The sequence below is a fragment of the Lissotriton vulgaris genome, chromosome 3_1 (genome assembly GCF_964263255.1).
Source record: "Lissotriton vulgaris chromosome 3_1, aLisVul1.2, whole genome shotgun sequence".
Classification (NCBI taxonomy): Eukaryota; Metazoa; Chordata; class Amphibia; order Caudata; family Salamandridae; genus Lissotriton; species Lissotriton vulgaris.
In genome coordinates this window covers 784,763,522-784,835,610 of record NC_141689.1, presented here as the reverse complement: position 1 = coordinate 784,835,610, position 72,089 = coordinate 784,763,522, and positions in this window count along the sequence as shown.

Genomic DNA, 72,089 nt, shown 5'->3' with positions numbered 1-72,089 from the left:
AACCTTTAGAGCTGTGTATGAGGATGACAAATCCAATCGATGCTGGCAATTAATGATGCTGGATTAGGTTCCTTTGGTAAAAAATTGACTTGCAAATATACTGAGCATGGGTGGGCAAGCAGAAGAAGATCCTCGCCCCTGCTTTGAAATTGAATTAGTGTTGCTTACACCAAATCGGCCCCAGCAAGCGTTTGATCAATTATTGGTGTACATTTAATTTAGTCACACCTCAATATCAATCACACGCTGTAGTTCTGACATGAATCTTTAGTTCTGATATGAATCCTGCTTCAGTGATGTAATTCTGGTTTCAATGAATTCCACAGCGGTGCCCTGCTAATAAGACACAGAGATATATATATATATACTTTTATAAGCGGGCCTACTGGTCTCCAAATATTCATATCAGAACTAAAGATTCATGTCAGAACTACAGCTTCCAAAGATTAATATTAGAACTGCAGCTTCCTGCTTTTGTGATGTCATTTTGTAGTCTGTAGTCTCCATGCAGAAACAGTTACAAACAGCTTTGCTGTATACATAAAACATTATGACGATTTCAGCTGTCAGTAAAGTATACTTAATGACAAAATAATCAGTCTCCACACTTCTATGAGAGAGGGCTAGATTTAAATCTGAATCGCCATTTCCGCGATACCTAAAAAACTACTATTTCCGGGCACGAGTACATCATTCTGTAGTTTTGTGTGGCGTCATCGGAAGATGCCGGAGTTTACCTCCATTTTCTTGAGTAATATGGCATAAAGAAAGCTAGAGATGAGCCTTTGTACCTCTCATACTACTCAGTTATAGCCTGAGACACCCACGGAGTTGCAAGCCTCTCACCCACGTTCCAGTTGCACCATGCTGCGCTTGTTTACACAAGAGTGCAGGGATCTTTAACTTTTGCTTTGCTCCCAATGCCTCCGACATCCATTATGTGCATGGAGAAGGATAATCTCACACAGGAGCAGTAAACACCTTTAGTCCTTGCCGCCAGTGGCGAGCGCGCTTTGTAATCAGGGTACGCCAACTTAGAGATTGCATATGTTTCCTACCGCGCATATATATGCGGTTTGAAAGAGGTATCCTACGACAGAGAAAGGAACTACTGGGCACAGGTGGTTCCACCTGATAAACAAATAACTCAAGTTAAATCTGGATACACAATTTAAGTATCTCTAAACAACTAGAGGTTAAAACGTAGCCTCCTGATATAGCTGAGGAGAGTGCTCGAGAGAAGGTGCCATGAGTTAAGTGAAATAATACATAGAAGAGGGCAGTTATTCTATCCTCGTGACACTGTTTTTTGTAAGAGAATGTCCATTTGTAAATGATAAAGTCTCAGTCACTGGTGAGTTTTAGCAAAACTACAGTGGCTTTATAGAAGGCATAGGAGATGTTCTGGTTCTTGGTCCTTCTTATTGCTGGTTTTAGTTGTTGTTTTTCAAATGTGTCGATTCTAAGTTTTGAAGCACTACACTGAGTATTATGATGAGGGACAGTATTACATAGTTGTTTTCTGATTCCCTCCCCTTAAAAACATATTCCCTCTCCTTACAGGGCGGGTCTCCTACACCTGAGTTGTGACCGGGTGAGGTGAGGTTTTATCCTCGTACAAGACAGGTGAGCACACCAGCTTAATGATTTCAAATAGCGGTGTAACATTCGGGACCTAAGGGTATATGTGATAACCTATAGGTTTCATTGTAAAGATGAGATTCTGTGTGGGAGAATTTGCGATTGTTTCATCATTTCACAATTAGGCATGACGTATTTTTCTGTTACAGGCGTGAAAGGCACTCCACTTGTACAGAGGAACAATTACTCATAAGGTTGTATTTATTCCAACTTTATATACACAAAGGATTTGTCACTAAATTGGTAATGCAGTAGCAATACAGTCTGTTCTTTAGGTCCTGAAGAAAGCCTATGGCCAACAGCCAACAAGGCTAAAACATGTTGACCATATTGTGAGGCAGCCTATGTGTTCAAAGCTGCTTCTACACTATTTTAATCAGGATTAGCAGAGAATTTTGTCTTAAAGTGATTTTTTCTCTTCTAATTCCTTTTTAACCTCACTCACATGCACTGCACATATAACTCCATCACACAAAGTAGTCAACATGCATTTTTGAGGCCTGCTACTAGGTGAACACATGGTCTCTTGTTGTCACTTCCTCCTATTGTGATTTCTGTGACCTGGTCGAAACCCGATCGACATGACTCTCCTCTGTGATCTAGAGGGGTAGTGGTAGGAAGGAAGGATTTCCAAATGATGACACTGACCACACTGGTAGTTGATGGAAATCCTATCTGGGATCTAAAGGGTATGTTGTGGCCTGTACATGTATATAGGGCCTCACTGACAGCCTGCCAATAGGTATGCAGTATGTGACAGCTCCACAGCATGTGTTCCAGCCCAATCCCTACCTCAACACAGCGGGGACATGTCGCGTCGACACAATGAAAATACCTATTGATCTTCTCAGGTGTGAGGTACGCTCTGTGGACTATGAACAATTGTATTTGTCGGAACCTCGTGTTTCTGGGAATGCGTGTTGGGCTTTTTAATATATTTTCCCACTCCCTGTCCTCCAGCTGCCACTCCAAGTCTGTCTCTCATCTGCAGCGAAGTGAGTCCAGACTTATCGCCGCGTACGAAGGGATGCCACAAACCATCGGATCAAGTGCCTGTCATGGCCCATGACGTGAAGGTACTGTATGGTAAGGTGATGACTCGGCTCTTCCTTCATGTCCCCCCCATCTAGAGGCTAGTGTTGTAATCAGTGAGCAGTGTCGTAGAAATTGTCCCGTTGGTAGCCCCATTTCTTCGACTAGGGATTCATATGGTATGAGCGTGCCATCTCGATATAAGTCTCCCAGGGTCTGTATGTCAGCTTAGTGCCATTCCACAAGTTTGATAGGTGTAAGCATCCCAGGCCCGCTGGGGGAACCCACTAGTGGTATGGGCGGTGCATAGGGGACTATGTCTCTAGTTAGGTATAGACAGCGGCTGTAGCACTTTTGAGCCGCTGCCAGACGGAGCGGGCCGGTGTTGGAGCCTTAGAGATTGTGGGAAAGAGTCTGGTAATATAGTCCAGAGGGAGGGGGGGTTTAAGGTAGCAGTGTCTTTGCGGCCTCTGTCTGCGAGCCAGCGGGCTATCCACTGTTATTATGCTGCCAAATAGTAGTGTTCGAAACAAGGCACACGAGGCCTTCCTGATTTGTGGGCAAGTATAACTTTGCCATTGCTATCCTGTGATGCGTATTACCCCAGAGGAAGTCCCTAAGCAGTTTAGTGCGTGTGCTAAAGAAGGCCGCTAAGACATGCAGTGGTAGGTTAGCAAAGTAGTAAGGGAGACGAGGAAGGATCACCATCTTGGATAATGCCACCCTGCCAGTGACTGTAAGCAGGAGCGTTTTCCAAAAGTGAATTTGTGACTTGATGGCTGTCACTGCACGTCCCAGGTTACCATCAAAGAGGTCAGCCGGCTGGCGGTATATCTGGATTCCTAGGTAGCGGAACATATCAGCCTTCCACTGCACCCTAGTACCCTCCAGAACATAGCCAGGGTCTTGAGTGTCCCCCTAAACACTTAAAGACAGGATGTATTGGCATCACGCAATATCTGTGCTAGTTGAGCTGGTATATTTTCTATGTCTCTCACGAAAACTAGGAGGTCGTCCGCGTACAGCGATACCTGGTGTGTTGCATCCGCTAGAGTTAGTCCGTCTCCTAGTGTTTATCGCAGAGCCACTGGCAGGGGTTCGATTGTGAGAGTGAACAGGAGGGGCGACAGTGGGCACCCCAGCCTTGCTCCCCTGCGTATTGGAATGGCATCAGAGATGTATGGCCCTAGCCGCACCCGGACTGTGGGATTTTTGTATAATAGGTCAACCATCTGGAGAAATCCCCAACCCAGCTCATAACATAGCAGCACTGCCGCAAAGTAGCTCCACTCTAAGCAGTCAAAAGCCTTCTCAAGGTCCAGCACAAGGCACCCGTCCTAGGCCACTCCCTCCTACTGTCCAAGCCACCCGAAAGAACCTTCACAAATTCAGCGATGTACTGCGCTTCGGTACAAATCTATTTGGTCGTTGTTGGCCAGTTCGGGGACCACTGGCGCCAGGTGTTCCGCCAGTAACTTTGCAAATATTTTGTAATCCACAGTAAGGAGTGCCAGGGGTCTGTTTGATTGCAGGTTTTTGGGGTTCCGATCTGGTTTGAGCAGGGACACCAGGTAGACCTCGCGCATCGATGGGGGCAGTGTGTGGTCTGCTAGGGTTGTGGAGTAGCGAGTGAGCAGACGTTGCATCAGAGATTCCCGGTAGGCCTTGTAGTATTCAGCAGGTAGGCCATCCCGCCGAGCGTTTTCCCGGATGCCATGGACCCAATCGCCTCCCTGATTTCCCTTAGAGTGAGGGGACTATTGATGTGTTCCAGAGGCCATAGGCAGCTGGATAGATGCTAAAAATCTCTCCCGTCGGGCTCGGAGCAACGCCCCTTGGATTGGTACAGTTGTGCATAGTGATCTGACATCACTTTGTTTATCTCTCGCTGTTAGACCTAGCATCTTTGGCGTGGTTTCCCCCTATCTTTTTACCTCTACCTCCTGTATTTTTGATGCTGTGCTGGATTTCGTTTTGCTGGTTTAGATGCTTTGGACACTCTGCCACTGCTGATCAGTGCCAGAGTGTAAGTGCTCCCTATGTAAATTGTTATCATGATTGGATATACATGATTGGCATATTTGTATCACCACGAAGTCCCTAGTAAAGTGCACTGGGTGTGCCAGGGCTGGTGATGACAAATGCTACTAGTGGGCCTGCAGCACTGATTGTGCCACCCACATGAGTAGCTCTAAAATGGTGTCTCGGGCCTGCCACTGCAGTGCCTGTGTGCAGTCTAGGAACTGCAGTGTCCTCCTGGTCAGTGTCCCCACTGATCAGGCCTAACCCTTCCCTTTTTGTGCACATTAGTCACCCCTATGGAAGGCCCAAGGTACCCCCCTGGGCAGGGTGCAGTGTATATGAAAGGTAGAGCATGTACTGGTGCAGGTGACATGCCCTGGTAGTGAAAGGCAGCCATTTTCGTTTTTCACTATTGTAAGGCTATCTTGCTCCATAGATTAACATGGGGGATGCTGGCTACAGTGGCTACCGGCATTTCTTCCCATAGGAACAAGATAGGACATAAGAGTCTAGTATCCCTGAACTCAGAATTTAATAACACATCTTTTAGGAAAGGTTGTTTTTAAATCCTGTGTTAGAGAACAGCACTTTTAGAAAGTTGCTGTTCTCTTGTCTGACCCTTCTGTGTGCCTTGGCCTGTTTGTGTATTGACTGTCTGGTTTGAGAGTGACAGGGGCTGGGGATTCCCTGGGAGGCTGGCTGAGTCAGCCCTAGGCTGAATGACTGCATTTGCAACCTGAGTGGTGGGAGGAGTTAGCACCTGGGCCTGAATAGGGCTGTGCCTGCCTGCCACAATGCTCGCTCCACCTCCTGCTGGGCGTCTTACGACCCTGCCCCTCACTCTGAAAGGAAATGAGAAGCCAGGAAAACAAAGTACTCAAGAAACACCCAGAACTGGTTCAGACCGGGCTCAGGTCCCACATGCACAAAGAGAACAAAGACTTTAAGGGGTATAAGTACAGGATCCCTGACAACAGAAGATTAGATCATCCTGGAATCAAGAAGAAACCTCTGCCAAGGAGAAAGCTGAATCTGAAGAAGGTAGACTGTCCTGCTGTTGCTCTGCTGGACTGACCTGTTGCTTTGATAACAAGGAGAGGGGAAGGACTTTGCTGTTGTGCTGTGTCCCCTGTCTTGATGGAATCTCCAAGGGCCTGAGAAGAGCTGGCTCCCTGTTCTGAAGTCCCAGGAACAAAAGGACTTCACCCCAAACTTCCCTGAACTCTGCTGAGAGAGTTCTGTCCTTCCTAGAGTGCTTGATCCAGTTGTGGGGCCTCTGGAAGTTGTACCTGTGCTGGGAAGCTTGAAACTAAGCTTGAGAGACTTTTTGCAATTGAAAAGTTATCGCATCGCTCGCTGCGGAGCGCATCCCCGACATTGTGAGAAGTTTCCCGCAGCTACGAAGGTTGAGATCGTCGCAGCACCTGTTTCCGCTGTCAGAGCCGTCGCATCCTTCGTTTGCGGGACGCACCCATTCGGTGTGGGAAGCCTAACATCGCTGCGAGTGTCATCGCAGAGCCTGTCGTCGCTGGATGAGATCGCCGCACTGCTTGCTTGCGGACCGCATCACGTCGCTGCGAGTGTCGTCGCAGAAGCCTTCGCATCGAAGAGTTGCGAGAGAGAAGATCACAGCTGGTTCGCGCATCATCGCCCCGGAGATCGTCGCAACTCCAGAGATTGCCGCATCGTGCCTTTGCGAGAACAAACTTCCTACTGAACCTACGCACCGGAATCCATACAAGTGGCCTTCCTCCCCATACAGACCGGATTCATCGCAACACGCCCGCTGCTTCAGCGGGGCTTTCGCATTGCCTCCCCAGGGTCTCAGGAGCAACGCATCGCTTGATTTCCACCGCACCAGCTTCTGCTTTTGGAACTTTGTCGCAACTAAAGGTACTGTGTCTGAAACGTGACGCAACTGTGAACTTTTCACTCAACTGTGGAACTTTTTATTACAACCTTAAGAACTCTTTTGAAACCATATTCTTAAACTGTGAATGTTGGATTTTTGTCGTTTTGGTCTTGTGTAGTTTAGAATAAATACCTTTATTTTTCTAAACTGTTGTGGAGTCAGTTTGTGGTGTTTTCACTGTGTTACTGTGAGTGTTGGTACAAATACTTTACACATTGCCTCTTGAATAGCCTTGACTGCTCATGCCAAGCTACCTAGAGGGTGAGCAGGGGTTATCTCAGAGGGTTTCCTCCTTACCCTGACTAGAATTAAGGGTCCCTATTTGGACAGTGGTACCTACCTCTGCCAACTAGAGACCCCCCGTTCTAACATTGTTGGTCAGTGGTGCGGATTTGAACTTGTCTTTGTACTAGACCCACAGTGATTGGTGTACATCACTAGTGAGTGAAGACCACTACGCCACCGCATACTGCTGGTTTTTGATTTTTGATTCAATTTTTGAGTAACTCTTCAAAGCATCATGTCTGTGAAAGGAAAGGCACTCAGTGAGGGGGCAGAAGTAGAATTGAAGTTTGCCATTGGAGATCTGTATTCATACAAAGTTCAGCAATTTAGGACCTTCTGCCTTGAGTTTGAGTGCCCCATAAAGAGCGCCTACAGAAAGGAGGAGCTACAGAGAATCTTGAAGGCCCATTGGGAGGCACAAGAGGGAAATGATGATGTGGATGCAGAGAATGGTTTTCAAGTCACAGATCTGCCAGTGGGCAGAGTAGGCTCAGGAGCTGGCAGCAACCATTCCGGGGGGCCTCACCCCAGAAGAGTTACAAGAAAACCAGAGAGTAAGAGAATATGACTTGGAAGTCATGAAAATGAAGCAATTGGAACTGGATAAAGAGAGAGAAAAGGCGGCGGAGGAGAGCAAAAGTGCCCACGCCTTGGAGGAAAAGAAATTGCTTTTGGCTCATGAGTTGAGCATGAGAGAACTGGATCTTAAAGCCAAGGAGGTGGATGCCAGTTCAAATGGTGGCAGCGCACAGCCAGTGCATGGGGGTAAAGTATATATTCCCAAGGATCTGGTACAGAATTATAATAGGAGTGAGGATATTTATGCGTGGTTTACGTTCTATGAGATTGCTTTGAAAATGAACGGTGTGCCTGATGAGCATTGGGGGGCAGGCCTGTGGAAACATTTTGAGGCTTCTGGGAGGAGTGCTCTATAGCCCTTAGAGATGGCAGGTGCCATGACCTACCCCAATATGAAGGAGGCCTTATGTCTCAGGTATGGCCTTACTCCAGAGCAGTATAGACTGCAGTTTAGAAACTCTAAGTAGAGAGAGTCTGAGACTTGGATGGAGTGTGTGAATTTGTACTCGCGTGCACTGGAAGGTTGGATGAAGGGCAGTAAAGTAACTGTTTTCAAGGGTTTTTTGCATTTAATCAGTTGGGAGCACTTGAGTAGTCTTTGTGTTCCAGAGCTGCGCCAGCATCTTTTAGACAGCAAGCTAACAGACCACATTGAGCTTGCTAATGAGGCGAACCGCTGGACCAGTACCAGGGTCCACAGAGGAATTGTGGGTACCACAGCCAAAGGTGGGCAGGGTCCCCAGCAGAAGAGTCGGGGGGACAAGTGTAACCAAAAGGAGTTCTCACAAGGGCCCAAAATAGTTCTCAGGTAAAGGAATCCCAACCTCCCAGACCTAGACAGGCATGACCCCCGAAGGGTAAGCGGGACAATAGAGATAACAGAAACAACAGGGGTCCACCTACCTGCTATCACTGCAACAAGGTGGGCCACATTGCCCCCAACTGTCCCAAAAAGAACACAGCACCCACTGGTGCTCAAGCCCCAGGGTTAGCGAGTATAGCTTTGGGCGGGGATTTGATTTCCAGTGGGGAAGAGGGCTTAGCAGTTAATTCCCTTGTCTCTCTAGGAGACCAAGAGATGGTCCAGGAAACCTTACTGCCCCTGAACACTAAGAAATATGGACAGAAGGTGACCATCAATGGGAGAGAGGTAGAGGCTCTGAGAGACACAGGCGCCAGCGTGACATCCGTGAGGTGTCAGTGGGTGTCTGAAGAGCAAATCATCCCTGATGTACACCGCCCTGTAGTGGCAGCTGACAGCTCAGTGCGCCTCTGCAAGTTGGCGTATGTTCCCTTTGAATGGGGGGGAGTCTCTGGTCTTTTGGAAGTTGTTGTCAGTGATGCCTTGCCTGTAGACTGTCTGCTAGGTAACGACCTGGAGAGTTCTCCATGGAAGGATGTAGAACACAGAACTCACTTGGAGATGTTGGGGTTGCCTGCGTGGATCTGTGTGACCACTCGTGCTATGGCAGCCAGTAAGGGTGACTCAGCAGAGCTGGAGCGTGAAACAGTGGTCCAGAGACCTGCCAGGAAAGGAAGAGGCAGGGGGCGCCGGAAACCCGCCCCAGCAGTTCCCATGGTCCAGGAAGGAGCAGAACCTGAGGGGGATGCCCTGGAACGTACAGGGGAACAGGTAGCCGAACTAGGGGACCTCCCGGAGCTGACCCATTGGCAGCAGGAAGGTGGTCCCTCCAGGGTGGAATTCTGCCAGGCGCAGAAGGAATGCCCTTCCCTCATTGGTCTGCGGCAACAGGCTGCAGATCAGGCAGCAGGTGGAACAGCCAGAGATCACTTTATCTACTGGGAAGATGACTTATTGTATAGTGAGCCTAAGTTTGCTGAGCCCGGAGCAGCCCGTGTGCTGGTGGTACCCGAGCACTTCAGAAACTTCCTAATGGGTCTGGCTCATGACGTTCCTCTCGTAGGACATCTGGGGCAAGACAAGACCCTAAACAGGCTTGTCACCCACTTCCACTGGCCCCAGATGAAGAAGCACGTTGGTTCCTTTTGTAGGTTTTGCCAAACCTGTCAAGCCAGTGGCAAGACTGGAATGAAGTTGAAGGCACCCCTCCAACCCTTCCCAGTGGTGAGCACCCCTTTTGAGTGGGTTGGCATAGACATTGTAGGGCCCCTGGACCCCAAGACAGGCTTAGGCAACAGGTTCTTCCTGGTCTTGGTGGACCATCCCACCCGGTACCCGGAAGCTGTCCCTCTCAGGACAATCACAGCACCCGTGGTGGGCCGTGCATTGATGGGGATCTTTTCCCGTGTGGGGTTCCCCAAAGAGGTGGTCTCCGACCGGGGTACCAACTTCATCTCTAGGTACATGAAGTCTCTGTGGGAGGAGTGTGGGGTAACTTATTAGTTCACCACTCCATACCACCCTCAAGGAAATGGGTTGGTTGAAAGATTCAAAGGGACCCTAAAAGGTATGATTATGGGCCGAGCGGAGCCCATGAGACCGAAGTGGGACGTCTTGTTACCATGCCTGTTGTTTGCCTACAGGGAGGTGCCTCAGAAGTCCTTAGGGTTCAGTCCCTTTGAGCTCCTGTATGGCCATCCTGTTAGTGGACCTCTCACACTGGTGAAGGAGGGGTGGGAGAAATCCTGTGGGAAAACCCCACAGGATGTGTTCAGCTATGTGCTGGCCATTTGCAACCAGACACAACGCTTCAGGAAGCTCGCTCTGGAGAACCTGGAAGCTAGCCAGGAAGAAATAAAAAGATGGTACGACCAGAATACCAGTCTGGTCAAATTTCAACCTGGGCAGACAGTGTGGGTGATGGCACCAGTGGAGCCTTGTGCGCTCCAAGACAAGTGGACTGGGCCATATGAGGTGGTGGAAAGGAAAAGTGAGGTAACCTACCTGGTTAACCTGAGGGCCCCCAGGCAACCCCTGAGAGTCTTGCATGTGAACCGCCTCACACCACACTTTGAGAGGTCTGAAGTGACAATGCTCCTGGCTACAGATGCAGGAGGGGAGGAGGATAGTGAGCTAAGGAGCAAGACGGATCAGTGGATGGTGTGGTCCTCTCGCCCACCCTGACGCCAGAACAGCAAAGGAACTGTCGCCAAGTGTTGGGTCAGTTCTCCTCTCTGTTCTCCCTGACCCCAGGTGTCACCAATTGGTGCGGCCATGATGTGGACACTGGAGATAGTTTGTCTGTGAAACAGAAATTTTACAGGGTAGCTGACAAGGTCAGGGCCAGCATCAAGGAAGAAGTTTCCAAGATGTTGGCACTGGGGGTGATTGAGTCCTCCAGCAGCCCCTGGGCTAGCCCAGTGGTCTTGGTACTCAAAGCTGCTGCACCCGGTGCCACTTCAAAACTCCGGTTTTGTGTTGACTACCGTGGGCTCAATGCGGTCACGAAGACTGACGCACACCCCATCCCCGGAGCGGATGAGCTCGTGGATTGGTTGGGAGCTGGCCAGTACCTCAGTACCTTTGATTTGACCTCTGGGTACTGGCAGATTGCTTTAACTGATGGGGCCAAAGAGAGGTCTCCATTCTCAACGCCAGAGGGGCACTTCCAGTACCGAGTCATGCCCTTTGGGTTGAAGAATGCCCCTGCCACCTTCCAGAGACTGGTTAACCAGGTACTGACCGGGCTGGAGGAATTCAGCGCCACATACCTGGATGACATTGTAGTGTTCAGCTCCATGTGGGATTAACACTTGCAACACCTCTGTGAAGTGTTGAAGGCTCTGCAAAGGGTAAGAGTGGTCTGCTTAATTCAGACACTCTGTTCATCACCATCCCCTTTTCTGAATCGTTTTTGGCCACCATAGGTGTGGCAGGGTATACTCAGACATGAGTCCCTTGCTCACTGCACCATCAGGATTCAAGCAAGCCGGGCCGACGACGGCTGAAATGCCAGAAACCGGTCCCCGGAAGCGTGTCTCCTTTCTGGTGAAGAATTGGCCTGGTAGTTTGGTCTGCCCTGTTCCCATGATGCACTGGGCCAGGGACAGACTAATTTGCATATAGCCAGGTTCTGTGCTGGGATGGTGCAGTGAGCTAAATAACGGTGATGGATCAAGCCCTGATCTTTGGACTGGGTGAGAGTGGTCTGCTTAATTCAGACACTCTGTTCATCACCACCCCCTTTTCTGAATCGAAGGCTCTGCAAAGGGCAGGCCTCACTATCAAGGCCAGTAAGTGCCAGATAGGGCAGGAATCTGTGGTGTATTTGGGACACCAGGTGGGGAGCGGCCAGGTGGCGTCCTACAGGCAAAGATTGATACCATTCTGGCTTGGGAGCCCCCCAAAACCCAGACAGAGGTGAGAGCCTTTTTAGGACTCACTGGGTATTACAGACGATTTGTCAAGGGATATAGCACCATTGTCGCCCCCTTGACAGAACTCACTTCTAGGAAGTTGCCCAAGAGAGTGGACTGGACTGAAGCCTGCCAGACTGCTTTTGAAACCCTGAAAACTGCCATGTGCACAGCACCGGTGCTTAAGGCACCTGATTTTTCCAGTGAGTTCATAGTGCAGACAGACGCTTCAGAGCATGGTGTGGGAGCAGTACTCTTACAAGTCACTGAGGAGAATGGAGACCAGCCCGTAGCTTTCATTAATAGTAGGCTACTCCCCAGGGAACGGAGGTGGAGTGCGATTGAAAGGGAAGCTTTTGCTGTGGTCTGGGCTCTGAAGAAGTTGAGGCCCTACCTGTTTGGGACTCACTTCCGTGTTCAGACCGACCACAGGCCCCTCAGGTGGTTAATGCAAATGAGGGGTGAGAACCCAAAACTGTTGAGGTGGTCCATCTCCCTACAGGGAATAGACTTTACGGTGGAACACCGCCCTGGTACAGAGCACGCCAACGCTGATGGTCTGTCCAGGTTTTTCCGCCTTAGTGAAGAGAACCCCCAAGAGGGTGGGTAGTTCTCCCCACTTTCAGCTGGAGGGGACACGTGTTAGACCTGGCATTTTTGGCGTGGTTTCTCCCTATCTTTTTACCTCTACCTCCTGTATTTTTGATGCTGACCTGGATTTCGTTTTGCTGGTTTAGATGCTTTGGACACTCTGCCACTGCTGATCTATGCCAGAGTGTAAGTGCTCCCTTTTTTTTTTTGGAGAATCCATAAAGCATAATAAGAAACAATATACATGATTTGAATGAAAGAGACAAGATACAATATAAACAATCCACCTAAATTAAGAATAGAAAAGTAATATACAGATCGATTGTCGGATTACATAGCTTAATTTCTAATTGAATTAATTATTTTAAATCATCAAATAATTAATGTTGCTAATATAAATATTGTAAATATTAAGCCGGCTACCGCAAACAAAGAGGAGATAAGAAAAGAGTATGACAATTAAGAGTATTACCATAACCATGGTCCTCAGGATCCAATGAGCTTACTACAATCTGCTAGCATGCCAAGCAGACACTGTTGCCCAGATCTTCATCCCCACTTCTCTTCATTTTTTGCCCTTGAGTTCATACAGAGCTGCCTCCACATTATGTATTCCTAATAGTCTGGACAACCACATTTGGAAAGTTGGGGCCTCAGTGTCTTTCCAAGCTGCTGAAACTAAAATTCTAAGTACAACTGTAGAGATAAAAATTAAAGCTTCAGTCTCAATATTTAATTTCAGTTTGCTTTGGCATCCTATGATCATGAGTGTTGGAGACAAAGTTATCTGAGCACCCAGCAGCCCCATCCAGAATGCTTCAATCTCTGTTTTAATTAATCCAAGTTTCACAGATAAAATATATGGATAATATCAGCCGGATCTTTACAGCATCTAGAGCAGTAGCTGTTCTCCCTCTTACCCCATTTATAAAGCTTAGAGGGGGTACAATACAAGTTAAATAATGTTTTAAAGTGCTGAGCTCTTAAATTGGAGGAGCGTAGGAATCTTCTATCCATTATAAGGGCTCTGTCCAGGTCAATGTCCGGATCCTCCAATTTTGAAGCCCAGGCTGTCTCAGTTTTACCCATATCGTCCTGGGATTCCTCCACAAACAGCCTATACACTCCGTTAATTCTAGGTTCACCCCCCTTCAGATAATCCAGTATGTTACACCTCTCCCTTAAGATGATACGAGGTCTTATTGATCTGATTGTACTGACCACCTGAGCATATTTGTAATCTTGGTTACCCTGGAGGGAGTGCCTTTGTCTCAGTTCTTCCAAGGTTCTACACTCATCCCTAACCATAACTTGCCCCAGTGTCAGGATACCCTGTCGCTCCCAATGTCTCCAAGATCCATCATTGCTTAGGTTAGGAAAGAAGCCTGAGTTCCAAAGTTGGGTGTGGTGATTATATTTAGAGATTGCCAGTGCTTTCTGAGCTGCTACCCAGACCCCCCATATCCCTTCAAGTGTCTTGAGTCTCGATTTATTGTAATATCTTCTTTCTGTTCTTCTTAATAATACTCCGGGAGCCTCACTGCCAAGCAGCAATTCAAAGATAGAAGGAATAACATCATGTCTACTCGGGGAGTTTGTGCTATTTCCCACGGGATCAAATAATGTAGCCATCTGCGTAAGAAGACAAGACCAATGATAGTATCTAAGGTTTGGCAGTCCCAAGCCCCCCCTTTCCTGAGGCAAAGACATATATTTCATAGATCTTCTAACCTTTCCGTATTGCCACAAGAAATTCAGAAAGATGGATTCTATTTCTTTAATGATTTTCCCCTCTATTTTAAAGGGATCGACCGGAATTTATATAGCACCTTGGGGAACATAGTCATTTTGATGACATTGGCACGACCTATTATTAAACGTTGTAATGTATCCATTCTTTTCAGATTCTCCCTCATGGATTTCATAAGAGGGATGAAATTGTCTCTAATTATCAACTCTGGCTGTGCGTTGATCGTTATCCCCAAATAAACCGCGGAATCAACGAATCTGTAGTCTGATTTATTTATATTCTTGGAGCAGAGCACCTGCGTCTTACCCACATTTAAGCGATACCCCGATTGCCCACCAAATTTGCTCGTAATGCCCACCACTTCACACATAGCGGTGTCGGGATCGGTGGTAATGACAACCAAATCATCGGCATATGCCAAGATTTTTGTTTGAAATCCCTTCATAACTACCGGTTTTATTGCTGTGTTATTCATTATTTGGTGTATTAGAGGATCAATATAAAGTGCGAATAAAATGGGTATTGGGCATCCCTGCCTTGTCCCCCTCATAATTAAGATCTTATCCGAGCTCTCACCCATCATTTCAATTTTCGCAACTGGGGTGATATACATAGCCTGAATAGCCTTCATAAACCTCAGTCCAAACCCCCTTTCAGCGAGCACCCTCCACAGAAAATTCCATCTGACGCGATCAAAAGCTTTCTCCGCGTTTAGGACGATCATTGAGACCCCCCTCCTCGGCAGCATGGATATCAAATAACGTAATAGCTCGTCTGATATGATCGGTGGTTCCCCTGCCGGGAATATAACCATGCTGCCAGGGAGAGGCCAGGGTCCCAATGATCCATCCCAAGCGGGTTGCCAAGATCTTAGCGTATGATTTATTGTCCGCGTTTATTAGAGATATGGGTCTATATGAACCCGGATTTTCCGTGGGCTTGCCCTTTTTATGAAACACTACTATATTGGTGTTCATCCATGACTCAGGGATTAAGCCTGTGTTTATAATCCCGTAGAAAAGGTCTAAAAGAAGTGTAGATGTTTCTTCAAATAAGCATTTATAGAATTCAATTGGTAGACCATCGGGGCCTGCAGCCTTCCCTGCTGCTAAATCTTGAAGGGGCTCCGAGAGTTCATCCATAGTGATGGATTGTTCTAAAATTTCTCTATCACCCTGAGCCACTTTGGTCCCCAATCCTGTCCACTCGATCATTGGTTCCTTAGTAACCGGATCTTCCTGATACAGTGTTTGATAGTATCTTTTGAAGACATTTATAATGTCTTTTGGCTCCTCGTAGCTCCTACCCTGCTTTTCTATATGTGTAATAATATTTTTCGAAGCTGCCTGTCTAATACGTAGTGCCAATGCCTTCCTGGCTTGTTCCCCCGTCTCATACATATTCCTTCTTTGTGCTTGATATTCAGCGGCTGCTTTTTTAGCTAGTTGCTTTTGTATCTCGGCTTTAATAGTACTCACTTTTTCTAAGCTTTCAGTTCCCTGCCTTCGCTGGGATATATCTTTCCTGTGCTGTTCCTCAGCCACTGTTAATTTATTCATTAGTTGCTCCCTCTCTAAATTAAGTCTTTTCCAATTGTGAGAAGTGTAGCTGCTGGTTTTTCCCCTTACGGCGGCTTTATAACTGTCCCAAACAGACTTTCGCGATTCGCTATTTCTATTTGCATCAAAAAAGGCCTGTGACCAATTCTTCAAATGCGGGATATAGGTACTGGCGTGGTTTCCCCCTATATAATGTTAGACCTGGCATCTTTGGCGTGGTTTCCCCTGTCTTTTTGGCCTCTACCTCCTGTATTTTTGATGCTGTGCTGGATTTCGTTTTGCTGGTTTAGATGCTTTGGACACTCTGCCGCTGCTGATCAGTGCCAGAGTGTAAGTGCTCCCTATGTAAATTGTTATCATGATTGGATATACATGATTGGCATATTTGTATCACCACAAAGTCCCTAGTAAAGTGCACTGGGTGTGCCAGGGCTGGTGATGACAAATGCTACTAGTGGGCCTGCAGCACTGATTGTGCCACCCACATGAGTAGCTCTAAAAGGGTGTCACTGCAGTGCCTGTGTGCATTCTAGGAACTGCCGTGTCCTCCTGGTCAGTGTCCCCACTGATCAGGCCTAACCCTTCCCTTTTTGTGCACATTAGTCACCCCTATGGAAGGCCCAAGGTACCCCCCTGGGCAGGGTGCAGTGTATATGAAAGGTAGAGCATGTACTGGTGCAGGTGACATGCTCTGGTAGTGAAAGGCAGCCATTTTCGTTTTTCACTATTTTAAGGCTATCTTGCTCCATAGGTTAACATGGGGGATGCTGGCTACAGTGGCTACCAGCATTTCTTGCCATAGGAACAAGATAGGACATAAGAGTCTAGTATCCCTCAACTCAGAATTTAATAACACATCTTTTAGGAAAGGTTGTTTTTAAATCCTGTGTTTGAGAACAGCACTTTTAGAAAGTTGCTGTTCTCTTTTCTGACTGTGGTAAATATTTAATTACCGTCCTAATTTCTATGCAGGTAAGTACTTAAAAAGAAATAACTCAATCGGGAAGAAAGACGCAGAGTCCGTGGTGTTAGAGTTCTTAGGGGTTTTATTCCTTAAAAAGGAATGGTTCTCGAACCGGATATCGGGTTCCTGACACCACTGGGGTTCAGGAAGGGATAGAGCATACTTTATTGACAATACATAACTTTTATACTTAAAGCTCATAATGTTAATCAATGCAGAAGGCGTAACAGCTGAGAGAAACAAGATAAGAGCACACACGTGTTAGCAATACGTAATCAGAAGGCGTGAACTAGGCGTGCACAGAGGTGTGTGCTAGAAACGTCACAAAAAAAGTGTCACAAGTGGGTGGGTACGTAGCAGAATCTTGCAATGTCAGCAGAAATCTGGGGTCTGGATGCGCGCGCAGCTGCATGACGTGTGATTGACGTGAAGCTGGAGGGTGCAGGGGGCTTGACATTTACACTAGAGGAAAGAGACAGAAGTCTGGCATGTCAGATCAACTCGTTCCTATATCATATCTGATATCTGATGTTTGGGAACCATATTATCTAGAAGGAAAGGTCTCTTGGGCAGAGGCTATCCTATACTTGACTATGAATGCGTGCATATGTGCCTACGTGTCTGAGTGTAAAGCGAGGGGGCCATGGGCCTACCATGGTAACGGGAGCGGAGCTATGAATTACTTGCATGGAGACAGAAAGGCCGGGCCCTTTACTCTGCAGCTGAGGGGTTGTTTATCTATTCTGCTGGACTGGAATGTGTTTTCGGGAAGCTGAGCTTGGCTATACTGATAACGTGAAGGTAAAATACTGTCTTCGGCAGGCAGGCAGGCCGAGCCAGGCTCCGCTCGCCTCGCAGGAAGTAGGACAGAGTTCACGGGGGGCATCCCACGTTGCAGTTTCAGGAGGCAGAGATGACTTTGAAAGGAGGCTTGATGACAAAAAACAGGGCCTAGCTCGCACAGAGCCAGAAATACGTGAAAGTGCACCATACAAAGACGGTGGCAAGGCATACCTAGGAACGGAATATCCGACCCATTCAGGGTGGATCTGAAAGAGGACATGTTAACGTTGGACGCAAATGTATTTGCGTCTTCATAGCTGGCACAGGAGGGAAGTTACATGTACTTTAAGCTCGTACATGGAGACAGTGGGGTACACGTTAGGGAACATTTCTTGACCATAAAATTTATATTTCCTCATTCCCTCCTTGTTCCCTACGGACCATTCATGATACATCAATCTTCATTAATCCATTTATTTGTGTAGTTAGTATCATCTGCTCATCCTTTTTCACATGGGATTTAGAACGTTGACTTGAATGGGGAGTGCAGGATGTGGCGCACAAGCCGCAAATCGCTGGCCCACATTGTAAACATAGACAGCAACTGAATACTACAAGTAGTATTGTTCCAAGGAGTGACAGTATTTTCCATCCCCAAGCTGAAATAGTATTCCAGAGCCAACCGGACCAAGTCCAAGTGCCTGGATTCTGATGTATCTGACTAGCTATCTTATGGAGACGGGTAATAGCCTTATATACGGATGGAGCATTATCTGGAATGAAAACACAGCAAGCTGACCCGAGGACCTTACAGGCTCCTCCTCGATCGGCTAGTATGACGTCAATAACAAGACGATTTTGAAGAACGACAAGTCTTATAGCAGACTGTTCCTCAGTCAAGTTACCTAGGGCGGAAGTAGTCTCTTTCACTACTGCTTCGAGAGTTCTGGTCAAGTGACGTATAGACTTACTATTAAAAATAGCTCCTAAATAGGGAAAGAAACCTTTATTGAAATCTGTGTACTGTTCCCATGCTGTCTCAGTGTAGTCGACAATTGGGAGATCTCTTTTGGGTCTGTGAACTAGACGGGAATTTCTATGATAATCAGGTGGAGCCAGGAAAACAGGTGGCAGTAAGAATCCAATGTAACAGGTCCCATCCCAATCTAGTGGCAAACGTATGTATGCTGTCTGACCACAAATGAAATAGGAATGACGTGTAGCTTTGAATGTGGACTTGCCCTTATCACTAAATTCGACTACAGTAGTACATTTACTATGACCCAGGTGTACGGAACCATTCTTTCTGACACATAATTCACCTTTGACTGGTAGTACTGACATAGTGGGCAAGTCTGGCTCAGTTTCGGATTCAACATTCAGAATCATGAGGTTAAGTGTAAAATTTCCTAATCCATATACTTCATTTTCTAGATCAGTCCCTGTCCTTTTGGGAAGTCCCTCTTTGTCAGGATAACATATTCTATGCAAGACTGTATTCAGGTTTCCCCATACCCAGTTACCCTGATAAACTACGGAATTTGAATCTAAGGAATTAATCAAACTAAACCAGGCTCCACATGAACCATTGTGTGTGAACGGGTACGGGAAGAGGGGCAGAACTCCCCTGTATTTCTGGTAGGGAGGGAGTCGGCCACATATCCAACAATTAGTAGCGTTGCTGGTCTGATGAGAGTGATGTAACATACTAATGAATGTATTGTTGCGCAGCGCAAGTCGGTAAGACAACTCGTGAGGGGGTAACTCACTAAAAGAATGCTCGGCAGTGTTATTAGAAGAAGAATGTGCACGTGTAGCAATAGGAAAATAGATATGCAAAATTACACTTGTGACAATAATCGTGAGACTTAAAGAAAACATAATCCATAAGGTAACAATACAGTAACTTTTGAGAGATTTGCAATATCGTTGCTTCTTGATCTGTTTCTCTCTATCTCTCTCTCTATTGGGGTCTAGGGGATACATGTCAGAAACTATTTAACCGATTCACCTAGGGGAGGACTTAAACAATTAAACTGTCTGGCTTGCTAGACCGCAACTTTAATTTATACTCTTCTTGCGGAGTTTTCTCTACCATGGGAAGTTTAGAGTCATGAGAATCTGGGCAGTCCTTTGAGGGGGTGGAAGAGTCAGTCTCTGGCAACAGTTCATTACATTTTTTAAGATGACTCGTATGGATCCACCCCTTACGGCCCTCAACCTTGATTGCAGTCCTTGTGGTCAGAAGGACGAGCTTCGGCTCCTGCCAACGGGGCTCCAGCGGACTCCTCCTGTCGAAATTGCGTATCAGGACAGTATCTCCGGGACGGACATCGTGTGGCTTCACATCAGTGTTGTCGGGAAAGGCTGCGGCAACCTGTGAACGACATGATTGGAGTGCAGACATCAAGGAGGCAAGGTAATCTGTCAGCATATTACAGTCAACATCGGTTATTTTCTTAGGCATGGGCGTCCCCCACATATTTGGTGGCCGGCCAAAGACCACCTCATACGGGGATAGTCCTGATCTCGAATGTGGGACCATTCTCATATAGAATAGTGCAACTGGCAGGGCGACTATCCAGTTGACCCCTTTCTCTTTACATATTTTAGCAAGACGGGTTTTCAGTGTCTGATTGTGCCTCTCTACAAGGCCAGCTGCCTCGGGATGTCGGACGCAATGGAATTTCCACTGATATCCTAGCAGGAGTGAAACCTGCTTCATGAGCTCGGATGAGAATGGCTGTCCGTTATCTGAGTACACGATACGAGGCAAGCCGTACCGTGGGAAGAATTCTCGAACCAGCTGCTTGGCAGTGGTAGGGGCAGTGTAATCTGGGACTGGATATGCTTCGGTCCAACGGGAAAGTGCACAAACAACTACGAGGACGTACTTGAATCCTCGACAACGTTCCATCTGGATATAATCCATCTGGAGGACTTCAAAAGGGTGGTCGGGAGGATGAAATCCACCTTGCTCTACAGGGACGCTTTTACCTGGATTGAACTGACAACAGATCATGCAAGTACGCACTTTCTGTTTTGCTGCTGCTCGTAAATGTTTGTTGAACCAGAGATTCTGTAAACTGTCTAACATGGCTTTTTCTCCCAGGTGTGCTGGACTATGTGCTGTATTTATTATAACTTGAACCATAGAGTCGGGGAGAAACCATGTAGATTTTCCCTTTGTCATCCATCCCTGATCTGTCTGGATCCCTCCTAGTTCAGTCCATTTCTTGATTTCATCTGGAGTAGCATGTGTCTGAATATCGATTACATCTTGTGTGGGATCCCTAACTGTCATACAATGTGTCGGTACTATTGTCTTTGTCACGTCAGTTGTCTGGGTGTGAGTCAATGCTGTATGTTTTGCTGTTTGGTCTGCCAGGTCGTTACCCTGGGAAATAGAGTCTGTAACTTTAGTATGTGCTTTACACTTCATGATGGATATGCCTGAAGGCAAATGTATTGCTTCTAGCAGTGCTTGAATGAGGGGACCGTGTTGGATCTTGGCACCGTGAGAGGTCAAGAAACCTCGTTCTTGCCATAACACTCCGAAGTCGTGTACGACTCCGAAAGCATAACGTGAATCTGTATATATGTTAACATTCCTGTTCTTGGCTAGTATACAGGCTCGGGTCAGAGCGATAAGCTCTGCTGCTTGAGCGGACAGTGTATCAATACGGTGTGTTTCTTTGACTTCAGTTTCAGTGGTCACTGCATATGCGGCCACTAATTCTCCTGTGCTTGTTCTCATACATGAACCATCCACGTAAAGTGTCATGTCTGGATTTGTCAGTGCAACATCTGTTAAGTCTCGTCGGGGCTTTGTTACTGCATTAATGATCTCTATACAATCATGCGGGGCTGAATCTGTCATAATCGAGGGTAACAATGTTGCAGGATTTAGAATGTTACAGCGTCTAATTTCTATGTGTGGCTGGAATAGCGTCAATTCATAACCTGTCAGTCGTGCTATAGTCAGGTGTTGAGTCTGTGTTCGGTTTAGAAGGACCTCTACAGAATGTGGAACTTGTACTGTCAATTGGTGTCCTAATACTATTGAGTCGCTTTGTCTGATTGCTAGGGCTGTCGCTGCAACTGATTTTAAGCACGCAGGCAGAGCCTGGGCTACTGGATCCAATGTACTTGAAAAATAAGCGCAAGGCTTATGTGAACCTGTTTGATCTTGTGTGAGGACAGACAACGCTGTACCATCACGTTCTGTAACAAAAAGTGTAAAAGGTTTGCTGTAACATGGTGTCGCTAAAACTGGTGCTTGGCATAAAGCTTTCTTTAATTCCTCAAAAGCCTGTGTATGTTCCTGAGTCCAAGGGAGGGCAGTCGAAGTCGCTGCCTCCTGTGTTGTCAACTGTATCAGTGGTTTAGCTAGAAATGCATACTGAGGAATCCATTGTCTGCAGTACGAGGTGAGGCCTATAAAGGCCCGCACTTCCTTTTGTGTCTTGGGTTGTGGTAACTGTGCAATTAACTGAACTCGATCAGGTGTGAGCTGTCTTCCCCACTTGGACAGCAAGTGCCCAAGGTACACCACTTGCTGAACACAGAATTGCAGCTTCGAAGGAGACACCTTGTGTCCCTTGTCGGCTAGAAAATGTAAAACTGTCAGTGATGCTTGTTCACATTCGGGTTCACTTCGTGCGGTGATCAGCAGATCATCGACGTACTGGAGTAAGGCAGTGTTAACTGGCATTTGGATACAGTCAAGTTGTCTTTTCAGTGCTTGGCTATAGATGCTGGGGCTTTCTGTGAATCCTTGAGGTGCACGTGAAAATTTGAAGCTTCGGCCATTTAAACTGAATCCGAAGAGATATTGGCTCTCTGGATCAATGGGTACACTGAAGAAGGCGTTCTTGAGGTCAATTACAGTAAAGAACGTTGCTTCTGAATCAACAGCAGTCAATAAGGATGAGATGTCGGGAACCACAGGATACTGTGGTACAATGCATTTATTCAGTTTTCGTAAATCAATCACCAGCCGATATACTGGCGGTGCATTGGGATCAGTACGTTTAAGAATCGGAATGATAGGGGAATTACAGATATTGGAGTCGGTTTCTACGACCACTCCTTGGGCAATGAGCTCTTCAATGATTTCCAGTAAAGCCACTACAGCATCGGGTGGTAACTTGTATTGTCTGATTCGGGGTAATACAACTCCTGGTTTGAGTGTAACACGGTATGGTGTAATGTGCATACAACCTACATCGGTTGGGCCTTGTGCCCACAGGTGTTTCGGTACATTTTTCAATCTGACATCAAACTCTCATAGTACATAGTGACCCTTAAAGTCACGTAGAAAAAGTCTAACTCCCTCCGGAGAACAACATATCACTGCTCCTAGAGCCTTCAGTGTCTTGATACCTAGCAAGTTTTCTGGACATGATTTCGTGAGTAACAGGTCTGTAACACGTGATAATGGACCTACTGCTAGGGGAACAGGTTTCGATACTTCATTTACAATAGGTTGTCCTGAAAAACCAAGGGAAACATTCTGTGAGCCTGAGAGGGGTGCCCCTGGAACTTCGTCGTGACTGATCGTGGTGCGACTTGCCCCTGTGTCAATTAGAAACTTTCTGTCTTTTCCTAATACTTGACTATGTACATAAGGACCCTCTTGATCTACAGGAATCTCAATAAGAGGCAAGCCAACCTCCCTCTCTAGGCTGTTTCATGTGTATCGCTGATAATCGGGATAATCAGATTGGGCATACTGGTACATCTGCTGTGAAACTTGCTGCGTCGCGGCTATGGGCTGTGGCTGTGATACCGCTACGGTCTGTGCTGTATGTGGTGGAGCATGCATAGGCTGTATATTCTGTGAAGTCTGTTGCTGGACCTGGTCTTGTCTAGGCTGACGTGGTTTTTCTTTAGTTTTACCTGTTGATATATTGTGTTTCAGGACTGAACATTCGTTTACGTAGTGACCTGGTTGTTTGCAATAGTTGCATGTCCCTTTAACAGGAGCTGCTGAATTACTTGTCTGGGTCATACCCTTTCTCTGTCCGTCGGCTGAAACCGACTGGGCCACTAGCATTTTCATTTTCGTGTCTTTCATACGTCTCTGCTCGTGATCTTGTTCTTCTCTAATTCTGTTCTAGTGATATTGTAACATTTGTAACATCTGGGATGGCGTATTTGCTTGCCATGTACTTTCGACTTTATATACACGGTTCTTAACTTGTGTCAGGGAATTCTCGACTAATTTTGTTACAAAAAGGTGCGGGTATGACTCGCTACCTGGTTTCAGGCCACTATTAATAATGAAACATTTCTCGAATCTTGAATAGAAGTCACTAGTATCTTCATCATGTTTCTGTTTACAGGCTGAGATTGCGTCCCAGTCTTCCTTTTTAGTTGTCAATAATCTTGGCAAAACCTGTACTATTAATCCTGGTAATGCTTTAGCTTTGTCCCCAAGGCCTAGCCCTGGAGTGCGAGTTTTTTCCTCGTCCTCTATTTCAGTCCAAATAATCTTTTTATCTCCCACCTCCCATTCTTTTTCCTTGAGTTTCTCGTAAATGCCCGTGGGCAGCAGTACTTTTAATAATTTCATAATATCCGTATACGTGTAATCTCGCATGAGTATCATGTCCTTAAGTTCTCGGTGAAAACCTGCAGGGTCTTTATCGTGACAGGGTACTAGTTTCTTCATTTCTAACAATTCCAACTTTGTTAAAGGTGTGTACACGAACACACGTCTTAGGGTATTATCATTGTTCATAACTGGGTGTACTTCTCGTAAAGGGTTCTGCCTGTCAAAATGAAACATTTTTCTTTCTGGGGGCGGAGCTGAAACATATTGTGGGCCTAAGAAAGCGTTATATCTGTGCCGTTGTTCTAGAATTATTTGAATTAACTTGGTACTTAGGCCTCTCCATCTATTCATAAGTAGTGCTTCTAATGTATCAGGTAGGGGACCTGGATCAGAATGCTGATTTCTGTATAACGTAATGAGATGCTGAATCATGTACACACCAGCTAACTTCTGCTCGTCTGGGGAAAGGTTAAAAAATGTCTGTGCTACTGTATCATCATTATATGTGCTAGGATTGTCAGCCCATTGTACTGCTGACCGGGCTAGTTCTTGTTCGTCCATAGAATTGAGTACATGGTACCCCATTCGTTCTTGAAGAATTTTATCGGTAACCTGAAACAGATATTCAGGAGAACTCGTTTTTGAGATGCCAGAGAGAAAAACTCTCTTGCTTTCTGGACGAATGCCTTTCTTAAGGTAATTTCCCTTACCCACATACGCTATCATTTCTTTAGCCGCGTCATGTTCCTCTGGTTCGTCCTCCTCGGAGGAGTCATTCCTGTCGCTATCTCTTTCCTTTTCTTGTTCCTTTTCGTGTATTTCTATTACTGCTTTTCTGATTCTTCTGTACATACTTGCTATACAACTCTGTTTATCATGATTTCCATCGGCTATATTCTGACCCCACTTGTTTAGTGCGTCCATCTCGTCCTTGTCTACTCCAGGCCTGTCTCGTTCTCTTATTAAACAATTTATGAAGAAGCGTAATATACAACCTTGAGTGTCAGCTTTCTGGTGAGCCAGGGCCTCTTTAATACTGTCAGGATCTTCCCCAGTCTGGACAAAATGATATATTCTATCTAGGTGTTCAGTCATTCCTGGAAATAACACTAGGTAATCTGCAACTTTTCGTAAGCGTAATGATGCTAACAACATTCTATCGTCTTTACCGGGTACTGGATCGTATCTACAAATTGAAAGGGGTTCTTTAAGCATATCGTAACTTGGTGTTCGAGGTGTACGTTGCTTTACTACGTCCCTAAGGTTTAATCTGTGTGTTTGTGGCGGGGTCTGGTAACCTCCTGTCGCACCTCCTGAGGCGGAGGCTTGAGCATTGTTTGTCTGTGGAGTCTGTGTGTGTAACTGAACTTGTCTTTTACCAGGATCAGGCCCAAACGGATTCAGTGTATTAATCTTAGGTGTGGGAAGTGGTGGAGGAACAGGTGGTACAGGTTGTCGAACGGGTGAACTTTGTTGCGGTACGGGCTGGGCATTGTCTGGGAGTGGGTTGCCACCACCGTCACCGTCAGTAGGCGGTACGTTGGTACGTGAATTGATGTAAGCGGGAGCTACATCGTCTAGATAGGAAGCTAGGAATATGTCTTTGGTGGTCCTGTGACTTACTTTAGTTGGAACCAATGGTGGCGGCAGATCTTTCGGTATTTCTGGAGTGGCCTTAGGCAAACCCTCGGCCACTAAATACATGCCATTTGCAAGAGTGTTTCGCATGCGGTCTACTTGTTCTGCTTTTATTCGGATACCTTCAGTAACTAATTCGTTTTCTCGGACTTTATCTGACTCTTCTCTATGTTTTTCTGCTTTTCGGAATGCTTTTTCTGTACGTTTATGCGATTCTTTACGCCACAATTCTATGGCATCTTTCTGGGATTGTCTGGCTTTCTTTTTCCATAGCGCTTCCTCTACTCTCATGATGCACTCGGCATCCCATGTTCCTGTAGCAGGCCACTTGTGTCTCTCTTCTAGGTGCTTGGTATAATCAGCCCATAAGTCTAGGTACAGTATGGCATCTAGGCCATGCTTGTGGTACATAAAATTTCCAGGAGTGTCCCTAGGGGGGACAGGAATTTCTTCCTCTAGTATCCCTTTCCTAGTTCCTATCTGTCTTAATTTATTGAAAAACGGCATCTTGTTACTTGGTACTGGATACTCGATACTTGTTACTTACTCTGAACACAGCTAGTTACACAAAAACACAGTAGTGTACATCAAAACAGTCACTCATACCACGACATTAATCACATGAAACATTTTGAACACATATGGACTACCCTTGATACTAGATGTACTGCTAAACAGTACAGATACACTGCCAAGAACAGTGCAAGAACTTGAATGCCTGATGTACTGCTAAACAGCACAGATACACTGTCTAAAACAGTGCAGACCGTGTTTGTGTACCCAAACCCGTCTTTACCGGATACATAATAATGCACCCGTCTAGATGCGTCCCCAGCAACGGTACTCACCGGGAAGCACGGAACAGAAGGCCTCGGAAAACTCGACTGGACTGGACCGGACTGGACTCGACTTGACTCGATACGTGAATACTTCGGAACTGGTGGGCCTCTTGACACCTCGGACCTTGCTTCTTTCGGCTAGGCTCTGGTCGGGATCCTCTGCACTCCTCACCGCCTCGTCTGGGTGCTGATCGCAGTCTCCGTCACCTCCGTAGGCCTGAGGGAGATACAGGAAATCCTGCGGGTACGCGTAGTTTTCCGTCTTGACTATGGCAGGGGCAAAGGTTGCAACGCACCAACCGGCGCGTGGGGTGGGGAGGGGTCCCTGTTCGGGCGCCAAATTAATGTGGTAAATATTTAATTACCGTCCTAATTTCTATGCAGGTAAGTACTTAAAAAGAAATAACTCAATCGGGAAGAAAGACGCAGAGTCCGTGGTGTTAGAGTTCTTAGGGGTTTTATTCCTTAAAAAGGAATGGTTCTCGAACCGGATATCGGGTTCCTGACACCACTGGGGTTCAGGAAGGGATAGAGCATACTTTATTGACAATACATAACTTTTATACTTAAAGCTCATAATGTTAATCAATGCAGAAGGCGTAACAGCTGAGAGAAACAAGATAAGAGCACACACGTGTTAGCAATACGTAATCAGAAGGCATGAACTAGGCGTGCACAGAGGTGTGTGCTAGAAACGTCACAAAAAAGTGTCACAAGTGGGTGGGTACGTAGCAGAATCTTGCAATGTCAGCAGAAATCTGGGGTCTGGATGCACGCGCAGCTGCATGACGTGTGATTGACGTGAAGCTGGAGGGTGCAGGGGGCTTGACATTTACACTAGAGGAAAGAGACAGAAGTCTGGCATGTCAGATCAACTCGTTCCTATATCATATCTGATATCTGATGTTTGGGAACCATATTATCTAGAAGGAAAGGTCTCTTGGGCAGAGGCTATCCTATACTTGACTATGAATGCGTGCATATGTGCCTACGTGTCTGAGTGTAAAGCGAGGGGGCCATGGGCCTACCATGGTAACGGGAGCGGAGCTATGAATTACTTGCATGGAGACAGAAAGGCCGGGCCCTTTACTCTGCAGCTGAGGGGTTTTTTATCTATTCTGCTGGACTGGAATGTGTTTTCGGGAAGCTGAGCTTGGCTATACTGATAACGTGAAGGTAAAATACTGTCTTCGGCAGGCAGGCAGGCCGAGCCAGGCTCCGCTCGCCTTGCAGGAAGTAGGACAGAGTTCACGGGGGGGCATCCCACGTTGCAGTTTCAGGAGGCAGAGATGACTTTGAAAGGAGGCTTGATGACAAAAAACAGGGCCTAGCTCGCACAGAGCCAGAAATACGTGAAAGTGCACCATACAAAGACGGTGGCAAGGCATACCTAGGAACGGAATATCCGACCCATTCAGGGTGGATCTGAAAGAGGACATGTTAACGTTGGACGCAAATGTATTTGCGTCTTCATAGCTGGCACAGGAGGGAAGTTACATGTACTTTAAGCTCGTACATGGAGACGGTGGGGTACACGTTAGGGAACATTTCTTGACCATAAAATTTATATTTCCTCATGACCCTTCTGTGAGCCTTGGCCTGTTTGTGTATTGACTGTCTAGTTTGAGAGTGACAGGGGCTGGGGATTCCCTGGGAGGCTGACTGAGTCAGCCCTAGGCTGAATGACTGCATTTGCAACCTGAGTGGTGGGAGGAGTTAGCACCTGGGCCTGAATAGGGCTGTGCCTGCCTGCCACAATGCTGGCTCCACCTCCTGCTGGGCATCTGATGACCCTGCCCCTCACTCTGAAAGGAAAGGAGAAGCCAGGAAAACAAAGTACTCAAGAAACACCCAGAACTGGTTCAGACCGGGCTCAGGGCCCACATGCACAAAGAGAACAAAGACTTTAAGGGGTATAAGTACAGGACCCCTGACAACAGAAGATTAGATCATCCTGGAATCAAGAAGGAACCTCTGCCAAGGAGAAAGCTGAATCTGAAGAAGGAAGACTGTCCTGCTGTTGCTCTGCTGGACTGACCTGTTGCTTTGCTACCAAGGAGAGGGGAAGGACTTTGCTGTTGTGCTGTGTCCCCTGTCTTGAAGGAATCTCCAAGGGCCTGAGAAGAGCTGGCTCCCTGTTCTGAAGTCCCAGGAACAAAAGGACTTCACCCCCAACTTCCCTGAACTCTGCTGAGAGAGTTCTGTCCTTCCTAGAGTGCTTGATCCAGTTGTGGGGCATCTGGAAGTTGCACCTGTGCTGGGAAGCTTGAAACTAAGCTTGAGAGACTTTTTGCAATTGAAAAGTTATTGCATCGCTCGCTGCGGAGCGCATCCCCGACAGTGTGAGAAGTTTTCCACCGCTACGAAGGTCGAGATCATCGCAGCGCCTGTTGCCGCTGTCAGAGCCGTCGCATCCTTCGTTTGCGGGTCGCAGCCGATCGGTGCGGGAAGCCTAACATCGCTGCGAGTGTCGTCGCAGAGACTGTTGTCGCTGGGTGAGATCGCCGCACTGCTTGCTTGCAAACCGCATCACGTCGCTGCGAGTGTCGTCGCAGAAGCCTTCACATCGAAGAGCTGCGAGAGAGAAGATCACCGCTGGTTCGCGCATCGTCGCCCCGGAGATCGTCGTAACTCCAGAGATCTCCGCATCGTGCCTTTGCGAGAACAAACTTCCTACGGAACCTACGCACCGGAATCCATACAAGTGGCCTTCCTCCCCATACAGACTGGATTCATCACAACACACCCGCTGCTGCAGCAGAGCTGTCGCATCGCCTCCCTAGGGTCTCAGGAGCAACGCATCGCTTGTTTTCCACCGCACCAGCTTCTGCTTTTGGAACTTTGTCGCAACTAAAGGTACTGTGTCTGAAACGTGACGCAACTGTGAACTTTTCACGCAACTGTGGAACTTTTTATTACAACCTTAAAAACTCTTTTGAACCCATATTTTTGAACTGTGTATGTTGGATTTTTGTCGTTTTGGTCTTGTGTAGTTTAGAATAAATACCTTTATTTTTCTAAACTGTTGTGGAGTCAGTTTGTGGTGTTTTCACTGTGTTACTGTGAGTGTTGGTACAAATACTTTACACATTGCCTTCTGAATAGCCTTGACTGCTCGTGCCAAGCTACCTAGAGGGTGAGCAGGGGCTATCTCAGAGGGTTTCCTCCTTACCCTGACTAGAATTAAGGGTCCCTATTTGGACAGTGGTGCCTACTTCTGCCAACTAGAGACCCCCAGTTCTAACACTTGCTGTGTGTATATCAGGGTCCTCTCTGGTGTGTGTATGGCTCCAATTGGGGTATGTTTACTCTCTTGCTTCAACAGCAAGGCCAGTAGTCGGCCCTCTCTGTCTGCTTTAGCATGCGTGCGGGCTGTGTGAGCAGTGTAGTTTTGGCCTCTCAATCATTCCATGAGGTCTGCGTGTTGTGTCCTAAGGTTCTCTTGTTGGCCTGATTGTCTACCCCCGCCTTCTCCTTCTCGTTTGTACTGGAGTATTTGTGATTCTAGGTGAGTGAGCACCAAAGTTAGTTTCTTACATATATTCCACGTTGCACTGAGACAGTGCCCCCTGATGGCGATTTTGTGAGCTTCCCATTCCACCAGTGCGGTGCTTGCCGTCCCCTCATTAAGCTCAAGATACTCTAGGACAGCCAACTCCAGGGATGCCCGGAATTCTGAGTCTTCCAGTGAGGACGGCTGGAGGGGCCAGGTGGGTATGGGAGGGTGATCCGTTCCCAATTCAGCTGTAGTCTTAAGGGGTTGTGGTCGGAATGTGTCCGCCCCAGGTATTCCGCCACCTCAACCATGGGGAGTAGTGACTGTGAGCCCACCACCCTATCCAATCGCACATGCCAATCATGTATTGCGGAGTAATAGGAGTAGATATGGTCAGTAGAATGTAGGAAGCGCCATAAGTCCAGTACTGCCCAGTGTGATAGTCAGTCTGTGAGCGCCTGCGCATTTGACACTGCTGTCGTTGTCCGGAGGGGCGGGAAGGATCTGTACGTGTGCACATTGAGTACTGAGTTGAAACCCCATCCAGTAACCAGGGTAGCCCTACCTAAGGGCTCAGTATTACAGACAACCATGCAAGGAACGAGGGCTGATCCATGTTCGGGCATATATTGAGCCTAGCAATATCTGTTGGCCATTAAGTGTCCCCCTCACTAAGGTGTGTCTGCCTTTCGGGTCCGTTACCTTGTCCGCACAAATGAACGGGGTGCCTGCTCTCACCCCGATTAATGTGCCCCTCACAAGCGCTGAGTATGTCATGCCGTATATTTGTCCCCTCCAGCGCCTGAGCAATATATCCAGCTCCGGCTGTGTCATATGTGTTTCCTGTAGTAGGGCGATTGCGACCGAGTGTCTCTGTAGGTACGCAAATATGGAGTAGCAGTGCGAAGGTGTGTACATGTCGCGGATCTTCCATGTGATTATGTCAACTCGTGTAATTTCTGATGATGTTAATCAACAGGGGCACCATGGACGGGGCGCCTCGCAGGGCGCCCAGGCCAGGGGCGTGTATGAGCATGTTGGAGTGCTGCATCGGAAACAATAACAATAAATGAACTATGAACATCATAACATCTGAGGCGGGCATTTCGCAATGGCCGTCCAAACCTCTGTAACGTTTGATTATTACGAACTAGGTTAGTGTGTTGACTATTGGGGTGTGCTTGCTAGTTGTGTTGTATTATAGCTATCCCCTTATTTCCAGTGTGTATAGTGTGCCATCAATATAATCACCAGAGATGTCCCATGGGGCCAGCAGTGCTCAGGCCTAGGTGCCAAAGCATGCATGTATGTGTCTCTTGGTAACATCCATATTGTGGCCAATAGCGGGCATACTGCTACTATACCAACTCAGTGTGAGGCTTGGTGTTTGATGTTTAACCCAGCGGGCCACCCCCCAACTTAGCAGCAGGCAAGCATATAGACTTCAGCAAACAGTGTTCTACTTGTGTGCGCTGCTTATGTTAGAGTGCATCTCGTTGGCGCTCCGTCATATAATGCCATCAGCAGTTTGTTGGGTAATCATTGGTAAGACAAGATCTTCAGAGATTTCTGTGGATGGTGACGATGAGCCACTGGTCACCCGCGTGTCTCGTCTGTAAAAGTCCGATCGTTCATTGAGATGCGGAGATCCAAGGGTCATAACAGCTTCCAAGGCGTCTTATTTTTCCTTCCTTATGTTCTCCGGGGTCGGTGCTGCAGTTCCTGAGTCCTTGTTCGCCGTCGCTGTCTGGTTCTCCTGCTTGATGAGTTGTCGCCGTCTGGGCCCGAGGGTCGCAAGCCCGTTCACAACCCAGACTACTCCAGCCAGTCCCATGCCTCTTCCAGAGAGTCAAAGAAGCGGGCTCCACCTTCCGTGGCCACTCGCAATCGGGCGGGGAACAGCAAAGAATATAGTAATTCCAGGGTGCTGAATTGCCGCTTCACAGCTATATAGTTGCACCTGCGTCTCTGCACCAGAGCGGTGTAGTCTGGGAGGAACATAACTTGGCTGTCACTCAACTTGAAGAAGTCTAACTTGCTTGTTTCACGGAGCACCGCATCTCTGTCCCTGTAGTAATTTGAAAATGAACGGTCGTGGCCTGGCTCCTGTTGGGGGTTTCTGTGCCGGTATGCGGTGAGCACGTTCAACTGCAAACTGCATGGACAATGTTCCCTGGGGCAGAAGATCACATAGTCACTGTTCTGTGAATTGTTCCGGGTTTCTTCCCTCTTTGCCTTCTGGCAGGCCCACCACAATATGTTGTTGTGGCGTGAGCACCCTTCTGCATCTTCTGCTCTGTCTTCCAGGATGTGAACGCGGTCTATCAAGTCTTGTAGTGCAGCTGTATGGCTTTGCTTCACAGGTTGGAGCTCCTTCAGCGTTTAACTTTATGTAGAGACTTTGTCTGCCAGCTTTCGGTGGTCTGCATGGAGCAAGGGGAAGTCCGAGGTGACTTTATCGATCCAAGTCTCTAGGGAGGTCCTGGTGTGGTCCAGTGCAGCGCTGATCCGCTCCACTGCTGCGAGGATGGAGTGCATTTTGGCAACCAGGGCTGTGGTTGTTGGTTCCGTCATCCCCACAATATTCATGTGTATAGGGTCCAGGCTGGTTGCTCGTAGGGGTCCCTGCTGTGTCTTGGCTCTAATCCGGCCCTTTATTAGTTGCTGCGCTCCATGCATTCGCAAGTAGTGAGTAGAAGGGGTGATGCGCTGGCAGCGATATCACTATTAGAGAGGTCGGCTTCTGGGAGGGTCGCCCAGGAGGTGTGATCAAACGGGGACTATATGTGCCAGCCTCGCTTTCCTGCACTCCCTGCGAAGAATAGCACTTGCGCCGACCTGTGGGATCCGTGGGTCATCTCCGCCTGGACAATCCATTGGTGGGAGGATATGCCACATCTTCCAGCAGTGTTTACGCATCCGGACCCAGCAGTATACTTATGGCAAAATGAGGGCCGTCTGGCTTCACAGTTGCATGGCGGCTCAGCCAAAACCAAGCCTTCTGAGGGCAATAACTCGCCAACGGCAGTATTCAACGGGCGTGGGAGCGGGGAATTACAGCAGTCTCATACCTTCAATGGCTCTATAACGTACCTTCCCGCTACTGCAATTGTTGTTTGTCCCTCAGATTCCAGCTGGGGGGTTTGGAGTCCTGTAATTATCGTGGCTGTTCGCCAGCACTAGTCTAGTCCCTCTCAGACCTCCCTCAGTGAGTGCCGACCATGCGTCCACTGCTGCCTTCTCAACGGTTTACAATGTGTCACCTCCTCCGGTGCCGCTTAGTCCAGTCGTCTGAACACCATGGACCACTCTAGTATTGGGGCCACGTCAACTGCCACCTCGTGCCGTCAGCGCCTCAACAGTGGTCTAGGCCTAGGCCTTTCTCACCGGGACCCCCCAGATCCACCGCCAGATACACGTTGCAATAGCAGTGTTGCTCCAGGGGCTCCGACTCACGGGGGCCGACTTCACTGAGAACAGTGGGGGTGCTCGGTACGTTCAGCTGTGTCTCCCTTCACTTCGGGGGTCCCGTGATATTCCCTACCCTCACTCACGCCGCGCTCCCAGGCAATAGGCTTTTTCAGTGCTTGTTATTCATTATCTTATGTGGGCTTTCCTTCCTGTATTCGTCATTCCCCTGGAGTATGGACTTGTTACTTGTGGCCTTCCACTCCTTACTTTTCAAGCACTCTTTTTTTCTTTTAGTTAAACACTCCATGATAGTGCATGTGTTTTCAGCTGTCTCCCTCGTGTACTTCTCCTCCCTCAGCACTTCTCTCGTTGTTGGTCTTTCTCACCCTTGTTCACTCTTACCCATTTGCTTCTAACCCACCCTCTCCATGATGCGCTGCCCCGGTGTGCTTATACCCTGCATTACTTTCTTATCCATGTACTTCTACCCTCAGCACCACTTTGTTCGCTCCTGCACAAGTGCTTCTCTTCTCCCAGTGGCAACACATGTTTATTTCTGTCTGTGTGCCTCCCTCCTTCTCTTTGTTCCTTCCACCCTTCCACCACTCTCCGTGTTGCTCGCCCACACCCTCAAACTCCATCTTGCCCCCATCCACATCCTCTATGTTGTCTCTGCCTCCGTGGCCCCCTGTGTTGCTCTCATGTCCCTGCCCCTACCCTCAGTGTTTCCTCCGTACCCACATCCGCACTGTGTGTTGCCTCCCCCCCCCCACCCCCACCCCCCACCAGCTTTAAAGGAAAGGTGCCACTTTTGTTTAGGCAAGTCCTATTGCCAATGTGTGTGTTTAAAAATATGTGACTCGTCACTGATAATGCAAACCAGGCTTACTGGGGTGGTCGATTTTTATTTTTAAAAGACTCTACTATTCATCTCTGTTTCCTCTTTTTCTGAGTAGCACGTGTTGTCACATAATATTCTAATAAAAACTAGAAGCCGAAATTTAACATGTAATAAATGGTCAGGGGGTTCATGGTATTTCTGGCTAATGTTGGTAAGCAATTTGTTTTCTGACTAGCTAAAGAGACGATTATTTGTAATCTGTGATCCCAATCCAAACAATGATGAAATTAAGTAACAGGCCGGTTATGTGGAAACTCTGAAATACTTGAACAAACCACACTTGTGCTTCGAGTATTTGACCTGTGACGATCTGCGGCTCAAGTCAAGTGGAGTCTTCAATAAGCATTAGTTCCGCAGGAAGTGTTCCTTTCAAGTCAGTGAATCTGGAAAATTCGGCTACTTTTTAAAAAAAAATTAAGGCAATTGTCACCGCATGTGCTTTTGTGATACGGGTTTGTTTCAGCAACAAAGTGCCTCTGAGGAGTACCCTTACAACATATTTACAGCACTGGTAGACAGGACACGGGCATTATGTACATCGCAGTGTCAAAGTAACAATATGAGTACAGGCTGCATATTGTCGAAAAAAATGTCTCCTGAATCTTGACTGCCCCACGTTTTGCGTTTTCCGTTCCATTTCCTTGAACAGTCACACTGTTTCTCATAGGAGCTAAGGTCTTTCATGTTGGTTACTTGTGCACGAAACGTTGCTTTTTAATGGCAAGACGAAAGCGCAAACAAATTTCAAAAGTAAGTACTTATTCTCCTGCACAAATAGAAAATGCCAACAGCCAATTGGAACGTAACGCTTCACTACAGATGAAAGGAAATCTCTCTAGGGAGTCATTTTTCATATGATAAATATTTATACTGGTCCAATAAACAATCATGTTTGAGTAGCTCAATCTGATCATATTTGTTTATATTTTCACTGTGAAACTGTGCTGTAAATGCAAATTTACTGTTGAAGGCTTCAATTTCAAGGTACTTCGATCCAGATACATTTTCGAAATCCTGTCTAACATAGTTTTTTTGTGATTTCACCCAGCCTTGGCATCTGTGGTGGTTTTGAACTAGGCCATACTTGTGTTTCAAATGCCAAACCTCAAGTTAGCTCAATTGAGTTCATTATAATAATGCGCTTGAAACGTTCTACCCAATTGGACGAATGCCCCCGAAAGCCAGCTGCGATTCCACAGCGTAAACAGTGCTTCTGTACAGCAGCCCTGCAGAACAAGCATTGGTAATGCATCAGATTTGCCTCTGTAATGAATAAAGAGCTGTTTTCTTCAATCATCGTCCGGGAGAAGGAAAGAGCTCCCTGACAGATAACACGGGAGTGGAGAGGAGGGGGCGCAGTGGCCAGAGCTGCTGGCTCGAGAGCTGGGGATCCATCCTGTAATTCTATGCAAATCACTTAATCTTTCTGGTTCATAAATAGTTACATAAATATGCTGCAATCCTAAAAGGAAAAACTTTATAAAAATATAGTTCCACCAAAGCAGATGTAATAGTATTTTGGTGGCGGGAAACTGATAAGATTAGCAGATGAGGAGCAAGCATCTTTAAATGCACGAAAATATGCTACAGCCAATAGAAATGAAGTAAAGGTAAGTAGCACGTGCAGGAACCAATGAGAAGTCAGGAAAGAGAGGCGGCGGGGATGTAAGTCCCTTTTAAGTTTATATTAAAAACAATCAGTTTCTCAAGCACAGCGCAAACGCTGTGCAGGCGGAACCTAAAGAGGGAGGTATCACTTTTCAGTACAACGCCCTCCTTACATAGTACCCATACACCCGATAAAAGTGGGACAGCACCTGAGCACTACAGAAATAAGCTCGAAAATCACTATTTACTGACACTCTGTACAATTACTTTTTAAATTAGGAAAAATGTTTCAAGAATTGGCCTGAACTTTTTTTTGTTCTTTTACTTGTTAAGATGTTCATTTCTTTTCACATGTATTCTTTCTTTTAGTATTTCAATCGGAATTTGCTTTGTTGTGTTTAATAAAGTTTGAATTATATTGTCCATTCATCATTAAAATATCAGGGGCCTTATTTATGAAGGCAAGTCCTTCATAAATAAGGCCCCAGTGTTCTAAGAGCATGCTTCAGCATGTGATAGATAACTGTAGTTTATTGCACATTTTGGGTAGAGCTACATTTCTACAAATGAATGGAGCTGGCGCACAAATAGGCCTCTTAGCATGATGCACAACCTTTGCACTTTGCTGCAGTGGTGTGTGCGGGATGTCTAGAGTAGGATTTGACTTTGTCAAAAAAGAGAAATTCCCTTTGGGCACATTAACAAGGACAAAATGACATAACCTACAACAATACTTCAAACATATTCAGAGCAATACAATAATTAACCAAATTCTGAAACAACAAATAAATTCAATATGCACAGTTTATTTTTATAATTAAAAATGAATTAAAAACAGATTAAAAAGTATATAAATCAAGGGAAAACAGACAAAATATATGGGAACAAATAATACACTAAAGTTCATCCAATAAGTTCCTAAAACTAAACAAAGGGAGATACACAAAAGGTATATTCAGCACCAGTCAGAATACTCCTTGATTACTGTAAGATAGATTCTCTCCCCCAATTCTTAACGCGTTTCGACGGACCAATTATCATACAGCCGTCTTCCTCAGGAAAAATATTAGCTGTCTTCCCCAGATAACTGTAATTTAAGTAAAACGTATCTTAGATACAGTATTATAACAAATTAAAAAACTGAACATAAGGCAAAAATCCATCTGCTAGACAGAATTGGTTTTTTCTCGCTATTGCTCTACACATTAAAACAACTCACAGCATACATTTATAACATATATCTTTGGCAAATCTCACATTATAGGTACTTCGACGAGCATTTTATCATTAACACTGGTTCACAAGGCAGGTCTTTCCCAAATGCCATTAACATTACAAACCATGTTGAGTTTAGAGAATACTCTCAATACAACATATTCATTCAATTACATTTGACATGATTTCATTGTCTATTTATACATCTTAACAACATCTGAGGATGGTTTTTGTGATTCCAAGATCGTTTATATTGTTAGGACCCAAGGGGTTAATTCTCCCAAGTAGTCCCAGTTTATTAGTACTACATTTCATCCTCCCCATCCGTCACGTCCCGTACTAACCTTTAAAGGAGGCTTGTTAAATAGGTAGGGGATAGATATCTCCCTCCTCTCTGATAGGACGTACTTCCAACTTCTGGCAATATTTTTATTGATCGTTTTGCCCAAACTGTAATGTATAAAGGGACATCAATGAACTCATAAGTTGATTTCTTCTCATTGATATTTCACTATACAGAAATAGCTGTATTACCATGTGCATTTTAAATGACTTATGGGTCTTACATAAGAGGTCATAGCTTCACTCAGCTTACTTCCTCATTGTATTGTCCTCTATGATATCCCGACGCCATTTACAATCAGCAATCGCCGTTATGTCTATGGATATTGGCCATTATCAGCTCAAGTAGGCACAATAATATACTCACATCCTATTTCTGTCTCAAGGTCCTATCTGTAGATGCTAGATACTGCCACTTCATTGAGTAGATGTATGTATTTCTTTGTTTTATCTCAGTCCTGCAATATGAGGATATAATTATAAATCTATACTGTCACGCTAACTGACGTGTTTAAAACTTGCACCAACTCCATACTTACTTAGAAGAAACATATTATCTTGCTTGCACGCGGTAGAAATTTTACGATTCTTGGATACAATGATACAATGGATGTAGCTCCGGGAACAAAAAATTTAATGGCAAAGCTTCCTTTCTTATACTCTCAAAACTGGATCATAAACCATGCAACACACATGCAATGTGTGGAATGATTGGAATGTTTGAAGAAATTAAAACAATTCCCCTTGTTCTTGATTCAAAAGGCTTTACTGTTTGACACAAATCCCCTTCTGCCATCACTAGATTAAGTCATGAACTCAAAGTGGTGCAAAGCGCTATTTGCTGTGAGGGAATGGGCCTTTAAGCACAACATTCTTTATACACTCGACACAACATCGCTACTGATCGCACTCCTGATCTCACTCCAGTTGTAGAGGGTGGAACAGTGACACTTGGTAAGCACTTTTTAACATTTAATATGACTTATTGTCTTCGCTAAGCATGGATGGAGCTTGAGTGTGGTGCTAGTGAACCTGCAATCATGATTATTTTTGCATGGTGTGGGAGTTTCAGTGGTGTGGATATGCCTTGCAACTTTAGGGCCATTATGAATATTTATGGAACCATGATTGAATGGGTTCTTTTTAAATGATGGTGGGGGGGTCACATGAATTGAGGAAAATCACATTGTTTTTTTCTATGTCAAATCAGGAGTATCCACTGTGTGGTTACTTAAATGGCCAGAATTGGTTATGTTTCCCTGATCGGAAGTTCCATGTAGAGGGATACCATTATTTTGGGACCTTAAATCCTTAGGAAGGACAAACATCTCATGGGGGTGATTAAAGGTGGCCAAAATATGTCGACAACCTACAGAAAGGAGGGATGAAGTGGCCATAATGTCCCCTTTTTACAACTCCGTCCTTAATCTTTTAATATTAGCCATGAGGTTCAGGATTAAAAGAATTTGAGTACTTTCCTGAGCTAGTTATAATCACAGTCTTTGTTCATAGTTCTGCACAATAAATCCCTTAACATGTATGTACGTATTGTCTTCCCTAGATCCCTTTGCTCCATCCCAGGTGCTGCCGCGGTTGGTAGTGGGTGTACCTGCAGGGCGTTGACGTGGGGAGGTGGAGGGGTAGTAATCTATGGATTATGGAGCTTTACAGGTAAGTAAACATATAAATAAATAAAACAAATTTTGCTGTGCGCACTGCATCGCATTTGGGGATACAGTGCTCAGAACAAAATATGTTTTATTTATTTATATGTTTACTTACCTGTAAAGCTCCATAATCCATAGATTACTACCCCTCACCCTGCACCCTCCCCCTCCCCCTTCCCCTCCCCACGTCACAGCCCTACAGGTTCACCCACCACCGACAGCGGCTGCCCAGGTGTTGGTCTGTGCTGGGATATTGCTGGAAAACCCTATGATGAAGCATACCACTATTCATGGGTGACGGCAATTGTGACACCCTGACCAGATAGTGTCTTTTCCTCCTTTTCCTTTATGGGGGAATGCTTCGGGATCAAGGGGAATAGATTAGGAGAGGTATTTTTATCCCCTCTGTTTTGAGTAAGTGAAAACTTAGGACGTGGAAACATTTTGAGAATAAAATATTAGCATACAATGTATGCAATATTGCCTCACATTTTGTTTTTTTAACAATAACAATGGTATTTAAATTTTTGGTGTAGAGACATTACAGTTTCACAGAATACTTTCAAATGACAAACATCCAATAAGGGGAATCAGAGATATGCATTTTTAAAGTTGTAAAATAACATCAAAAAAGACTAGATGCTGCTGAAAGCGGTAGACTGGGGCCCAGGTGTGATTACAGTCTGATCCCGATAGAGAGCGGGTTAGTTAAACCAACCTGATTTCTCCTGTTAAAAGATTTTACCTTCTGATGCAATTGTTTTTATGCAGCTCAATCGTCTCCAGCGCACCAAGCCTGTAACAGTGTCTGAAAGAGGAGCAGTGGGCAGTCTAGGTCCAGCTGGTACTGGTAAACTGGTCACTTCAGTAAAAATGCCTCTTGCAGCTGGTTGAGTGCCAGTAGCCACACAGAAGGCCAGTCAACTCACCCTGTGTCCTAGTTAAAAGAGGGAGAAGGTTCGGTCACTCTAGGCTCCTCATGGTACATCAAAAAGAGTCCATTCCTCTTCTTTTCTTAAGTGTGTCCAGAAAGTGTTCTAAGGAGGGTGCATGGGATGACATATTTAAGGGTGGGGACCAGCTAATGGATGGTGGTGACTCTTGTCTCCTCCCAGACCAATGGGTTAAAAGTTCACAGGGGCAACTCTACCAACATTTACCAAACTCTACCAACATTTACTGCAAAACTCTAATGTTGCATCTTACCCCTACAATTCAGGGCAGAGAAACTCTTCTTCTCTTGTGCAGAGCCTATGTGCCCTCCCAGAAGTGTGGCCAGGAAAATGAACTGTCCCATCCTATGTGGTCACTTAAAATCAGTTCTTGGGATATATTGCCCTATAACTGGATTTGGTGCCAGACTGGTTAGGGGGACAAAGCAACATCTTCTAGAAGTTTCACCTTATATTTGCTTGTGAAAGATCAGGCTCCTTTACAAGTAAATGAAGCTCCTGGGGCACTATCACTGAAAGAAACATACTTACCCACACCCAGGACATTTGTCTGCCATGTAAGCTTTTTTCACTTCCCATTAAATGACGCACTTGCTTGGCAACTGTCAGCAGGCTGTTGCTAATTAGTCCACTGATGGTTCAGTAAGGTAAATATTTATAAAATATCCAACATAACCATTAAATTGGATTTATTAAATATTAAAAAGAGTATCCAGAGTATTCCAGGACCACTGCATACTCTTAAAAAATGAAAAAGAAAAGTTTCATTTTTCTTTTTTAAATGCATCCTTTAAGGAAAACGGGCTGCACTTATAAACACAACTGCTTTAAGTAAAAAGCAGTTACAAACATCATGGTCTGTTGACGCCAGCAGACCACCATCCTTGTGAGTGCTGGCCAATATCAATGGGGTCGCAAATTGAGACCGACCTCAAGAATATTAACAAGGCAGGTCATAATTTGTAAATCACAAAATGGAACGGTCGTACATCTGGCCCCTAGATTCCTACAGGCAGCAAAACCAGAAAGGGCAAACATCTGAGGGTACACAATGTAAAATATGGACATTTCTTACATGGGGGTAGAAGTAAAATCACTTAGATAGGTATTGTGTAAACCAGATCTTGAGACTGGTAGAATGAGGAGGTCCAATAAACAACACCAGAGACATGAACATCTCTTTTAGCGATACCTCGTTATCATCTTTTGAGAGGGACCCAAGGGAGTTGATTAGCATGGATGAAACTGACTAGTCCTCTTCGTTTTTTATGGGAGGTACAACAATACAGACTAGGGAACAGAAAAAGAAATCCAAACAAAAGAGGAGTACAACCAGGTGGGCTGACACAAAATACAAAATCAGGTTCCCAGACAACATTACAATGGTCCTAGACAATCCTAACCATACTCAATTTGTGTCTGTAAGAGAGTATACTTATGAAAACAATTCATAAAAGCTAGAGGCACATTCATAAAGACAAAGAAATCATCAAATCATAAATTAGAGACCACTGAAGACTACTTAAATTGCAAACTTGAAGTTATTTTCACGCTGAGTATTTATTCAGAGAATGCCTTCTTAAATAAAAACAGATTAAATGTGAAATTGATTCTAAAATATAACTTGCAGGAGATTGATTTCTTGTATCTATGGTTGTATGTACAAGTAAATGCCATTCATAGTGACATTTTCAAACAAGCATCTTCCTGCAACAGTGTGTTTCACGCCAACAGTTCTCGCCATTGAAACCATACCTTATGGTGAAATAGTTAGGGCAAGGTGGAACTTTAGCCAGGAATTTAAATTTAACAAGAGGGTACTGAGTATTGAAAAAGACTTTAAAGTGAAGGGCTATGATGCTAAGCTTCTAAATAAAGCCAAAGTAAGAGTTAAGAACTTAGATAGACAGCAAACTCTCAGAACAAATAGAGGACCTATCAACAGTGGAGTCATAATGAAACAAATGGTGACTTTTATCATACAGTACAATGCATATAATATCCACATTTTTGATGTGCTGAGAAAACACTGTCACATACTTTATTCCAAAACACTCCCTCAAGGGTTTATATTCAAAAGACACAGAGCAGTTTTCTGGAGTGGCACTACACTTAGAAATATGCTGTGCCATAGCTATGTAAAGAGGAAGTTTGTATCCCTTCCTGGTTACCAGTCAAACCTATTTGTTTTTACTCTTGTGAAGTGTTGTTCTGTTTATCACATCAGGTCCAACAGAACTACCAAATTTAGGTAGAATACCACAGGAAAATACACCATCATTTCATTTAATAACTGTAATACAACCTTTGTTGTTATGTTTCCATCTATCTATATGACATCGGTCCTTAGCAAAATTTTGCAACACAGATTAGTGTACACTATTAAGAAATATGAGTATTTTGATTCTGATTCCATAATATTCGTTTTTTTACTGTTTGACTATGCAATATGGATTCCTCTTGTCTTATTCAAAGGTATAAGGACTGCATATATTGATGACATAGATACATTCAAGTCTTGCTTCCCGTACTTCAATTATTTGCATTATTTCAAAATGATGATGAATGACAGTTGAGACATGTTCATTTATCACACTGGGTTCATGGTCACCCTTCCAAGATGGCCACCATTTTTCTTCGCTATTTGGATTTGTCATGTTCCAAAATATAAGGGAATACAAACTGTGTTTTCTGCTGACAGAGATATTCTTGCTTTCTTAACTTTTATCTGCATGCATCATTTTAAACGGGTGATGGATTACGTTTGTACCTTGTCAATCAATTTTATTGAGTTCATGCTTTGCTTCCAGATTCAAGTACATCATATGATTATGACGGTTGTTTTATTTTATATGATATTTTTAAACTTTAGTTTGACCATTACTTTTTTTAATATAATGCCCTGCTTGTGATGATCATGTACATACTTCAATATGGCCACCACATTCACACACTTTTTGCGGGCCTCAGTGGGGTACTCACATGTGATCCTGATCATGAAGGTGATTTAAACCACAGCGGCCACAGGGCAGGTAATTGTAGTTTCTTGAAGGAGTCACCATTCTCCAAGTCATACAGGTAAGACTGTTACCACATTTTAGCCATAACTTTAATGCTACTGTCTCCTGTTTATATATTTATTGCTCAGGAAACATTCACTATTTTTGTTTATCGAGTGTATTTATTTATGTATATGCACAAATTGTTGGGTATATTTCCAAATATACTCCATGTAGATTCACACAATGTGAGATTGTATTATATCTTATGTAGAAACATGGCAGGCACCAAGCTCCTTCTCGTGACTGCCCACATATTTACAAAAAAACATTTCTGTGGAAGCATTAGCTTTTTATAACACGCAGCATGCTTTATTATATTTTATGTACAAACATGGAGCCAAACTCTTTCTTACCACCCATCCCATGTTTACCGAATTTGTTTTTGTTAAAACATGAGCTTTTTCTAACAAGTGACATGCTTTATATATTTAAAACTTTTTGCAAATGTGCTTTACTAGAAATAATAAGCATGGTGCTGAGTCTACTTTGAACAGCAAGGCATTCTTCTGTGGGACCTGCCCTATTATATCAGTAGTCCCTACCCTATTCTCTATTTTTTCTTTGATCTGCTCCTTACTTCAATCTGTTAATGTTATCGTTGTTCAATGCCGACACCTATGCATGATTGTTGCGAATGTAGGGCTGAGTCCATATACGTGAGCACAGCAGCCTTAAATCCTATCCTTTTGACAGTCACTGGATTTTAATTCTTGTTTCCTTTTGGCTCTAACATACGTGCAAGATGCACTCATATTGTATGCAAAAACATTTTTGATATCACAACATGCTTTAATTGCCTTTGGTCAGGTCATTATAATATCTACATTAATGGTATTGATATTTCTCATTTTATCAGAGAAGCAAAATGTGCCATTACTTATTTTTTACCACAATCTGTTCCATTGGTCAGCTTGTGTCACTTTTTCTTTTCTTCATGCATAGTAAACAATTTAATGTATTTATCTTCTATGTTACTTCTGTAGATTCCAATGCATTTTAACTGGAAACATTTTCTGGAATCGCTCAGAAACTTGAACCATTCACTGCAGTAGGTTTTAGTGCATTTATAATTGGAATCAGTTGGGACTATTAGGCTTGCTCTAATGCGCATTCACGGCCCCGGGCTTCCTCCTTAGTCATCATTTGTTTTAGGTCATAGAATTTCATGGGATAGTGATCTGGCAATTAAAGTATCAATCCTATTGTTTCAGGTTCCAACCCTGTACCGTCTTGCGTGTCTTAATTAAGATATGATTCATCAATGATTTATCAAATCTTCATCTGAGTATAGAGTGAAGAATTCAGAAATTGATGTCTATTTTTTATCCAGTCATCTGTTCCCCTCTACCTTTTGAATCAATTTGCAGGTACCTAACTGCATTTGAATTTTCACACTTAAGTTTATTCTGCTAATCTTCTTGTATTATATAGTCATCAATTCTATTTTCTCATTTATTATTTTGCACTAGGAATGTTTCAGTGCGCACAGATTATCCAAATATTGGATAATATTGCTCAATTTACTTGTTAATGGAAAATTCACAGCATAAACTCCAAGGATAAACAATCAACGAGGTACATAATCATGGGACACTAAGGACAATAGAGTCCAATGGTGTGATAATATCTTTACACTGATGTTACATTTTGCTATACTTCATATGGAGTTTTCTTTGGTGGAATCCTTACTCAAAAATTATACTTTCTTTGTTTGCTTGATTTAGGCCGCTTTTTTAAAAAATTGTCTCCCTCATTTAACAGAACACAAGAATAATATTTATTTTACAGGTTGTGCACAGTGAATTCAAGTGAATCATCATAAATTATATACTGCATCGTAACCTTTGCTGGTGAGGCCGAAACAGTTTTCACTTGGTGGTGAAGAGACTTTTGGCTCCTGTAAGCATTCATTTGTATGTTCATACTTTTAGTTTGTTCATTATTTATAATGGATCCTAAAAACAATTTGTATGTATAGGTTTTTAAAATAAGCTTGTAGCCCTGAAGAAGTCCTTTTGGATGAAACGCATTGGCTGCAGAGGAAATTCACAGAAGAAAATGACATTTTTAATGAAAGAATATATGAATAAAGAATCTCTTTATGTCAAGAAAAATATTTGGGGAATATGCGCATTTTGTTGCCCAAATCACTGGTGTTATCAGTCTAGATATCTTCAACCAGGATATTTTTAGAATTCAAAAGCTTTATTGGTTTTTCAGACACAAAATAAATAAAAGAAACAGAACAGAGGAATAGAAGTACAGGATTCCATCAATGCACCTTGGATAAAGATATATGAGTAGTTTTACAAGCATTACAGTGCTGTCAGTCAAATAAATTGGCCAACCGATCTGACGGAGATACACATTTTGCATGGTGAGCTGAGCATATAGTTAATGTCACCTTCGGACCACCAGTTACAGAGTACATAGCTTAACAGTTGCATACTGTGTACAGTAGGTCATATATGTTAACCATCATATTTTTGAGATGTAAGTACTGAGTCACACATTTATGTAATTTGATGGCATTTTTTCTCCTGGTTCTGAGGACGAAAATGTCTGGTCAACAAGACTCAAGCACCACTATTGTTTGAATAACGAATACCCTTACAGGTGTTAGGTGCAGTATCCTTGAGCCTCTGCCTCCTCCTTATTTTGTGAACCGCTTGTTGAATGAGTAATAGTACATGTGAAATGCTTTGAGAAAATCTGGTATGTCTGTATAAACTTCTTTGATTGTATAGGTCATGTTGGCAATAGGATTTCTTGCCCTGAGGTTTCAAATTTTATAAGCACATAGTCGATTGGCTCATTCATCCTTTTATTACCACTTTTGCCTAATACTTAGTAACTTTCTAGTTGCGTCTCATGTATAATTGCTCTTGCTTGTCCCAGACCTTCCTCAGTCCTTTATATCTTCATTAGAACATTGCTGATGTTATCTTTAAGGATTCAGTAGTCAAGAATCAAGGTCATCTTTTGGGATTTGGCTAACCTCATAAAATAAGTCATGCAGGTAATTAAATTACCTCAAACCACCACTTTGCCAGAATTCCATTCCATGTTCAAACAGACCTTACCATTATTGTCCTCAAAAAAATTATGTTCTAAAGATCATTTAACAGAAGCTTTAAGGGCTGAATCCTTAAAAGTCATTTAATTGTTTACCCTTGGCCAGGTCATGGGGAGGGGGTAGGTGGTGAATTAGTACATAATTTAATTGTAACAGATGTATGGTTATATAAAAAAATACTTATCAAACTCACCAACTAATGATCACTGTTGAAAATTGGTTTACTAGTTGAGTGGGGTGAAACACTACTGAGGCAGAAACCATAATCTTTGGCTGGTTGAAACATAAGCAAACCCCAAATCAACCTGTACTTAAGACTCTGGGAGCTTGGCACAAAATTTAGTCAGGCTTAACTTAGATACAATGTATAAGGTATTTATGCAGCACTTCAAACAGAAATAAAGTAAAAATACAACACAATAAAATCATACATTGATTTAGAAAAATAGAGTAACATTTAATAAATTAGCCACTCATGGTTATCTAGATGTGCAAAACCGGTTGAAAACCACAAGTTCAGGCCAACCTCGATTGAGCCCTGCCAGATACAAGGACCAGGTCAGTCATGCTGATAGAGTTACCTTCAGAGTTCAGTAAGAACAGTACTGTTTGGGGTGGTAGGGGTTTGGAGGAGCATGGAGAGCATTGTGGATGGTCATCAATGTAGCCCAAAGAGCCAACTGGATGTCAAAGTTGTTAATCACTATAGCACTAAGATCCTGTTGGGCATAATGGACAATCATTGCCGGAGCTTTGTGTTGGTGGTCGGCACAAGCTGTTAATGATGCAGCACAAGTTGCAGATCTCTCACTACTGGACATCTATGGTGGTTGCTATGGTGCAAAGAGTTGTGTTCACTGTAACTTCACTCTGTTGGGCACGGCTGGTGACAAGACATTGACACATTCTGGCCTGTTTGTGTTTGCAAAGAGCTCAAAACTTAAGGGTTTCTCCTTTACTTGATGAGAGAGCTCAACTGATGCCACGTCAATGGTCCAAAACCTTAGGGACTCCTCTTGGGGATCAGGAACACACTCCAGCAGAGGCCCGCAGGGCTCAGACATGTCCAGTTTCATGCCTAGTTGCAGGTCGAGGCAGCAGGTCAGCTGGGCTTTTGCAGAGAGCCACTGGAGCATCTTATTCTCTGTATCTCAGAAGAGGTCATTCAGCTGAACTTTGGAGTCACTTCAGTTTGGGATGTAAGATGCAGGTCCAGTTTTCCTTCTCAGCATACAGAGCAGCATGCAGCAGAGTAGCAGGGCAGCAGAGTGGCAGTCCTTCTGTCACCTTTTACAGAACAGCTGGTCTTCTACTGCAGTATCCACAGGTCCAAATGTGTACTGAAGAGTTGAGTCTGAGGGTCTAATATTTGTACCTGCGGCCCACTTTGAAATAGGAGAAGTTTCTAGAGAATTAACTTTGTAGTTTTTGAAGTGTCCTTCTTCACCTGCCCTGGCTCCAAGCTGGCTGCATGAGCAAGGCAGTGGTTACAAGTCTGTTGTGTGAAGGCAGAACACAGCCTATTCAGTTGCAAGTGTGCCTTTGCCCGGCTTAGCCCCCCCCCACACTGCTAGTTGTTGGGCCATGCGGACACTATAGAGTTAAAAGAAACCAATCCAGATCCTGCATTTCTGGTGGAATGTATATAAAAGTAGACTAAACCAAGAAGCCAAAACAAATAATGCAGTGGAAGGATTAAATTTCTCTTTACAAGGCACACTTGCAAGAAGATACACTATCATATTCCAATTTATTTAAATTGAAAAAAACAACACAATTATCAGTATCTATATGTGAATGCTAGCCATATCTCAAAACCTATGAGCTTGACTTTATGAAAAAACTCAACAATTGTACTAAATTTTAGGTGCAAAGGTCTAACTCTTTGAAAATACTCAAGGCCCACACTACTTAGAAACTGCAGCTATAACATTACTTAGCCTCCTCCATCAAACTCAATAGAATACCAAACTAAACTCATCTAACAAAATAATACAAAACAAAAACATGAATACTTACTTAATAGTTTTCAAATTAATAAAAAACGATTATTCTCAACATAATAAAATGCCTTATAAAACAAAGTTTATCAAAACAATTCTTTGCATAGTACTAACAAATCAACAATCAATATTTAGAAAGAAAATATTTATTTTCCAATAAACATCACAAAATTATAACATAACACCTTCAACATTTATCATGTCAAATCAATATTATACAAATCAGTGCATTAACTGTCACTCTATACAGACAGATCATGAAACACAAATCATGATAAATCAATCCAAAACAAAATTACCACGCCCAAACATATCAACTTTTAAAAATTATTATATTAATACTTACATTTCAATAGCTCAGTACCACTTGAAGTCCAAATACTAAACCACATATTGAAACCCAAGTTAAAAAATCATCAAAAATTAACAAAATATGATCCAAGATGATCCATGAAAGAAATCAATATTGAATCCTAGAATTCTCTCATAAACCCACAAACTAGTAAAAAAAAAGTAAATGTTGTAAAAAAAATGTCATATGATTTCAACTTTCTTAGTAGAAACTGTTCATTTGTTGGCCAACATAAACATTGAGATGGTGCCAGACTACTTCCATGCGCCCCCTTAGGATATATTAGAATATAGACCTGCTAGCTCACCTTTCCACCATATATACTCCTAAACCTAGCAAGGTAACAAATGGTTCGGGCAACCTCAGAACATTACAAACCTGACTCCCCAAGGAATCGTGGTAACAGACCACTTAACAGGAAAATAACTAAAGGCTTGATCTAGCGCTTGGTAGGTGGACTGTTGTTCCCCATTCATGGAGGACTAATATGTCCATCAAGCCGGTGAATATCCATCCATTTTATTAGGGTTTAGCTTGATGGACTGCCTTTCATCTTGCTGTAGGATGATCTGTTGACTTAACCTCAATCATCCATTATTGTAATGCCTCTGCCCACCATTGACAAACACTACTCTATTAACATTGATATGGTGGACATGCATCAGCTGTATTTAAAGCTGTCCGCCATCAGAGTGGTATGGAAAGACCTTTGGTCGTTCATGTAGAACTGCAGTTTTAAAATGTTTCTATCCGAACAACCTGCAGCTTAACTGTTGTTTAATAAAACAATTAATTAATCATGAGTAAGTATCAAAACATGGCTAGTGGCATGGCACAACAGCACTTTAGAGAGAATGGACAATGGACTCCACAATCTTCCTGCCCAGAAAAATCCTCAATCACAAGCTTGAGGAAATAGCATAAAATGGTTAGGGGAGTAGCACAATGGCACTTTAGAGACCAACTGTCATGTCCTCTTTTTCGTTATCTAATTAACTAAACAATAAAATGTATACTGATCCTGATTCTGACCCTCACAATTGAGGACAGATTTGGCAGATCGTGTTTCCAACAGCAGGCACATCCATCAATGTTCACACATGCCGTTAATTAACACACACAAAAAATGCCTGGAAGAAGACAACCTGGGTTCTCTGAAAATGAGTTAACTGCCATGGTGAATGAGACAATTAGGGCAGAGTACCAGTTGTTTGGAACTCTAGTTTAGACAATAACAATGATCAAGGTTAGCAAAATATGGGCCAGAATGATGGATGATGTGAATGCTGAAACATATAGGAGATGCTCACAAGGGTACATCAGCCCGCATTAGAGGGCCCTGAGGGGAAGAGTCTGTCCCCTCTCTTCCAGGGCACACCAGGTGCCATGTCAGCTGTTGGAAGCTCCTCTACCTCATATCCTGGAAGGAGAAGCCCTGTCTGAATGCACTGAAGGCATTGTGTCATTAACTGCACTACACAACACATATAGAAAACACAGTCTAATAGGTGTGATCTTACATCTGACACACACACACACCATATGTATAGAAATCTATCAAGTGACTTCTAACAGTTGAAGCTGTCTTGATCTGATACAATAACAAATAAATACTTTGTCTAATAAGTAGCACCTTTCTTCTACACATATTATCATCACATTAAGCTGTTTGTTCCTTGAAGTGTGCAAGGACTACTTATTTTTATTAAAATAACAAGCACACATCCATTGGTTCATCTACGTAGAAAAAGAAATAGAGTGATATATATATATATAAGTCACTCAAAAGCACTGCAATGTGAACTCTTTCTGCTAACCAGAGTGGGTCAGCTGTCTCTCTCAACTGTGCCACAACATACCACTGCTAATTACAGATGGGGCACACTTGCCAGCTGATGCCCAGATATTTTGTCAGTTTGTAAATTAAATACAATCATAGATAGTATGCAACAATGAGGAGTTGGTGTTTCACGTCTACTGTGTATCTGGCTAAAAGACTACAATTCTACAATTGGGGCTTGGTTGAGTGACAGTGAATCAGCAAATCTAGATGTGTTTGAATCAGACCTTCATAAATCTGCAATCGTAAAATTATACTGGCTGTATATATATCCATTAATCTTCAAAAGAAAGCTAAGCTTTGTTAAACATTACGTATATTCACATATACGTATTTGAGGAACTCTACATTACTCAGTGTTACTAGGTCATAGTACGATGGACCTAGGGACAAAAGAGCTAAAGAATTTGTTAAATTCAATAAAATAAAGATGGGTCCTTGTTGTAATGTTCATGTAGTATATTTATTCTTGGGATTAGATAGTCAGGTACAGTATTCAAGTAGGAATGTAATATGGTAAGAAACCCCACCAGGAGCAGATAACTTCCTGCTCAGCCTCCAGGTAACTGATAAAACCCTTGAATAGCAACAGGTAGAATCATGGATGACATCACAGAGACATGACATAGACAAGCAGACACTAACACAAAGGAGGGACAAAGAGAGAGGAAGAGCAGGATATAACACACCTCCCTCCTTTAATTGAAAAAAATGAATAAGATGAAACAGAAGGTCGCAGAAGCAGAAAGGCAGAAGAAAGAAAGAACATAAATGCACCAGAAATAAACACCCTCTTCAACATGATGGAAAGAAGAGGTAATATCAAAGGGGCGCAGATACAAACGTTGTACAAGCACCGTAAGATAACAAAAGAATGTAAGCTTAAATGAAATGAAAACTGAACATCTCAATACAAATGAGCAAAGGTATAGTATGGCTCAGTACCGGAGATAGAAAATGAAATATCAACTCCTCAAATTCAAATATTTTCGATTCCTCTAAAATAAAGCACAATAAAAATGAGCCCAACTCCTCAAAGTAAATACATGAACTCCTCTAAACATAGAGCACAGTAAAATGGTTCATGACAAAACGGCTCTTCACAGAAAATGCACAACTTCTCTATCAATAGAATAAAACTGAGCCCATGCAGCTCCTCCCAGTAAGTAACAGGAAATCACCAATAAAACTGACCCCTGCGGCTCCTGACAGTAAATAGATGAACTCCTCTAACCATAGAGCACTATAAGTGATTCATCTGAAATTACAATAAAATTGAGCCCCTATGGCTTCTAATAGCAAGCACATGAACACCTCTAACAATAGAGCACTATAAAGTGGTTCATGACAGAAATAAATATCAAAATTGAGCATCACTCTAGCTCATCATCACTAAGAATGAAAACAAACTAGAGCACCTCAACATAGTTGAGCACATAAATGACCCCAATAAGCATAACGCCTACAAATCATCACCAAAATGAAAGCAAATGAGCACCTAAACAATGAGCACAGATGTGGCCCCGCAAAATTACACATCAAGTAAATCCCACACTAGGACACCTAATCCTCAAAAAAAGAAAAAAATACACCTCAAAATAACTTGGGCACATATGTGGTTCACTACAATAAAAGAAAAATCTAGCACTTCCATGACTCTGCACAGTAAAACATGACCACTAAAAATCATCACTTAAAGAAATCAAATGAGCACCTAAACGAAAGTTTCAACACATAAGTGGCTCAATCAAGTAAAAACAATGTAACAGGTAAATTAATCCATCAAAATGACAGTAAATGAGCACCTGAACGAAGGTTTCAGTACATAAGTAGCTCAATTCAGTAAACGTAAATTAATCCATTAAAATGACAGTAAAAGAGCACTTGAACAAAGATTTCAGCACATAAACGCTTCCACGCAGTAAATGTAAACTAATCCAGTCTCTCTGAACACAAGCATGTAAACCACCGTGAACATATCGTCAACAATACACATGAGATTAGAAAATATTCAAAATAAGAAACCAAAACAATAAAAGTAGTCACCGCTGTCTGAATTGCGGAGAAAACGACTTCTTTGATACGTTGTTGGAAGCATGAACAGAGACGCCAGTGATCCAGAAGAAAATTATCACACTCAAATTCATCATATTCATGTTGGTGGTGGCGGGCATTGTTGAAACTTTATTGCTTGTGATAGAATTAGAGTGCTTGGCTTAATACTACAGAACACTGTGTGCCACCACCAATTGCAAGATGGCGGCACGCTTTCTGACGCTTAACCGGGTGGCTCGCAGAGCGCCGGAGCCAGCAGGCGGCCATAGGCATCGGAAGGAACTTCAAAAGATGTTGCAGGTTCACAGAGAGTCTTCGACATCACAGAAGAACACACCGGCACAGCACGTCAATGGAAACAGGTACCGTGCACGAGCTCTGTAGCAAGTAGTTTGAACCACAACAAAGTTAATACCGCCACATAGCAAATGTACATTTTGCCTTGTTTTTTATTGATTTATCAACTTAAAAGATAACACATTTTTCTAGAAGCACATAGGCACATAAGCACTTATCCTCAGGTATGTGGAGACGGTTTTCTCAGCAGCGGAGTTGCATTTCTCCTTACATAACAGTGGAACTTTGTGATAAGAAAGATCCCATTTTAAACACACTCCCAGGCAGATTCAACCAGTCTCCTCAGTTGTATTGCCAATACTGGAATTCTCAACTGCTCATGTTACTCCAAAAGTGGCACTTGTAGCATATTAACCAGTCTGATGACAGCACCTTTAGTAGCACGAATAAATGTGCAGACTTCAAATATCTATATAGCCTTTTAGACACGTAGCATGCAGATTCCAATTTAATCAAATCAAATCAAGTCCATATGCAACTTTAACATGTCCCAAACCCAACTTACTTTTGGCTGTCTTGTCTTGGCTGTCTGTTATTGAAGACACCGGTGGGGTAAAAACAGAGTTGAGTTAAAGGTTCAGCCAGTTTCTTTACAAGCATCTTCTTTTCTTTAAAAGCATCTTCTTTTCTTTTCTTATGTCTGGTTTCTTCCTTTACCCTCATCGCCAGTGTTAAATTCAATAAAATAAAGATGATGGGTCCTTGTTGTAATTTTCATGTAGTATATTTATTCTTGGGATTAGATAGTCAGGTACAGCATTCAAGTAGGAATGTAATATGGTAAGAAACCCCACCGGGAGCAAATAACTTCCTGCTCAGACACTCACACTAAGGAGGGACAAAGAGAGAGGAAGAGCAGGATATAACAGAACTTTAGGCTTGAAAGATCACACACTAGCCCAGCTCTGAAATATGAAAACCCTAAATAACCTAATTTCACTTTGTATCAATCTTTCTCAATATTTTGTGGTTTAACACAAAGCAAAACGTTTTTATGGACAGTTTTTGATCGGTAGCAGAAGAAAATATTAAAGACCAGTTTGACGTTATAATAGTGAATATAGGTCAGGTGTTTATATTGTTAAAAAATCATATAAATTGTCATTAGCTAGAAAATGTCTCTTTGCACAAGGTGAAGTAGCAAGAGTGGCAGCAGCATCACTGCTGATGAAGATGATCTTTAAGACCGGCCTGGTTCATCAGGCTTGTGTGGCTAGTGCCCAACTCTCTTCCTCTCACTGTTGAACCAAGATATATTTCCAACAGGTCCTATCCCATTATACATTTCATTGCCCTTCAGGCCACCTATGGAGCTAAGACACACTACACATGTGGTCACCCACTCAAATTCACAGAGCAGGCACAGGATCTGCTATGGGAGGGAGGCTGAAGATGTAATCACCAATTTCAACACCATGAGTAGAACCGGCTAGATGCAGCAACACAAGAGTGGGTTGTAGGTCAGCATGGGCGGATTGATTCCCTTCCAAGGGCATATAACCTTCTCATGAGGGACCAGAATAATATCCAAAGGGTCCAATATGATCGTTGCATCGTATGTGAAGGCACGGGGTTTCGGAGATGCCGTTGTGAGGAGACGGACTTTTGTTTTAGAAAAAGAACAGTAATATTTGAACTAACTGGACTGATGTAAACCTCCGAACTTTGAAAGAAGATAGTTGCTACACACCTTGCCGGTTAAAAAACGGTGAGGGAAGAACTACCACTTGTCAACACGCCGAGAAACGCCGAATTCGCCGACGCCCTGACCTGGGAACTGCCACTCGTCCCTGCGGCCTCCCTGTGTCCCAGGAGGGATTGACCGCCGAGGCCAGCGCTAACAGCTTGCAGCTCCCGCTTCGCGGGAGCCGCTGCGCGGAGCCAAGGCGTGGGGTTGAGGCTGCAGGACAGGTCGTCATCAAGCAACTACCATTACCGGGAGGATAAGAAGAACAGCGGAAGGTAACTGGGGGCGCGTGAGGCAGGGACTCCATTGACCAGGAGTCCCCGCGCTGCACAGGTGTGCACGGCCGCGCCCCCAGCAAGCCACGCCCCCGGCCGGCCAATCTCCGTTAAAGAGCGCACCCTGCCAATAATCTGAGGGATTGTCTTTCCAGAACTACCACTTGTCAACACGCCGAGAAACGCCGAATTCGCCGACGCCCTGACCTGGGAACTGCCACTCGTCCCTGCGGCCTCCCTGTGTCCCAGGAGGGATTGACCGCCGAGGCCAGCGCTAACAGCTTGCAGCTCCCGCTTCGCGGGAGCCGCTGCGCGGAGCCAAGGCGTGGGGTTGAGGCTGCAGGACAGGTCGTCATCAAGCAACTACCATTACCGGGAGGATAAGAAGAACAGCGGAAGGTAACTGGGGGCGCGTGAGGCAGGGACTCCATTGACCAGGAGTCCCCGCGCTGCACAGGTGTGCACGGCCGCGCCCCCTGCAAGCCACGCCCCCGGCCGCAACAACCTCCACAAATAGAGGACGGCAACGCGTAGCGGGACGCGAGCGGGACGCCGAGCGAAGCCCGGGCAAAGGGCGGGCCCTCTGTGGCCCTCAGCGGCCTGAGGCGGCCGGGACGGGCCACCACCCTAAGAATTTTCCCACTCCAGTACCTATGAAGAGCAAAGGGGCTGCAACCACTGTTCAACGATGACCAAAACAACTAAAACACCAATGGCGACTAGATCTACCAGCAGGCTAAAAACAGTGAGTACACCTTTGCCCACTATAACCGCCATAGATAAAATGCTTCAAAAAACCATCAATGTTGTGGCGGATGCTATTCAGGACACTGAGAGGAGACTCTCCCTGACACCTAATCTATGCTTCCCTGACCTGTCCTCTCATACTACCTATGACGATCCAAATATGGATGACACTATCTCTTCCCAGGAGTCTCTACTCACACAATCGTTCTCGGAATTACCTGGATCACACATTAAAGAAAAACCCTCTAACTCTTTATTCTTGGAATCATTAGCTAATAATCAGGATAATAGTACCATGGTCATATCTAACAGTGCAAAAAATGACCAGCAGACAATAGATATTCCCTTGTTATCGGAAGCTGGGACCGAGGAAAATGCCCTACCGGTCATTGTCTTAACAGAATCTCAACCACCAACACTACATAAATCGCCAAAGATTAAACGGAAGAAGCCCAGAATCAAACCCCCTACGAGGAAAATCCACCTACCTTCTGGTAAACCCAAACGATCACTTAAAGACATGTGGCAGAAGAAAGGCTCAGTAGAACCCACTGGACCAAAACGTGGGGGACCCCTTCCAACCTCCCCAGATCTATACGACTCAGACGGTAAAGCTAAGTCTAATTCAGGAACTCCTGTAGTTAATGAGGAAACAGGTCATATCGATAAGAAGAGTACCTTAAGCTTCCCCTTCATGAGAGAGATTGAAACTTTAATTAAAACACTTCTTCAACCTATTAGTCATCAGATAGATACCATAGAAAAGGCTTTGAGTAAATTTGAGAGGACCCAAAATGATATATCCTCCAGTATTCTTAGATTGCTCAACACAACTAACAAGCCCTCTCTTTTTGTTCCTTCATCAACTACACTTAATGTAAAAAATTCCAAAAAAACTGGCAACCCAGTAAAGAACACAGGAAAACAAAATAAACCCCAATCAAAGGGCCTACCCACATCAGACCAAACTATAAAGTCTCAAACAGTCCCCAAACCCACTGTGAACACAACGACTCCTACAACCAATGAACCAAATAATCAAATGGATGAAGATGACGAGGCCAGTGAGTGGGCTACAGAGGGACATCCACCTAATACCAACACAGACGCACCAAAGAACAAGAATTGCACGGCGTCTCCTAAAACTAATACTCAATTAAAAGAAATAGGAGCTCATCCTGCCAAACCTACCACCACAAGTTCACTATTACATATTAACCTTCCTCCACAGGCCAACCCCTACACGATAGTCATGATTGGGGTGCCCAAAGTCGACGATAACAGGGAGGAAACGCGGGAGGAATTGAAGAACAAAGTCATGCAATGGCTTTCTACACATAGGCCCCTCCCTCAAAATATAATAGGTACTATACTTCAAGTCAAAAGGGTAGAGTGGGTGGGCACTCGCTTTAAATCCACAGATGGTGACTGCATCGTGGTCACCTTTAAACATCTAGGACCGGCAAAATTTATCGCAGATTGGAGGAGTTCGGGGACAAACAGCTTGATTAGGACTATGGGATTAAGCTATTTCTATCCAGCCCGCTCAGATTCACGTAGGAATAAACCCAAATATAACTACACCCAAGAAGGACGGCATATGACACAATCTAATTTCCAACCCTGGCTGGCCCCTGTTCTACCCAGACTTGATAGTCAAATGGGTTTAGATCTCCACTCATACACTCACCCATGGGGAACCAAAGTATACAACCAGCAACCAATTGAGACAGCTGTACGGCAAAGGCACGGTTTTTACCACGCCTATAACCCTGCTACTGTACAATTTGAGGAGTACGGGTTTCCTACTGCCAATAGATATGATGCTCTTTACCACTACGATCATTTAGACGAGGTTGACTGACTGTCATCTGATCCATTCCTTGAAACTCTTTTTGTTAAAGCAAGGAATCCTTCCGAAAACGATACAAACGCAGTGAAAACAGCCACCTCCCATCTAGTTTGCGCAGTAAATTCCACCCCCACAACGACATCGAGCTGCACAGTCAGTCCCCGAGCACATCAAGCTCTTGCTCCGTTAGTGAACGAAGTATGTAGTCCATCTAAGATCATGGCTTTACAACCTAATCCATTACCTGAGAACCCAAGGTCTAAGCATATGACAGGGACAATCCAAGAACCGTGCTCCCTCTCTAACATAAACCCAGGACTCAAATCAGAGGAGACTATTTCTAACCCTATCAAAATTCTGTCCTGGAATATTTCTGGACTGGCCTCTAAAATCGATGACCCACTATGGGTGGCTTTCGCTAGGAAGTACACCATCTTGTGTTTTCAAGAAACCTGGTTGACCAATGGCAACACCTTCATCGAGGGATTCCAAAGTTTCTTTGTCCACGCATCCCCCTCACCTAGTGGCAGGGCAAAGGGGGGCCTGGCAATATTTATCAGTCTGTCCCTTAAAATGCTGATTAATTATGTGCAAGTGGATAGCAGGAATATCCAGATCGTTACACTCAGAAGGGGGAAAAAAGACATAACGCTGATTAATTTCTATAACTCTGTTGCAAACCCAAGTGACTGTAACATCGACAACCTTGCAAATTGTCTAGCTGAAAATCTGACAAAACTACCACAGGATAAAATACTCCTCGGCGACTTCAATACGCATATTTGCGGTAACCCTCTCCTGACAACCTTGGGATCGTTGGGCTGTGATCTTAAAACAGGTCTCCATTTCACACACTGCCACCGTGGATCAAAACTGAACACCTTAATGGATTCCACGAACATGATCTTGGCACTATCTCTGAAAGAGGACTCTTTCACCTATGAAAATCCCTCTTACAAAGGATCTGAGTCAGGGTCCATCATAGACCATATCCTTCTTTCTGCAGGTGTGGCCCAAAAGGTCCTTAAGTTTGATATCCTCATGAGCACCTATAGTGATCACAACCCCTTACACCTCGAACTACAATGCGACCCTTCCGTACTCCAAAATAATATCAAGGATCCAGGGATACTTAAGCCGGTAAATAACAACCGTCGCTTGAAATGGAACCTGGTAAATAGTGATAAGTTGTATGAGATTGTCGCCAAAGACTGTGAATCCGAACTTAAGCTCTGTGCCACAGACTCTGCTTCACCTGAATGCGTCCTATCCGCCTTTGCAGTGGTGTCCAGAAGGATAGAAAAATTTCTGACTATAACTGCCAAGGGATCAACTGCTCAATACCCACGATGGTTTGATCATGCCTGTTCTTCTGCCAACCGCAAATTAAAGGTTGCTCTCAAAAATAAACCAAGAGATCTAGCACTGGTAAAGGCCCTCCGAGCAGACTATAAAAATGCAATTGCCTCTTGCAAAAAATCAATAAAAATTAAAACATGGGAATCTTTGCTCGACCCCTCTATTCTGGGCAATAGCGCAAAGTTCTGGAAAATAATTAATAAACCTCTTTTTGATGACCCGACCGCTGACAGTCTCGGCACAGTCATACCAGAGAATGACTGGATCACCCATTTTGGATCTATCTTTAAGAGTGAAGCACCAAAGTCAAAAAAATTACCTCATTTCCCTGAAAGCAGCCCTCTACACTTCTCTTCTAAAGAAATTGAACTAGGGATTCTTGGTCTCTCAAGCAACAAAGCACCGGGCCCTGATGGTCTTCCACCAGACCTATTTAAATCCAACATCGCCTTATGGGCTCCAATTCTTACAACAGTTATTAACGCCGGGGTTGAAGTGGGAGCGCCTAAATCTTGGGGTGCATCCACTATTGTCCCGGTTTACAAAAAGGGCGATAGAACAAAAGCAGTTTGCTATAGACCAATCTCCCTGATAAACTCTGTTGTGAAGGTAGTGGGAGGGGTTCTTTTAAATCGGCTGAATGCTTGGGCCAAACAAAATAACATAATGACCCCGGCACAGTATGGATTCAGACCGGGTCATGCAACAACTACACAGTGTCTGAATCTATACCTAATAAGTGGTAAATACACCCAAGCCAGAGATGGAACATTGTATATGGCCTTTATGGACCTTTCCTCTGCCTTCGACTGCGTCGAGAGGAGCAAACTATGGGAAATCTTGCATAATATGGGTGTGGAAAATAACCTAATCAATTTCCTGGCCAATCTACATAATGACACACGTGCCAATGTACGGTACACAAAAGACCTAAAAGTTACGAGAGAGTTTAATATTAACCGGGGCGTCAGACAGGGCTGTATTCTAGCACCTTTTCTTTTTAATTTGTACATCAATGGACTCGAGGATCATTTGGTAAAAACGGACACAGATTACCCTCGTATTGGGAAAACAGGGGTGCCGGTCCTACTTTATGCGGACGACGCCGTTTTGATATCCAGAACCGCATTAGGACTTCAGAAGTTGTTGGATTCTTTCTTCCAATTCATGACCTCACGTGATCTGAATATTAATAACTCCAAATCTTTCATAATGACGGTTGGAAAAACCCCCAAAAAACGATACCCCTTTTCAGTCAACGGAGAAAGCATACCGTTGACAAAAACATTTTCATACTTAGGAGTACTATTCGATCACAAACTTTCTTGGGGTCCTGCTATAAATAAAAAGAAAGGCGAGTTACTAAGAACCAACTTCGGAATATTGGACTTTGCACGCAAATTAGGTAACACCCCAGTGTCCGCTATAATGAAATTATATCAGGCAAAAAGCGTAGCGGTGGCATGTTATGGGAGCGAGCTGTGGGGTTTCTCACCAGTAGAAGCCTTGGTTACACTAGAAAATAACTTTTTAAAACAGGTTTTGAGCTTACCCAAAAGCACCGCTAATTTCTCTGTACATGAGGAACTGGGTATACCATACCTAGGAGATAGAATTGCTGCAAACCCTTTACTCTGTTGGCTAAACTGTTGGCGCAATGCACTTATACCCCTGACGCATAGCATCCTCGCTGAAGCCCTCACCTGGGAAGGACATCTTAAAATACCCTGGATGAACTATATTAGAAACTGTTGCAAAGACCTGGGTAGATTGGACTTATATCTAACACCACAGCATGCTACAAAGAAGGATGTTGATTTTGTAAGAAACACTTTCATGTTAAAGCGACAACTTGTCAGGGAAGACACCGAGATGAAGAAGTCCAGTGTTAGGAATCATACACTAATAAAGACATGTGTGTTCTGTGAACCATACTTATCATGGAACATCTCCAGATACGACCGTTTTCTGTTGAGCAGATTCCGATTTGGTCTTTACCACTTGATTTTAGCTGTGCCAAGTGGAGCACACAGAGGTCAAGTGTTGCCAGCTTGTGGCTGCGACAACATGTCTCCACAAGACCTGGCTCACTTTTTATTTCTGTGTCCTTATTATTCTAGTCCAAGACAAATGTTTTTAAAACCCTTGCTTAAAAAGTTGAATTTTGTACAGATTAAGCCTGCACTTTTATATCTTCAGATGCTGCCTGATGACAGTACCTTTTTTATCTGTAAGTTTTTAAAAACAGCCCGGAAGTTCAGATTAAGCATGGAAGGATGATCCCAAGATGGCTTGCACTAAACATGATATTATGTCTTGAACAGGCATTTTTATTCTCCGTTGGTCTACTGCATTTTTAACTCACTGCATTTTTAACTCTTTGGTGAACTGCCTACTTTTAAAAAAATGGTTATAAAAATCTTGAATGAATTGTATAACAATGTATTTCTGTGCTTTTATGACTGCTTTTCTGACAGTTGAATAAAGGATTTTTGAATTGAAATTGGGTCCAATATGAGCTCTGGAAGCATCATCTTAGTGTCCACACTTTACATTCTGAGGTGATACAGTATGGCTTAATAACATTGCCTGCAGCAGTGTCTCATTGAGCTGCTGCTTTCCATAGTCAAGCACCATCTGCTGCCAGTATGGCAAAACAAACATCTACAGCTGGCAGCTCCATGGCAAGCCGGGTACTGTTACACAGGGAGTCACCTGTAACCCCTCCCCACTTGACAATCAGGACTCTTCAGTGGCAACTAGCAGGGGTTGTTTATTAGGCCCAGTTGTGGACAGACAACTTCTGAGAAGCCATCACCAAGAAACACAATAAACTATGTCCTAATGTAAGCCTCTCAGTTATTCTATTCACCTGTTAGGTCCACACATTTCTAATCTACTTATAAATTGTTGTCTGAAAAAGGGGTTCTAAGCAATCATTGGGTCAATTTTAATTTGCCATCCTACATACATCTTTACTTACTTTCAGATAATCAGGAATGATATGTTTTGTTTTAATTTATGAAATATAGAAATACAAATTCTTAATGTAAAATTAATTAAATATTGCATTGAGGTGTTATGAAAACATGCATGCTTTTCTTGAGATTTCAGGTTTGTCAAGCTTTTACTATATAAACGCAATACACATTTAGTAATAACATATATTGTTATTACCGTCATCTCAATATGTTTAACTACATCTAGAGTGGTTTCTCACATTCACAGCTTAATAGAAATGTGCTATACTTCCAAATGCCTTGCAAGGGAGAATCCTAAAAAACAGAAATGATACAACTTTAGAAAGTACAGATTCAAATTTAAAAACGTTTATCAGGCATAACATACAATATATCATGTTTTGCAAAGCAGTGTATATAATATTTTTTTAGCAACTGGTTCTCCAAATACAATAGCAACACAAACTGTAGGCTTCAGCGACACAAAGGGCAATGTTCAGACATTATGCTCAGACGCAGTCAAAAGCGACACCAAAATTCAATAGATATGCTACAGTGGCATCGACAAATCTAAGCTCTAGACCTTGACACACAGACACAACATGTGTCAGGCACCTGACATTAAACTCTTTTAGATTGGCATCACTCCATGACTAAGAGGAAATGCATAAATGTTTTCATGACCAATCCTCAGGCAACTTGGACTGCAGATGTCTCCAAAACCAGCATCTGTGCAATATTCCAAAGTATCCACCTATGACTTGCTAGTACCCCAGCAGAAGACAGGATGACAAGACATAGGAAGGATTAAGTACAACTGTTAATATATTTGTGGCTAACTTTATAAACATTGTGCTAATATTTAACCATTTTCAGAGAATCAAACAACCAGTAGCTGTTCAAAATTCACAGCATTAAGGGATGGATGTGCAAAGCCTTTTTGCTGATTCAAATGGCCTGATTCGCAGAATTGGGCAATTTGAGAATGCAAAAAGGCATGTTCTAATGTATCAAACCCAATTTACCGTTCCGTAATACATTACCGAATCACAATTTGTCTTTGTGTATTTGGAAGGGTATGATTAGGGACAAATAATAAATCGCAGTGGTATGCGCTAATGTTTTGCGACCGAAATGCAGTCGCAAAACAATTGTAATATGCACTCAAAGTTTAATGAAAAGTACAATTTTTTGTTTTAAATGCATCCTGTTTTCCTTTCAGGAAAACGAGCTGCATTTTAAGAAAATGTTTGCATTATTTAAAAGCAATCACCAATAGGGTGGTCTGCTGACCCCAGCAAACTACCATCTCTGTGATGGCAGTGAATCCTAGTGGGACACTAACTGTAACCTACCTCATTAATATTCATGAGGTAGGTCTATTTCACTTTAGAACATGAGAAATAGCAATTACCAAATAGCGCTTTGCAAAAGAATTGCTATTCGGTAATAACCATTATTAATGTTCGTACTTCTAGCCCCCAAAGTAAGTTATTGGCAAGATACTATTGTACTTTGGAACACATGTTAAAAACATACACATATTTAATAACGTGAAAAATAAAAAGTCTGAAATGAATGATTGTATTAATAGCATAAAATGTAAGAGAGGATCTGTCCATATGGAATACAAATGAATGACATTACCCTTAACGTTGCTTACCATCAAAGATGTGATCAATGAGTTCACAGCTCAATTCCCTAGCTTGATTCTGATCACAGTAAACTTGCTGTTGCATGCCACCAACATCAATCTGGGGTTGCCACTGATAATTGTCATCAGGGATGAAGTAAATATTTCTTGGCAGCTCAATGTTGTGAAGCATACAACATACCACAACAATATCTCACACATTCCCAGGAAAGTAGATGAGTCCCATTCATATTAGCCTGGTGCCTGAATCAGACGTTCACAAGCCCATATGAGCCTAATTGAAGCAGACTTGGCCTGGTATTATTGTGTTCCAGAGGTGTTAAAAGTCAAATATGACTAGGATAAGATGAATCCCCTGAAAAACATAATCACAAAAGCAAGTGAAATACTGTTTCATGGTGCATAACTAATGACTTCAACATAATGTTTGATACATACCAACAAGGCATTCCATGCTTGGTACACAGTCTGTGTCTGTTGTGGTATGGACTTGTTGTGTAGTACTAGCAAGACATGAGTGGAACTTCGAAATCTTACACACACACACTGGTGATGTAGATATCAGTTACATCAGACGCCTGCGCAAGGGTCGATTAAAAATGTTCCTATTAGGATATTCTTGCCTCTGGTGATGAGGGAGCAACAATGTTACATGACTTCCATTTATATGGTATGCCTCCCAAGCTATAGAACTCAGCATTGATTTTGTTCAGTGTAGCATTATCTGCTGCAAATAGGAAGTAGACATTCATATGCCTGAACATAATATCCAGGGCATGGTTGAGGATAGGTGAAAAGGTTGGCTGTGATATCCTATTGTGGCCACTAACTGTGAAATAAAATGGGTTAAAAGTACACTGTAACATGGCATAGTCTTCAAAATAGCTGAGGCGTCAGTATGAATTCTTCTATCCATTACAATTTCGGAATGATAAAGCCTCTATGGTGTTACTGTTCTGCCTATACTTCTTTATGGTGTGCTTTTTCTTGCAGGATTTCAATATCCAGACCTGGTTTGTGCACTTTTTTTAAGTGACACATCCTTTTCCTTCTTCCCTGGGGTTGTTGATAAACAAATCTGCAACATATGACTGCAATGTGTTCAAGTTGGGTGTTCACATAAAGTTGTTGGACGTATTACAACAATGAAACATGTTTTCCCTTGTAAAATTACAAACACATATAATATTTCAAGAATGTTAATTATTTCTCTACATTTATTTCTATTATACATATATGTGGTTTACAAGCTACATAAACATGTATTATTAAGACAACAATCTTATAAAAATCTGCCAAAAGTAAAAAATAAAATTCAACAATTTTTAAATTACCAAAAATCAATTACATTTTTCAATAAAAATGTTAAATACTGTTTCCAAGCTTAAACTGTTTTGTCTCCGTTTTTTTTCAGATTATCAGATGAAAACCCCATCAAGGTTGACATAGATTACAATGAATGATATATATCCATTGTTTTATAATGTGGAAATTGTGTTGTAATTGACGGAAGACAATCCACAGATAACAGGTGCTCTCCACAATAACTCACTACTGGTCCGCCATATTGTTAGGCATACCATATACTGACAAAGTTTATTTATGATAGACCAAATATGGCAGATGCCTGATATATCTTTATGGGTGACAGTCTACTAAATTCAGTCTGTACCTAGCTTTTCCAGAGTACGTTTTACAACATTGATTATAATGGTCCATGATAGACAAAGACCATCACGCGATGTCTAAATAACCCAGCAATATGGGTCAGTATGAAAGTCAGGTAAGCTAGATACATGAAATACAGTAATATTTATATGCAGTTAGTTACTAAGAACATTGTGAGTGATTTCACACTCCAGCCCTGATGTTTTAAAAATCACATCTACCATAAGAATAAATGTACATAATCCTATGATGTGGGAATTTGTGATTTACACACGTGCTACTGCAAAACTAAGTGTGTATTTTACTTTGTGTGATTTAAATATGCATTTAATGACTGAGTTTACCATATTTGTACTGAAGAAATATGAAAAACAGAGTACCCTTTGGTGACTGTCCAACTTCCAATATTAAAAGCCAATGCCTGAAAAAATGCACAGATACCAATCTTTATTTAAATATATATATAGCTCTAATATTATTTTGGATCTGTGTAAGAATGTTTTTAATCAAGCACATCAGAAACTATAAACAATGCACTTCATTAGCATTAATATTTGCTAAAGATACATTAAACAAAAATTTTAAGACATAATAATTTACCTGCAAGGTATATTTTGATCCAAAACAAAGCAGTCAGAGATTGGTGAGTGTATGCCGGACCTCCTTTTTGTCATGAAAAAGCTGTGTTGCCAACCAAGACAACAACTATCAGAGTGACAAACTGATTTACATTCATGGTGTCAGAAGGTATGTCATGGATCAGGGTAAATTTTGATTTAATTTCAAATCTGTTTTAGTACATGGCACTGTCAGAGCCAAGGGATAACCTAGGTGTGGAGTTCTATTTCCAACTGCTAAGTCAATGGGGAACATGCCTCTTAACAATTCAAATTGCACTTGACTTTAATAATGACCTTGACATTATTTTTTGTTGACAGGGTACTCCCTGACATTTGCCAGAATGTTTACTACATCTCATTGTGAAATCCAGCCCATACACCTAATTAGAAGTCCAGTGCTAATTAAGGTGGATGGACAATGCTGCTACACATTGTCATGTCATAACTTGTCCTAAAATATAAGTGTTCCTGGGTAGGGATCTTAACTGCATCACATGGCATTGAGTAATGACCTACATAAAAGTAACTTACACTTTTCCCCAAAAATATTTTTAAAAGCATTAATCATGATTTATACATTGTTTTACATCCTTATGAGGTAACGGATATTCCATCACACTCAGGCCAAAAAATAATCATGAAATTATTATTTGGGAATGTAAACACAGCAAAGTGCTCTGCTGATCCTCGCAGTCTCCTATCACAGTCTTTGTAACAATCGCACAGGATTGGAAACTGCTACCTGACTAATAACCTTCATTAGACTGTTCATTCTACAAACCCAAATAAATTTACATTTTGCAACATGACCTGCCAGTATATAGCATGCATAGCCAAATCAAACACAGGTGGCAAATAGTTGGCGGGCATTTTAAGACCAATATTTATGACCTGTGTCTTACCACATTTGGGGTAAAATTTACAAGCCCCATGCGCCGCCGGTGCATCACGTTGCTTGATGCACCGGTGGCGCAGCCTGCTGAGTGATATTTACAAGCACAGGTAAAGTCACCCTGCGTGACTTAACCTGTGCTTGTAAATATCGCCCCTGTTCACACAACACTTTGCGTGTTAGGGGAGTGACATAGGTGTTGCTGTGGGTGTTTCTTCACAACACCCATGTCCACTGATGCATGTCCGGATTTACAAGAAATCGTAAATCTGAAAATGCGCCAGAATGCTACGCCACCCTATGGGTGGCGTAGCGAGGTGCAACAAGGAGAAATGATTTCATTTCTCCACGTTTTTTTCCTCTTTCAATGTCTGCTGCATTCTACAGCACACATTGGAAAAGGAAATCATCTCAATTGATTGTTTTTGTGCAGGAACGTACCCCTTCTTGTACAAAACAATCTCCCCACGACGGAGGCATCCTGGCACCTTGGTGCAAGGGTGCCTGCCCGGCTCACAGCAGCAGTTTGTGCGCAAGCGCAGGGGGAAGCATAGAGATGTGACATATTGTTATAAATATGTCGCATCCCTCTGCTTAGAAAATAACGCAGCACAGCAAAATGACTTGCTGCACCACGCTGCGTTAGTTTCTTGTAAATCTGCCCCATGGCATTTATTTCTGTGCTTAATACTGTACTGACTCTGTGTCAGCATTTTCTGTCTCTGACCAATTAAATAAAAATTAAGGAAATATGTTCTTTCAGATTTACTCCTATATGCAGAAGTAGAATTATTAGTGATTCTGTTTTTATAATTACAAATTATGTCCTCATGGAAAAGCTGTACTTGACACAGATATCATTGCAAAACCCACATGATTGAAACATTTCGACATTTTAAACTATATACAATGTTCTATTGTGATTAGTAAACGTTTTTTTTTTTAAATGTAAACATGTTATTGATTAACGGCATTGTGAACTATTTGATAATGTATAGAAAATATATGTTGTTTAGGACTGTCAACAATTGCCTGGCATATCAAATCAAGTCAAATAAGCTTTATTCTTTGTCTCAGCTGCTTGAACCAGGTTATCCCAGGCATTCTCCGTGACTTCGGTTTTTCTCAGCTTTAGGGCTTGTTTATAGCTCTTCTGAAGGCAAACAACTTTTTCTCCATTCCTTGGTTTCTTTTTTAATTCTTTCTTCAAATCTCTATATAATCTGGAATAATGGTAGTTAAACCAAAGTGGACAATCATTACTATTATTTTTGTTTTTGGCTTTCAATTCCTTGGAAATCGCATCAGAGATATTTTGAAAAGCAGAGACAATATCTACATTACTGGATTGGTTGTCCAAGCATTTTATTATATGATGGTTAATATCCTGCATTATGGTCTCCACGAAGGCTGTGGGGTCTGCTCCTGCCCATTTTATCGAGATCACCTTGGGTTTTAAGGTCAGTTGCAAGTGGGGTTAACTTCTTTCTATAGAATAATTTAGAATTTAATGTTAACAGAACTGGGTGATGATCACTTAGCAGACTAGGTAGTATAAAACATTTTTCCACCACTTTGTTTTCTAGACCGCCAAGATCATGTGTTAAAATCTGTGTTGTGCTTTTAAAAACTTCTGCTTTTTTTAAATTATCTGTGCTAGGGAGTTTATGTACTTTGGGCCAAAATCTCCTGCTACTCGATGACCTACGAGCGAGGCAGGACCTGACACTGACAGCTGACTCCCTCAGCCAATCGCAGTGCAGGCAGGGCGGAGCCTAGGCCACCAGCAGCTATATCTGCACCGATCCTAGCGCGGGAACGGTTACTTTGTTTCCTAGACCGCGTGTTAAAATCTGTGTTGTGCTTTTAAAAACTTCTGCTTTTTTAAAATTATCTATGCTGGGGAATTTATGTACTTTGGGCCAAAATCTCCTGCTACTCGATGACCTACGAGCGAGGCAGGACCTGACAGCTGACTCCCTCAGCCAATCGCAGTGCAGGCGGGGCGGAGCCTAGGCACTAGCGGCTGTATCTGCACCGATCCTAGCGCGGGAACGGTTACTTTGTTTCCTAGACCGCCAAGATCGCGTGTTAAAATCTGTGTTGTGCTTTTAAAAACTTCTGCTTTTTTAAAATTGTCTGTGCTGGGGAATTTATGTACTTTGGGCCAAAATCTCCTGCTACTCGCTGACTTATGAGCGAGGCAGGACCTGACACTGACAGCTGACTCCCTCAGCCAATCGCAGTGCAGGCGGGTGGAGCCTAGGCCAGCAGCGGCTATATCTGCACCGATCCTAGCGCGGGAACGGTTACTTTGTTTTCTAGACCGCCAATATCGCGTGTTAAAATATGTGTTGTGCTTTAAAAACCTCTGCTTTTTTTAAATTATCTGTGCTGGGGAATTTATGTACTTTGGTCCAAAATCTCCTGCTACTCGCTGACCTACGAGCGAGGCAGGACCTGACACTGACAGCTGACTCCCTCAGCCAATCGCAGTGCAGGCGGGGCGGAGCCTAGGCCACCAGTGGCTATATCTGCACCGATCCTAGCGCGGGAACGGTTACTTTGTTTTCTAAACCGCCAAGATCGCTATTAAAAATTTGTGTTGTGCTTTTAAAAACTTTTGCTTTTTTAAAGTTATCTGTGCTGGGGAATTTATGTACTTTGGGCCAAAATCTCCTGCTACTCGCTGACCTATGAGCGAGGCAGGACCTGACACTGACAGCTGACTCCCTCAGCCAATCGCAGTGCAGGCGTGGCGGAGCCTAGGCCACCAGCGGCTATACCTGCACCGATCCTAGCGCGGGAACGGTTATTTTGGTTTCTAGACCGCCAAGATCGCGTGTAAAAGTCTGTGTTGTGCTTTTAAAAACTTCTGCTTTTTTAAAATTTTCTGTGCTGGGTGAATTTATGTACTTTGGGCCAAAATCTCCTGCTACTCGCTGACCTACGAGCGAGGCAGGACCTGACACTGACAGCTGACTCCCTCAGCCAATCGCAGTGCAGGGGGGCGGAACCTAGGCCACCAGCGGTTATTTCATGCCGACCACATCGCTGAAGTGCAGCGGACGCGCCAAAGTCAAGCCCGTCTGCGCCCGTCCGCGCCTGTACAGAGCCTGGGGCCTGTCACTATGCCCAAACCCCTATCCATTACAGCACTATGCAACTTGTGGCACTCCACACACCGTCCTCTGTCCTTGATACCCTGACATATTCTATTTTACAATCTCAGGGGATCCTGCAGTTTAGAACATCGTTCCCTGAATTAGTTATCTCTCAATCAGCCACGCCTGCCCAGACCCAGGAGCCCAACAGCACTCTAAAACTCTCTGTTATCTATCTTAACACCCGCTCCCTGGTCAAGCACCAGCTAGACATCTTCTTGCTGCTCAAATCTGAGCAACCGGATCTCCTGGTTCTCACTGAAACCTGGCTGTCTCAGGAATCTTCCCCTGACATCTTAGCTGCCCTCCCCTCTAACTATTTCATCATTCAAGCCAATCACCCCCAGGGGAAGGTGGGGGAGGAGTAGCCATCATCACCCGTTGTAACTGTAAATACTCCCTGCTCCTCCCCCTTGCCCTGCCTTCGGTGGACAATCTAGTGCTTAAATTTGAATGCGAATCAACCACGACACCCCTGGTATGTGTCCTGCTTTATAGGCCCCTCAAAAGATACCCTTGTTCCCCCATTCCCTGGGCGATCAAGTTGCACACTTAGTCACCACTCATGGGAAAGTCATGCTCATTGGTGACTTTAATTATTGGGCCAATGACCCTTTGGGTGACCCCAATCGATCAAACTCAGTGAGGTACTCCCTGGACTCAATCTGGTGCAACAAGTGACCACAGCCACCCACATTAAGGGGCACATTCTTGAACAAATTTGGTCTGTTAATTTAGCATTGTACCCTGTGTCTGTATTCCCCTGCACTTGGCCCGACCACTATATTATTAAATTCACCATCGTTGACAATCTCTCGGTCAAATCATCTCGCCCTGGAGGAGTCACTTACAGAAACTGGAAGATAAATGATAAAACAACCTTTCATAGCTTTCTTACCTTCTTCCTTCCTTCTCTTAATTCCTCTCTCAATCTAGCTGCCGAACAGCTCACCAGCTGACTGCTCGCCACTAGCAATCAATTTGCGCCCCTCAAAAAGGCACCTGCCCCTCATCGTCATGACGCTCATAAGTGGTTTTCTGATGAGTTAAAAACTCAGAAATTAGGCTTAAGGCAACTAGAAAGAACTTGGAGACGCAAGTATCTTCCCGAAGAAAAATGCTTATATATCAACTCATTAAAGATCTATAAAAAATCCATCTTGACTGCCAAAACCACTTATTTCGCTTCCAAAATTCTGTCCACCTCCAACCGTACTAAAGAGATCTTTTCTATAGTAAATGAGTTTTCCAATCCTGACAGAGTCTCCATTAGACCCGTCCCTTCGCAAAAGTTCTGTAACTCCCTGAACTCCTTTTTAATCGAAAAAATTGCATTGATAAAGGCTAGCATTCCGTCTCACAATAACCCCCAGCTCTGTCCCATCATGGTCCAAAACCATACCACCATTTCGCAATTTCCAAGCATCACCGAGCTGGTCTTCTTGGACCTACGCTCTAAAGTCAAGTCAGGCTCTCCTATGGACTGCTGCCCTCCTAGCATCCTGAAAGAAATCTTCACTACCCTTCCTAGCCCTGCACTTCATCTTTTAAACTTACCACTCACTCTGGGTGTCGTCCATACCACCTTTAAGAAGGACATTGTCATTCCTCTTTTGAAGAAGCCCGGGGCTGACCCACAACTATTAACAAATTATCGCCCAATCTCCCTCCTACCCTTTCTTGCCAAGGTCCTGGAAATGAATGTCACGAGATGTCTCACTCAGTTTCTGGAAGATTCTGATTTTCTTTATTCCAACCAAGCTGGGTTTCGCCCGGCTCACTCTACTGAGGCTGTGATCCTCTCAGTCTTCGACCATCTTCGTGACAAGGTTGACTCCGACTCTCTGCAGGCCCTGGTCCTGTTAGACCTCTCCGCGGCCTTTGACACGGTCGACCATAATTTCATAGTTGAGCGTGTCAGAAACGCGGGAATCACGGGACCTGCCCTTAGCTGGATTACCTCCTTTTTGGAGAATCGATCCCAGGCAGTCAGCACCACACCCTTTACTGCTCCCAGAGTGAGTATTTCCTGTGGAGTCCCTCAGGGTTCCTCACTCTCTCCCCTGTTATTTAATCTATACCTTCTCCCGCTCATCCGAGCGTTGAGAGATCGCAAAGTCTGCACCTTCAACTATGCAGACGACTTCCAACTCATCTTTCCCATTAGCAACTCCCCGGAGTCTGTCTTCACTTTTCAGTCCACAATGCTGTTCATCAGTCAGTGGATAAACAGTTATCATCGTAAGCTCAATCCAGATAAGACAGAGCTTGTCCTTACAGGAGGTATCATCAAGAACCCCTGGGGCCCTCATTTTTGGTCCAGGGAACTTGGCCAAGCTCCACAACCATTGTCCACGGCCAAAGGCCTAGGGGTCACTATCTGCCAGAATCTCATGTTGAAGCCCCAGATTCGCTCAATGATTTCCACCTGCCTTTTCCAA